Source organism: Eleutherodactylus coqui, chromosome 1 (genome assembly GCF_035609145.1).
Source record: "Eleutherodactylus coqui strain aEleCoq1 chromosome 1, aEleCoq1.hap1, whole genome shotgun sequence".
In the NCBI taxonomy this organism is placed as follows: domain Eukaryota; kingdom Metazoa; phylum Chordata; class Amphibia; order Anura; family Eleutherodactylidae; genus Eleutherodactylus; species Eleutherodactylus coqui.
The window spans coordinates 440,322,811-440,394,899 of NC_089837.1; positions in this window are offsets into that span (position 1 = coordinate 440,322,811).

The following is a 72,089-nucleotide window of genomic DNA, read 5'->3' on the forward strand; positions in this document are numbered from 1 at the left end:
GAACGTGCCCGTAAGACAAAGGAAAATGTAATTTAGGAGTTATGAAAGATCTGTACGTCGCAGCCCGTGGACGAGGATATTTTGTGGAACGTTGCATCTCCGCCAATAAGATGCAGGGATTCCCGCATTTGCACGACACTCAGAAACCGAGGATTGCGTATCTCGGATCAGATGCGTCCAAAACTAATCATGCGTGGGCTCAAAACACACGTAAAATCACAACAGGAAACATCGTTGACATATTTTCATGGTGGGTCACACCCACACGGAGTTATGAAGGAAATATGTATTTCAGGGAATTAGTGTTCCAAGATGAGCCAACCCCCATGGGGGCTGGAAGGAACTATGTGGGAGTTACCCCAGTGAGAGTTTAAAAATCGCACACAAATGTGTGCTCAGGGTCAGCCCCTTGGAGGTCACTATACGTGAGGTCTGGTCCGCAGTTCTGGCGCGACTCCACGCCACAGAATGGTAACTCTCTTCTTTTAATCCCTGTTATTTTACTGTTTGTGATATCATATGTAAGTCTCTTGCCATTTATCTTGTAACATCATTTTCGTATTTTTTCTGTAAATAAGCACTGCTCTAGTCTTTGAGAATTAAACGTTAAATTAATTAGTGAGCCTCGTCTGTGTTAACACGAAACCATATTCTCCGAAGATTGTAGTCATAAATCGGGTTCCAATTTACCGTAACCAAATTGGTGGTGGCAGCGTTTTGTATGCATATTGTAGAGCTCTGGAGTGCGTTAGAACGGATCAGGTGGGTGATTTGAGCTTCCGCTTCGCATGCGTGCCGAAGTGTGGGGACGCTAGATACAAACCAGCCTGTATTCTAACGACTGCCAGCTTGCAATACTGCAGAGTGTTTGAGGACCAGAGGTGGGATCGATAGGTATCGTCCCTTCCCCTCTCTCCTCTTGTCCAGTGAGGGACAAATTGTTAATAAGTGCAGGGCCAGGTGGGTTGCTGTAGAGTTGTGGCTGTGGCTCATGGTCGCTTTTCAGGAGTCTGGAAAGTTGGGTACCAGTCACTCCACAACCTAAGAGCCTTTCCTTCCTCGCCCTCGCCCTGCGTACGTGACAGACATCACTGTGGGGAGTTGGTTGACTGGCTTATTTAAATCACATCTGCCGTGACTGTGAAGGAGTGTGGCTTAGTTATTGTAATGAGCCAGTCAGCCAGTCCACTGCAATGATGTCAACGAAAACAAGAGGGATGTAGAAGAATCCATTCCACGTGTTGAAACCTGCGGGTACTGTTGGACCTGTCCTCGATCGGGTAAGGTTTTCTCTCCCCAGACAACCCTCTTTGATTTTCAAACCTGTTCTAGAAAAATGAAATCTGCAATTTTATTGGAAACTTTTACAACATTTTCACTTTTCTTAGAGCTTTTATGCATGACGCCCTCTACAATTAACTAGAAATGAGAAGAATTACTTATTGTTAATAACATATAATCAAATTGATCGAAAATGCAACAGACCTTGATGACTTTGATGAGAAAGGAAGAAAAAGTGAGAGAAAAAGGATGGAAATGAGAGAGGTAGGAGAGAAGTAAAATGTGAGGGAGGGACATAAGAGAGCAAAGATGCAAGTGAGATAGGAAGGAAGGAAGGAAGAGAGAGTAGGGATGAAGTGAGTGAAAAAAGAGGGAAGTGAGAAACTAAAGATGGCATACACATTAGATATACATGTATATTGGCTAATTTTGTTGAGATCAGGCAACCATTTAATGTATATGGGACCTCTCAAGTCACCTCCTGATGGTAGATGGCCAGGCAGATAAAGGCTTGGCATTAGATTTCAAGATATTTTGGGGAGATACACAGTTGTGTAAGCTGCCTGGCAGTGGCTTTTTCCTCTTACATGTTGAGAATACGTGCATGTTCGGCCAAGTCAAGTGTGCATATGCATGTATGAGTGGAAAAAAGAAAAGGTAAGGGAATGAGAGAATAAGGCCCAATGTCCACGGCCAGATTTGATTTGCAGAATCCATGTAGGTAACTAGCAAATCAAGCCACCAATAGGGATACATTGGCATCCGCAAATGAAATAATGCATGCGGATTTGATTTGAGGACCTTTAGGTCTGGAGAAAAAAAATCGTAACCTGCTCCATTTCACTGTGGATCCCGCACAGACGGCTTCCATTGAAATCATTAATATACTGCGAGAAAGCAAAAGTAAAGAAAAAAAATCCACTGCGCACGTGTTGTGGCAGGCACTTCAACACACATCCGCAGGGAAGAAAATGAAGACCCGGATGGGTAAGTAGAAGACCCGCAGGGTCCTCGGCCGTGGCTAGGGTCAGATACCGCTGCGGGCTCCCGAATGCGTACCTGTGGACATGAGGCCTAAGGAGGAAAGAAGAGATAGAGGATGAAGGAAAGTGAGAGGAAGGAGGGAAGTGATGTAGGAAAAATAGAAGTGAGAGTTAGGTGAATGAAGTGTGAAAGAACAGAGGGATTGGGATGTGAGGGATGAAGGAAAGGTCTGAGAAAAAAGACATAAGAGAGGAAAGGAGCATGCAAGAAAGAAAGGCAAATAAGTGAGAGTAAGTAAGTTATTGAAAGAAGAAGGATGATAAAAGTAGAGATGTAACTAAGGAAGGAAAAGTTGGAGGATGGAGAGAAGTGAGACAGGAGAAAGAAAAGTGAGACAGTAAGGAAAAAAGTGAGAAATAAAAGACGGATGTGATAGATGAAGAAAAGATGTGAGAAGAAAGAAGGACTTGATGGAGGAAAGAAACATGAGAGAGGAAGAAGGGCTAAGAGAGAAGTGAGGAAGGAAGTTGGGGAGGGAAGGAAATAGCTTTCAGAAACCGTTAATGTGTCTTATCTTAATATATCATTTCTTTACGTGAGCACCCAGTGCACTTGTTGGGAAATATCATTTTTGGGATATTGAAATCTTATTTTAATCATCATCAACATCCTTGAAAATATTGTACTGTAGTAAGAAGGAAACAAAAGATGGTAGTAAATAGAGATGAGCGAGCGTACTCGCTAAGGCAAACTACTCGGGCAAGTAGTGCCTTATGCGAGTAACTGCCCGCTCGTCTCTAAAGATTCGGGTGCTGGTGGGGGAGAGCGGTGAGTTGTGGGAGTGAGCAGGGAGGAGCGGGGGGGGGGGGGGGGGAGAGTGAGAGAGAGATCTCCCCCCTTCCCTCCCCGCTCTCCCCCGCCGCCCCCCACCGAGCAGCAGACGAGCGGGCAAGTACTCGCATAAGGCACTACTCGCTCGAGTAATTTGCCTTAGCAAGTACACTCGCTCATCTCTAGTAGTAAACAAGACTGAAGAAAGTCATAGCAGATTAATAGCACAATTTATTTCTAGGCCTCCAGTGCTTTATAGGTATTTTATGTTGATCCACACACCTGGAAACAGAAACCTGTGATCCATGTTCTGCTCATGTAACATCAAACTTTGTTAGTTCTGGTAAATGATGTTTGCATGAAATAAGCCGAAGAACAGCTTGATGCATTGGCAAATAATTAGTAAGGAAAGCAGGAGATGACAATCACAGCTCCAGTGACATAGAAGTGACAGAAAGCTGGGAATGCAGCTGTGTACAGAGACAGATTATTATCAGCTATAATGACCGTTTACAGTTTCTCTGCGCTCCTCTGCATCTCAAGAAGCATTTTAATGGTTTTCTAATCTAAGATTAGATTAAAGCTGCCCCTCAAGTTCACTTCCTCTGAAATGGCTGTGGGTAAACCATATGTGTCCCTTCTTTTCTCTGCTTTTATAGTTATTTTTATCAGTTACGTTTATCAATTCAAACCAAAAATTCATCATTTGAAATGGCTGTGCGTTTTATTTTTATGAAGCCGGCCAAGTAATGTGATTATACAGATGGGAGTAAACACTGCAAGATATTAATTATGCTAATCATTCAAAGGCATCATCTAAATCAGAGGAAAAACACTTAATTTCAAGTCGAAGACATTTTCGTTTTCTTCTTTCTTTTTGTCCTCTTTATTTTTAATCATAAATCATGGTATTCATTAACCCTTTCCAGTCCAATTTGTATTCTGGTTTTCCTAGGGGGCTTACTCTTTTTCTGCCACAACAGCGCTATCTGCTGGCTAAAGCCTGTACTGCATGAGGTGACACGATGGATAGGCTCCGACAGCAGAGAGGCTGGCAATATACAGTAAGAGAACCCCGACGGATGCCTTCCAACACCGGAGCTGTACAGCCTTAAATCATAATGTCTTCAGAGGTCAGACAGTGGATTGGAAAGGGTTAAGAATAGAGATGAGCGAACATACTCGGTAAGGCCGATTTCGCTATCGAGCACCGCAATTTTCGAGTACTTCACTACTCGGGTGAAAAGATTCGGGGGGCGCCGTGGGTGAGCGGGGGGTTGCAGAGGGGAGTGGGGGGAGAGGGAGAGAGAGAGAGCTCCCCCCTGTTCCGCGCTGCTACCCCCCGCTCCACCACGCCACGCCCCCCGGCGACCCCCGAATCTTTTCACCCGAGTAGTGAAGTACTCGAAAATCGCAGTGCTCGATTGCGAAATCGGCCTTACCAAGTACGTTCGCTCATCTCTAGTTAAGAACAAACTAATTACTGGTAATGTCTGTCTGTCCGTTCATGGACAGAAATTGCCTATTGGTAGGGGCCCGTGAATTTAATGATTCTTATAAGAGATGAGCGAGCGTACTCGCTAAGGCAAACTACTCGAGCGAGTAGTGCCTTATGTGAGTACCTGCCCGCTCGTCTCAAAAGATTCGGGTGCCGGCGGGGGAGAGCGGTGAGTCGCGGGAGTGAGCAGGGGGCAGCGGTGGGGAGAGAGTAAGAGAGAGATCTCCCCTCCGTTCCTCCCCGCCTACCCCCGCCCCCCCCGGCACCCGAATCTTTAGAGACGAGCGGGCAGGTACTCGTATAAGGCACTACTCGCTCGAGTAGTTTCTTATCAAGAATTTTTCATAACTAAAGGTGCTTTTAGACGGAATTATTATTGTTTAAAAAATTGCTCAAATGAGCGAAAGTGAACGATAATCTCTCAGTCTACATGCGAGCCAACGACCGAACGATAAAGAAGTCACTGTGGCAATTAAAATCTTTAGAACTAACTATGATTCTCACCGAAAAGAACCTTATTGATTATTTAAAATTTAACCTTTATTTGGTAATCCTTAAAAGAACTAGTGTGTACATACAACAAACGAAAATTTAATGCTTAAAAATACCTCCTCTTCAAATATAGAGGGGGAAGGAGTGTTTATGTGAGGTCAATGGCACCCTCTCTTCAAACAGTATTCTCTCAAAGCCACAGACTAACTTAGGTTAGTATTTTATACGGCGATGATTAATTGCCTCTTTCCCATATACTGTCGTGGCCTTGATTTATCACTCTATGTTGGTCGGAGTATCATTCAGATCTCATAAACACTCATAAGCGGTCACTCAGATACTCTACTTTGCCGCTTTGTTGATAAACCCACGTTACTAGGCGATGTTTATATATAAGCAACACCTTCCGTTGAATTTTATTGACAGAACCGTCTATATAACACTCTACAGATGTCTAAAGTTGCTGATTTTGTTCAGTCATAGACGCATCTGATTTTGTTCATATCTGATCCTCATAGGGTTGAGGTTACTATTCCTCATACTTCATTTATTTCATCATTCTATTCCATCTTTTTTTTCTTTTTTAATCCACATCAAGGCTGGCCAAGAGTGTAGTATCTGGGACATATAGATCCTCTAATCGCCTTAGGACGTCTGTTGTATCCTGTACAAACGATGGTAATGATTCCACAAACGGTTTAAGGATTGTTTCGATATATTGACTTGACGCCTGTGTAATGCTATTGATGCCAGATACAATAGGGCGCCCCTTGAGCGGTGAAAGACCTTTATGGATCTTAGGGATACCATAAAATGTGGGTGTCTGAGGATGTTGGGGATATAGGAAATTAAATTCACTGCGACTGATAAGATGTTGTTCTTCAGCGCGTGTCAAGATTTCCAAAAGATCTCTTTGAAAGGAGTGGGTGGGGTCCTGATCGAGTTTCCCATAACTCGTATTGTCACCTAATAAATTCATACACATCCCTCTGTACGAGAGATCGTCCATGATAACAAGGTTACCACCCTTATCGGATTGTTTGATCACAATGCTCTTATTGTTTTCGATTTCGAGTAGAGCTTTTTTTCCCCCCATGCGTTAGATTTTGATAATGGAAACTTTTTTTGTCAGATAAGGGTTTTAACTCATCAGACACGAGTTTTTCAAACATGTCGATGTACGTGGAATCGTTAATAGGTGGCATACTCGTACTCTTTAATTTAAGAGCGGTAAAAGGACCTTCGCCAGGTGGTTTATTAGCTTCTTTTTCCAAATCCTCCAAGTCATTGAGAGCTTGTAGATCCTTCACATCAAGTCCCAGTTCCGCACTTTTTTTTGCGGTTTTGTATAGCATAGAATTTTTTCCATTTAAGTTTCCTTAAAAATAATGCTATATCTTTTTTCCATATAAATGGGTCATATCGATATGTGGGGACAAATGACAGGCCTTTTGTTAAGAGTTTTGATTCATCTGTAGAAAGCAATCTTGAAGATAAATTAAATAAATGTTGAAGATAAATTATATGGGAAAGAGGCAATTAATCATCGCCGTATAAAATACTAACCTAAGTTAGTCTGTGGCTTTGAGAGAATACTGTTTGAAGAGAGGGTGCCATTGACCTCACATAAACACACCTTCCCCCTCTATATTTGAAGAGGAGGTATTTTTAAGCATTAAATTTTCGTTTGTTGTATGTACACATTAGTTCTTTTAAGGATTACCAAATAAAGGTTAAATTTTAAATAATCAATAAGGTTCTTTTCGGTGAGAACGACCAAACGATGAATGATAATCGTTAACTTTTTGTTTGTCATTCATTTTATGCAGGGATGAAAAACATTGGCTCGTTCACTCATCGTACGGTTCAAACAGCAATAAATTAGTCCCTAATTTGCTTATATAGCAAATGGGAAAGACTGAACTATTCTGAATGATTGCTTGTTTGAACAAGCCAATGATGTATCTGCCTGTCTTAAGCGAGTATACAAGAATGATTGAGCTAGCGATGACATCACTTGGTCATTTACTCATTCAAACGATAATCGGCTTGTCTAAGCCAGCTCTCTACCTAAAGCGGCTGGTTTAGTTATTGAAGGGATCGGAAGAGCCAGTTACCTGTCATCACACTCTGAAGGATGGAGGAAGACTTACAACCACATGACCCTGTGTGGGGAACAAGCAAGAAGTGGCGATGCCGACACCTCTGGATTAGGCAACATTTTGGCTGCCTGAATAGCCCCTTTTATTTTACACATTTAGCTTTAAGGGGTTTTTCCTCTTCAAGGCAAACACATTTTCAAATCTATTTATAATTCCAGTGGAAAATTTGTAACATAGAGAATATATGCAAATGAATGAAGTAACACAGAGAAAGTTTTGCTAACCGGCGATGCAGAGTTTCTAGGTACAAGACTCCAAGTCCATAGCAGAGACCAACAACTTAAATGGATTGTCCCACTTCTAGCTGTTTTGCTGCTGAAAGCAGACAACTTTGTACGCTGTATAGTGACCCAGGTTGGTACTGCAGTCTGAGTCTCATTCACTTCAATAGGACTTGCAGTACCAACCCAGGCCACTAGGCTCTCTGCTTCTTGAAGAAACAACTAGGAGAGGGACAAACACTTTAAAGATAAAGCTGTACTCCAATATCTTATGTGGGATGTGCAAGAATAATTATTATTATTCGGACTTGGTTTTACAGCAACCTTTATGTGAGGCATTTAAAGAGGTTGCCTCATGTAAATAACCCTTTTGCAAAATGAAAATATGGGTCTGGCCTCTGAAAACGTTGAACAGCTGATATCATTAAGGCAATGTCATGTTTGGTAGCTGTGGCTGGCTGCTCCACCTTCTTACTCCTCTACTAATTGAGGTCTCTGACCCTCTCATACCGTCATGTGCAACAGGTGCCACACCACCTTCTCTATCAGGGCTCTCATAACTGCCACCTGTAGGGTGCATGCATGGAGGAGCTGGTCCTCCCCTTATAGGGCAAGTATGTACAGGCTTTACCATTCTCAGCTGCTTTTAGGGTTAAGGCCCTTTTAGACACAACGATTTTCGCTCAAAAATAGCTCAAAGTGATCTTTTGAGTGATAATCGTTGTGTCTAACTGCACTGACATCATGTAGTTTTTGTTAGGCCGTCGCTGATTGCTGATCTTTCAGCATGCTGAAAGATCAGCGCTCAGTTATCAGGAATTCACAGCGGGATACAGCTGATACTATTGTTTCAGCTGTATCCTGCTCCTGATGACAGGCGGGGTATGAACAACAGAGCGGTCCAGCTGTGTTCTGCATACCCCGCTCGGAGCGCCTGGCTTTATAACAGCTGGTTGCTCCGAGCAGAGAACAGCTGGCTGTAGAAGACAAGCGGGGACACCCTGCTTGTCTTCTGCATCCCTCGCTTGGAACGCAAGGTGATCACTTAACATTTGAGTGATCACCTTGCGCTGTAAAAAGAACACAATGATTATCGCTCAAAAAGCGATAATCATTGTGTCTAAATCAGCCTTTAGTTTTACTCTCTTTGTCAATGAGTCTCTCTGTATCCAACTTTGCTGCTTAGCTAAATAATGTAATACACAGATATAAGCAGCAAAGGTGGAGACAGACAGACTCATTACAGAGAGAGTGTAAAACTAGCCCTAAACTGTTTTTAAATTATATAAATAGTAAAAAAGAATATTACTGAAAGTGTTGGCCCTTTAATAAATAATGTAGGAAAAATTGTAGAGGGTGATGAAAAATCAAATGTATTATATAGTTTTTTCTCCAGTGTATTCACAGAGAATAATGAAATGTCACATGAGATGGGTTCTAAGGGAATTAAGTAATGTGTTAGACAGACCCTTGTTTGCTATTTTAAGCTCTCCATAATGACAATGTGTTCAACTATATTGGTACACAGCTAATGTGGTGCCAATATTAAAAAGGGGGTCAAAAAGTGAACCTGGATACTATAGGCCAGTAAGTCTTACTTCTATTTTGGGTAAAATGTTTGAATGGTTTCTAGGAGATGCTACCATGGAGTATCTCAAGGAAAATAGCTGTATAACTTCGTATCACCATTTTCAGTTTATGAGGGGTTGCTCCTGTCAAACCAATCTTATCAGCTTCTACGAGCAGGAACGCTCTAGACTAGACTGGGGAGAGTCAATAGATTTTCTGTATCTGGACTTTTTGAAAGCATTTGATACTGTGCCGGATAAAAGGTTGGTGTATAAAATGATAATGCTTGGTCTGGGCGAGAATTTGTGTAAGTGGGTAAGTAACTAGCTCAGTGATAGAAAGCAGAGGGTGGTTACATACTCTGGGTCATTGTTGGTAGTGGGGTACCACAGGGGTCTGTACTGGGCACTATTCCTTTTAATGTATTAATGACCTGGTAGAAGGATGGTACAGTCAACTATCAATATTTGCAGATGATACAAAACAATGTAAAGTAATTAACACGAGAGAACATAATGTGGTTGCAAATGGATCTGGATAAGTTGGGGGTTTGGGCAGAAAAGTGACAAATGACGTTTAACACTGATAAATGTAAGATTATGCACATGGGCAGGGAAATACATGTCACTGCTACATACTGAAATTCAAACTTCTGGGGAAAACTGACATGGAAAAGGGGATTTTAGTTTACTGTAAACCTAACTGCAGCAGACAGTGCCAAGCAGCTGCTGCCAAGGCAAATAAGATTATGGGGTGTAGGGGCACATGACAAGAACATTGTTCTTACTCTTTACAAGTCACTGGTCAGACCACACATGGAATATTGTGGACGGTTTTGGGCACCGGTACTCAAGAAGGACATATCAAAGCTTGAGTGGGTTCAAAGGTGGGCAACTAAAGTAATAAATGGAATGCGTGGACTACAATACCCAGAGAGGCTATTAAAATTGGGGTTATTAGGTTTGGAAAAATGACACCTAATAACTATGTATAAATATATTGGGGGACAATACAGAGATCTCTCCCATCATCTGTTATATCCAGGACTGTGACGGTAACAAGTGGGCATCCTCTACGTCTAGAGGAAAGAAGGTTTCTACACCAACATAGAAGGGAGTTCTTTACTGTTAAAGCAATGAGACTGTGGAACTCTCTGCCTGAGGACGTGGTGATGGCGAATTCGATAAAAGAGTTTAAATGGGTTCTGGATGCCTTTCTTGAGTGATACATTATTACATGTTATAGTCACTGATCACTTCAGAAGGGTCCAGGAATTGATCCAGGAATTATTCTGATTTACAGACTTGGAGTTGGGAAGGATATTTTTCCCCTTAAAAATTGGTTTCTACTTCATTGGGGTTTTTTGCCTTCCTCTGGATCAACATTAGGGGTAATAGGCTGAACTGGATGGACATATATCTTTTCTTGGCCTAATATACTATCTTAATGTTTTACCTCATGTTTTCCCTCTTCCCTGAAGGGGCAGGTGTGATACTACATATATAGAATTACATATCTCCTGTGCTAAAAAATTAAACTTTGTACATTTACTTCAAAAGCCGCAGTCTTATAATGAATCACTTGATAAGTATGATTCCCCTTAGGAAGTACATTTTTGCTAGAACTGAGTGTAAATTTATGGCATTAAATTGGAAACATACAATTACAAGTCGTGTCCTGTTCACTGTTATTTCTATATGAAAGCCTGTTTGACCATGAAGTAAGAAGCCTTGCAATTATTGTGCTTCCTGTATGCCTTCAGCAGCCATTTCCTAGCAGGAGGTCCAACCTGGTCATTAATGGAAGGCAATGGACAAATATAGAATGTTTCGTTCCATACTAAAATTGTATTTTCCCAAGCTGTATATTCAGTATTGTGGGATCATACAACCAAGTTTTATTTTTTTGTGCTTTTAGTAATTAAATAGTTGAAGGAGTTAGGACTTCCTATCAGAGCATTTTAGATCCAATTAAGCTGATTTAATGAAGAAACATCTCCTGTAAGCTGATGATAAAATGAAGCAGAAAATTAAATGAGAACGGGAATTTTCCGGTTTGATGTCCCTTTACCATAGTATGGAGCACTCCACTCTGCTACTAGGGGTTCAGTTTCTAAGTAGGTGTCTATGCTGAAGAATGAGCATCTTCCAGAGGGCAATAGACATTGCGTTTCACTTTATTAAGGAGAGCAGCAGCTCTGAAACAGTAAGGACTCATGCCCACGAGCGTCACGTGATACGCCCGTGATCACGGATTTCTGCGGTCTCCATTAATGCTATATTAATGGAAACCTCCCACAGTGTAAATCCGCTGCAAATAGAACATGCCGCAATTTATTTCCTGCTGCGGATATCCGCGGTAGAATTCTGCATGTGAGCATTGCGAGGCAGAAAAGCTATTATGTTCAATAGAACCTAATAGCTGCAGAATTCACGCACAGTTTTCCGTCGCGGGAACCACAGTAGACATCCGTGGGCATTCACCCTTACAGTAAATTATTTTCTGTAACCATCTTTTGACAGCCATAATTTTTTTATTTTTCCACAATATAGTTGTAAGAGGACTTGATTTTTGCGGGACATCTTGTAGTTTCTATTGTACTACTTTGAAGTTGATATGACTTTTTAATAGGTTTTCATTAAATCTTTTCTTAGAATAAGAAGTGACCAGAAAATCGCAATTGTGGTGTTGTGTATTTTTTTCTGATGATCTTCATCTTGTGCAATAAATAATACATTAATTTGATAGATTGGACTTTTACAGAAACAGAAATATATGTGTTTGAGTTTTTTGTTTTGATTTTTCTATTATAAATATGGGAAAACAGAAGGGTTTAAACTTCTATTACCCTTATTTTTCTAATAATTAATAGAACTTTCTTTACTCATTTCTCTATTTTTTTTAAGTCCCCATAGTGGACTTGAACTTCTAATTGTTTGATCGCTCATACAGTATAATTCAATACCATAGTATTGTAGTATACCATGTTTTGACTACAGGCATGTCTTGATAGGCAATCAGTCATTACAGCTCTGGGGGTTGTCAGAAGACCCCAGACTGCAATGGCAAACAAACAATACCTTGCAATCACATCCGGGGGGAACCATTTTGGACCCCCAAACATCGATCGTGGCATTTAATTGCTGCTGTCTGAATTACTGTGCAGTAAAAAAAATGATGTTCTCAAGTTCGTATAATTTTTTTGTATGTTACTACTTTTGCACGCTAAAAACATTAAAAAAATAAGATGTAAATAATTTCTCCGTCACTGCATTGCAAGACCGCTAACTAGAGATGAGCGAACATACTCGTCCGAGCTTGATACTCGTTCGAGTATTAGCGTGTTCGAGATGCTCGTTACTCGAGACGAGCACCACGCGATGTTCGAGTTACTTTCACTTTCGTCTCTGAGACGTTAGCGCTCTTTTCTGGCCAATAGAAAGACAGGGAAGGCATTACAACTTCCCCCTGCGACGTTCAAGCCCTATACCACCCCCCTGCAGTGAGTGGCTGGCGAGATCAGGTGTCACCCGAGTATATAAATCGGCCCCTCCCGTCCCTCGCCACAGATGCATTCTGACATAGCTCAGGGAAAGTGCTGCTGTTGGTGGAGCTGCTATAGGGAGAGTGTTAGGAGTGATTTTAGGCTTCAAGAACCCCAACGGTCCTTCTTAGGGCCACATCTGACCGTGTGCAGTACTGTTGAGGCTACTTTTTGCAGTGTTGCACTTTTTTTTTTTTTGTATATCGGCCGTGCAGAGCATTGCGTCCTCAGTCTGCAGTAATTTTACATAGTCCAGGGCCAGTAGTGGTGAGCCAGGGACAGTGAAAGAGATATACTGTGTATATAGGCAGTGGGCTTTTCCAGAAAAATTTGGGAAAAAACATTCTATTTGGGCTGCCTGTGACCGTCCTGAGTGTACTGCGTCTCTGCTGGGGGAAGTAGTCCTAATTAATACGCAGCCAGCTAAGTGTTACAGCAGGCTTCCGCAAAATTCTTTCCTGGCTCTGCTGTGCGTTACACATCACCGCTGTCACCCTGTCCAGAGGGAAACAGTCTGCAGTAATTTTACATAGTCCAGGGCCAGTAGTCGTGAGCCAGGGACAGTGAAAGAGATATACTGTGTATATAGGCAGTGGGCTTTTCCCCAAAAATTTGGGGAAAAACATTCTATTTGGGCTGCCTGTGACCGTCCTGAGTGTACTGCGTCTCTGCTGGGGGTAGTAGTTCTAATTAATACGCAGCCAGCTAAGAGTTACAGCAGGCTTGCGCAAAATTCTTTCCTGGCTCTGCTGTGCGTTCCGTAAGCGAAGTCAGCCTCCAACCACAGGCCAATAAGCGGCACATTTAATTACAGCGTTCTGTTTCTGCACTACTGGTAATACACCATGCTGAGGGGTAGGGGTAGGCCTAGAGGACGTGGACGCGGGCGAGGACGCGGAGGCCCAAGTCAGGGTGTGGGCACAGGCCGAGCTCCTGATCCAGGTGTATCGCAGCCGACTGCTGCGGGATTAGGAGAGAGGCACGTTTCTGGCATCCCCACATTCATCTCACAATTAATGGGTCCACGCGGTAGACCTTTATTAGAAAATGAGCAGTGTGAGCAGGTCCTGTCGTGGATGGCAGGAAGTGCATCCAGCAATCTATCGAACACCCAGAATTCTGCGCCGTCCACTGCTGCAACTCTGAATCCTCTGGCTGCTGCTCCTCCTTCCTCCCAGCCTCCTCACTCCATTACAATGACAAATTCTGAGGATCAGGCAGACTCCCAGGAACTGTTCTCGGGCCCCTGCCCAGAATGGGCAGCAATGGTTCCTCTCCCACTGGAGGAGTTTGTCGTGACCGATGCCCAACCTTTGGAAAGTTCCCGGGGTCTGGGGGATGAGGCTGGGGACTTCCGGCAACTGTCTCAAGAGCTTTCAGTGGGTAAGGAGGACGATGACGATGAGACGCAGTTGTCTATCACTCAGGTAGTAGTAATTGGAGTAAGTCCGAGGGAGGAGCGCACAGAGGATTTGGAGCAAGAGCAGCAGGACGATGAGGTGACTGACCCCACCTGGTTTGCTACGCCTACTGAGGACAGGTCTTCAGAGGGGGAGGCAAGTGCAGCAGCAGGGCAGGTTGGAAGAGGCAGTGCGGTGGCCAGGGGTAGAGGCAGGGCCAGACCGAATAATCCACCAACTGTTTCCCAAAGCGCCCCCTCGCGCCATGCCACCCTGCAGAGGCCGAGGTGCTCAAAGGTCTGGCAGTTTTTCACTGAGAGTGCAGATGACCGACGAACAGTGGTGTGCAACCTTTGTCGCGCCAAGATCAGCCGGGGAGCCACCACCACCAGCCTCACCACCACCAGCATGCGCAGACATATGATGGCCAAGCACCCCACAAGGTGGGACGAAGGCCGTTCACCGCCTCCGGTTTGCACCGCTGCCTCTCCCCCTGTGCCCCAACCTGCCACTGAGATCCAACCCCCCTCTCAGGACACAGGCACTACCGTCTCCTGGCCTGCACCCACACCCTCACCTCCGCTGTCCTCGGCCCCATCCACCAATGTCTCTCAGCGCACCGTCCAGCCGTCGCTAGCACAAGTGTTGGAGCGCAAGCGCAAGTACGCCTCCAAGCACCCGCACGCTCAAGCGTTAAACGTTAACATAGCCAAATTTATCAGCCTGGAGATGCTGCCGTATAGGGTTGTGGAAACGGAGGCTTTCAAAGGTATGATGGCGGCGGCGGCCCCGCGCTACTCAGTTCCCAGTTGCCACTACTTTTCCCGATGTGCCGTCCCAGCCCTGCATGACCACGTCTCCCGCAACATTGTATGCGCCCTCACCAACGCGGTTACTGCCAAGGTCCACTTAACAACGGACACGTGGACAAGCACAGGCGGGCAGGGCCACTATATCTCCCTGACAGCACATTGGGTGAATTTAGTGGAGGCTGGGACAGAGTCAGAGCCTGGGACCGCTCACGTCCTACCCACCCCCAGAATTGCGGGCCCCAGCTCGGTGGTGGTATCTGCGGCGGTGTATGCTTCCTCCACTAAACCACCCTCCTCCTCCTCCTCCTACGCAACCTCTGTCTCGCAATCAAGATGTGTCAGCAGCAGCACGTCGCCAGCAGTCGGTGTCGCGCGGCGTGGCAGCACAGCGGTGGGCAAGCGTCAGCAGGCCGTGCTGAAACTACTCAGCTTAGGAGAGAAGAGGCACACGGCCCACGAACTGCTGCAGGGTCTGACAGAGGAGACCGACCGCTGGCTTGCGCCGCTGAGCCTCCAACCGGGCATGGTCGTGTGTGACAACGGCCGTAACCTGGTGGCGGCTCTGCAGCTCGGCAGCCTCACGCACGTGCCATGCCTGGCCAATGTCTTTAATTTGGTGGTTCAGCGCTTTCTGAAAAGCTACCCACACTTGTCAGACCTGCTCGGAAAGGTGCGCCGGCTCTGTGCACATTTCCGCAAGTCCCACACGGATGCTGCCACCCTGCGCACCCTGCAACATCGGTTTAATCTGCCAGTGCACCGACTGCTGTGCGACGTGCCCACACGGTGGAACTCTACGCTCCACATGTTGGCCAGGCTCTATGAGCAGCGTAGAGCTATAGTGGAATACCAACTCCAACATGGGCGGCGCAGTGGGAGTCAGCCTCCTCAATTCTTTACAGAACAGTGGGCCTGGTTGGCAGACATCTGCCAGGTCCTTGGAAACTTTGAGGAGTCTACCCAGATGGTGAGCGGGGATGCTGCAATCATTAGCGTCACCATTCCTCTGCTATGCCTCTTGAGAAGTTCCCTGCAAAGCATAAAGGCAGACGCTTTGCGCTCAGAAACGGAGGCGGGGTAAGACAGTATGTTGCTGGATAGTCAGAGCACCCTCCTGTCTATATCTCAGCGCGTTGAGGAGGAGGAGGTGGAGGAGAATGAGGAGGAGGGGGAAGAGACAGCTTGGCCCACTGCTGAAGGTACCCATGCTGCTTGCCTGTCATCCTTTCAGCGTGTATGGCCTGAGGAGGAGGAGGAGGATCCTGAAAGTGATCTTCCTAGTGCGGACAGCCATGTGTTGCGTACAGGTACCCTGGCACACATGGCTGACTTCATGTTAGGATGCCTTTCTCGTGACCCTCGCGTTACACGCATTCTGGCCACTACGGATTACTGGGTGTACACACTGCTCGACCCACGGTATAAGGAGAACCTTTGCACTCTCATACCCGAAGAGGAAAGGGGTTCGAGAGTGATGCTATACCACAGGACCCTGGCGGACAAGCTGATGGTAAAATTCCCATCCGACAGCGCTAGTGGCAGAAGGCGCAGTTCCGAGGGCCAGGTAACAGGGGAGGCGCGGAGATCAGGCAGCATGTACAGCACAGGCAGGGGAACACTCTCTAAGGCCTTTGACAACTTTCTGGCTCCCCAGCAAGACTGTGTCACCACTCCCCAGTCAAGGCTGAGTCGGAGGGAGCACTGTAAAAGGATGGTGAGGGAGTACGTAGCCAATCGCACGACCGTCCTCCGTGACGCCTCTGCCCCCTACAACTACTGGGTGTCGAAGCTGGACACGTGGCCTGAACTCGCACTGTATGCCCTGGAGGTGCTTGCTTGTCCTGCGTCTAGCGTCTTGTCAGAGAGGGTGTTTAGTGCGGCTGGGGGAATCATCACGGATAAGCGTACCCGCCTGTCAACCGACAGTGCCGACAGGCTTACACTCATCAAGATGAACAAAGCCTGGATTTCCCCAGACTTCTCTTCTCCACCAGCGGACAGCAGCGATACCTAAGCAATACGTAGGCTGCACCCGCGGATGGAAGCATCGTTCTGTATCCCCATCAAAAACGGGGACCTTTTAGCTTCATCAATCTGTGTATTCTATTCATCCTCCTCCTCCTGCTCCTCCTCCTGAAACCTGACGTAATCACGCCGAACAGGCAATTTTTCTTAGGCCCACAAGGCTCAGTCATATAATTTTTGTAAACAATTTTTATACGTTTCAATGCTCATTAAAGCGTTGAAACTTGCACCTGAACCAATTTTTATTTTAACTGGGCTGCCTCCAGGCCTAGTTACAAATTAAGCCACATTAACCAAAGCGATTAATGGGTTTCACCTGCCCTCTTGGTTGGGCATGGGCAATTTTTCTGAGGAACATTAGTACTGTTGGTACACCAATTTTTTTGGGCCCTTGCCTACAGTGTAATCCAATTAAATTTTTGCCCACCTGCATTATAGCTGACGTTACATCAGCTGTGCTGGGCACTGCAATGGGATATATTTTTGTACCGCCGGTGGGTTCCAGGGAGCCACCCATGCTGTCGGTCCACACGGAGTTGTAACTGCATGTGTCCACTTCTAAAGAACCCCAGTCTGACTGGGGCATGCAGTGTGGGCCCAAGTCCACCTGCATTAAACATGACATTACCTCAGCTGTGATGGGCAATGCAATGGGATATATTTATGTACCGCCGGTGGCTTCCTGGGACCCACCCATGCTGTGGGTCCACACGGAGTTGTAACTGCATGTGTCCACTTCTAAAGAACCCCAGTCTGACTGGGGCATGCAGTGTGGGCCGAAGACCATCTGCATTAAACATGACATTACCTCAGCTGTGCTGGGCACTGCAATAGGATATATTTATGTACCGCCGGTGGCTTCCTGGCACCCACCCAAGCTGTCTGTCCAGACGGAGTTGTAACTGCATGTGTCCACTTCTAAAGAGCCCCAGTCTGACTGGGGCATGCAGTGTGGGCCGAAGCCCACCTGCATTAAACATGACATTACCTCAGCTGTGATGGGCAATGCAATAGGATATATTTATGTACCGCCGGTGGGTTCCAGGGAGCCACCCATGCTGTTTGTCCACACAGACTTCACAATAGGGAGTTGTACCTGCCTGTGTCTACTTATAAAAAACCCCAGTCTGACTGGGGCATGCAGTGTGGGCTGAAGCCCACCTGCATTTAATCTGACGTTAGCTCTGCTGTCCAGGGCACTGCAATAGGATACAGCCGGTGGGTTCCAGGGAGCCACCCATGCTGTGGGTGCACACGGAATTCCCATTGCGGAGTTGTACCTGCCTGTGACTATTTATAAAAAACCCCGGTCTGACTGCGGCATGCAGACACCTTGACAGAATGAATAGTGTGTGGCACATAGGTTCCCCATTGCTATGCCCACGTGTGCAGCTCCTGATGGCGGTGGCACAGGATTATATTTCTCATTGCTTCTGTACAGCATTGTGGGCTATCGTCCTGCCCCTTTTAAAGAGGGTCGCTGCCTAGCCGTGCCAACCCTCTGCAGTGTGTGCCTGCGGTTCCTCCTCATGGCAGACGCACTTATAAATAGACATGAGGGTGGCGTGGCATGAGGGCGGCTGCGCAGGGACACTTTGGTGTGTGCTGTGGACACTTTGTCGTGCGGGGGGGGGGGGGGGGTGTTGGGCAGCATGTAACCCAGGAGAAGTGGCAGCGGAGTGTCATGCAGGCAGTGATTGTGCATTGTTGGAGGTAGTGTGGTGCTTAGCTAAGGTATGCATTGCTAATGAGGGCTTTTCAGAAGTAAAAATTGTTGGGAGGGGGGGGGCCCACTCTTGCTGCTATTGTGGCTTAATAGTGGGACCTGGGAACTTGAGATGCAGCCCAACATGTAGCCCCTCGCCTGCCCTATCCGTTGCTGTGTCGTTCCCATCACTTTCTTGAATTGCCCAGATTTTCACAAATGGAAACCTTAGTGAGCATCGGCGATATACAAAAATGCTCGGGTCGCCCATTGACTTGAATGGGGTTCGTTATTCGAATCGAACCCTCGAGCATCGCGAAATTTTTGTCCCGAGTAACGAGCACCCGAGCATTTTGGTGCTCGCTCATCTCTACCGCTAACGTTTTTATTTTATTCTTCATCGACAGCGCCCAGCAATGGCACTGAGGAGTGTTGATGGGTGATGGAGGAGTCTCCTCCTACTGTCACTTGCTTAAATGCTGTGATCACTATTGGCCATAGCCTGAAAGGGATTAAACAGTCAGGAACAGAGGCTTCTCCACTTTTGTCTGCTAGAGCAGGAGCTGGGCAGTCAGTAGACAGCTGAACACTCAACCTACTTCTGCTGTATTGCAGGAGCTTTAAACCCATGCAGTTTATTTACATTAGCAATAGGTTTAAAGCCCAGGATCAAGTTCGGTATATTTATGGAGCTTTGTCACAAGTGGATTAAATGCTGAAACATTAGCATACAATATAGCCACCTATAGTTTGCACTAGTGAAACAACTTCTTTCCTTCCGTAGGAGAGATACTCATATTTTCAATACTTTTTCCCAGGCAGTATTATTCTATTCATTCTCTGCTATCACTGCAAAGAGAATCTTTACCTTCCGACGGTTATTATATAGGTTGGAACATCTTAAAATAGACATTATTAAATGAATGCCTACTTTGACCAAATATGTGGTTCTGAGAATGTGAGCTCTGAACCTAAAACTGAATGTACCGGGCTCTTATCCTGAGGACCATGTGGGCAATATGGAGCAGAATTGCATGAGCTCTTGTTAGCCACATCTATCTTTCTGGCCACTTATTAACAGATGTGTCCCCATGCACAGTAATGTGGAGACAGCTGGAGGGTGGGGATTAGCATAGCTAGCCCCATGCTTGGGTGAGGCTAACCAAGACTCATGAATATCGAGGGCTCTTCCTGTTTTCCTTATGTGGGGCTGCTACTAATAGAATGTATGTTTCTCCCAAACTACTGCACATATACATACAGCAGATAAAGCACTGTAATGATGGATGTCTGTCACTATCTTATATTGCACTCAGAGAAGGCAGCAAAAAGATTCCTTTTAATGACACCACATTTTCCCATGTGTGTTCTCTTAGCCCTTAACCCTTTCCAATCCAATTTGTATCCTGGTTTTCCTAGGGGGCTTACTCTTTTTCTGCTGTTATACAATGGCGCTATATGCTGGCTAAAGCCAGTACTGCATGAGGTGACATGTTGGATAGGCTCCGACAGCAGAGAGGCTGGCAATATACAGTAAGGCCTAATTCCCACAGCCGGCGTTTCACTGCAGCTATTAGGTTCTATTGAACCTAATAGCTCAATGTACATGCTGCAGAATCTGCAGCATGAAATTACCCGCAGCATGTCCTATTTGATTCGGGTATATGCGCGGACGGCTCCCATTGTAGTCAAAGGAAGCCGCCCGTCACGCTATACTTCCGCTATAGCACAGCGGAAGTATAGTGTGAATACACACCCCGCTCACCGCCGAGTGCGTCATATGACGCTGCTGGCGGGTCATGTGTAGCGGATCCGGAGCTAAGTATGGGGTCTTTGGTGGGGTGCTGTGACAGACTCCGCTGTGGTATTCTGCTTGCGGAGCCTGTCACGGCCGTGTGCATAAGGCCTAAGAGAACCCCAACGGATGTCTACCAACATCAGAGCTGTACAGCCTAAAATCATAATGTCTTTAGACGTCAGACAGTGGATTGGAAAGGGTTAAAAAATGCCAGTCATATATGACAAAAGATCACTCAAAAAAGAAACACTACAAAAAATGTCCACTGATCTTTGTTTTATTGCGAATGGCTGATGTTCTTATGGGTGGCTGTCTATTGGAAAAGTTCAAAATGTAACAATCTATTTTAAAAGAAACTTAAAATGATGCCTGAAATCATGAAGGAGTAACATTCTAATATTATGTCTTACAGAATTGTTATTTTGTACTGAAAAAGCCTCAATTTGTCAGAATGACAGAAGTATTGCAGAACAGCAATAAATCAGCTGAAGGAAAGCCCTTGTAATGTAATAAAAGCAGCATTACAGATTTGTCTTCAAGAAATCACACAACAAAGTTTATTTAAAGTCGTGCCTACTGTTCCTCGTGGATTCTGCTCCGATCGGTCTTGGTAAGAGATGCTGGAATTACATGGTACAGCGAAAATATATTTCTTAAGATTTAACGGAAGAAACCCTACAGTACCCTTGAGAATATTAATTTATGGCTCAGCGTTTCTCAGCCCTCCAATCCTCCCAACAGGTTATGTTTACGGAATTTCCCAAGTATTGTACTGGTGAGAATTGTCAGAGGTGATCTCTCTGTAGAATATGCAGTGTAATTAGAACTGCGCATACAATTACAGTGCATTGCACTACAGAGGGGTTGGAGCTAACTGCTTTTGCTCTGTAACTTGTGGCACTGACAGTGGGCGCCCGATCACATGATCCGCAGGGGCCCTGAGTGGTGGAACCCAGCCAATTAACTAATGATGGCTAATTCTTTTTAACTTCATTGATTTTTATTGAGATAATAAAGGCATTTCACAAAAGTATTATCACGTATACAACTGTTACATGTATGTTACAAATCAAAACTTCATATGTCCATAAGTGATAAAAAGCCCTGTTTGGGTCATTATATCTAAAATTGAGAAATAATTATTTGATTTGACACCAAAAGATTGATAACATTGTAATCCTATTGTAGCTGGTTTACCGGATTAAATCTTCGCCCAGTCATCCCTTTTCCTTCCATATTATAACTCAAGGTGGTTGTGTTTTATCATCTACCGGAAACTATTCATATTATCATTCCTATGAGCATGAATCTTTTCAAATAGACAGTGAGTTGAGAGCATCTGGGTAACGTCAGTGATAGGAGGGGGATGCTGCCCCCTCAGCTTCTAGTTATGAGTAATTTAGCCAACATGAATGATGACCTATTCTGATAATAGGTCATCAATAGTATTTGTCTAGAAATCCACTTTAGGCCTCGTTCACGCAAGCGTGTGTTCGCATGTACATAGCTGCGCACAAAACCATTAGTTTCCCTATGGTGTGTTCACATGTCTGTGTTTTACAGGCATGCAAAGACGCACACCTGCAAAAGATAGGATATGCGTGCACACGTAGGTCTGTGGTGCGTGTAAATATTCCCTGCGGGGAGTCCCCTCATCACTGAACACTGTGAATTCAGTGAATGGCTGAGCGCTGCCTATGATTGGCTGAACGCTCAGCCAATAAGATACATCCCTTTCAGCAAGCGGGGATTTTAAATCCCCGCCTGCTGAAAGAGCTTCAGAGCAGTTCAGGAGGACCAAGTGGCTAGACACGACTGAGCCCCACAGCGACGGAGGGGTGAGTATATATATTTTTTTACACATGCTAGGGATGATGCCAGCAACCCCTGCAGTGATTTTCAGGAAAGGGCTTTAAATATAAGCCCTTTCCTGAAAATCACTGCAGGGTTGCCGGCAGGCGATTGCTTTCAATGGGGCGGCCGGAAGCAGCAGTGGCACCATTGAAAGCAATGGTGCATGGAGCTTCATTCACGTGTGTTTTTGCATGTACGTGGATGCACGATGTTTTTACACAGATGACAGCTGTGGTAGAGGATCCAGCTGCCAGTACCCCTTGTTTTTCAGGGATGGGCTTTAAATATGAACCCTTCCCTGAAGAACAACCCAGACTAGTGTAAAAAATAAAAATAAAATCATAGTCACCTTTCTTCAGCTGCCGGGGCTCAGCCGCATCCTGTCTCCGCTGTCCCTGGCTCTGCACTAAAATTTTTTCAGCAGGCAGGGAATTAAAAGCCGGCAAGCCCTTCAGTGATTTTCAGGAAAGGGCTTTAAATATAAGCCCTTCCCTGAAAAATCATCCCTAGAATGTGTAAAAAAAAAAAAAAATTATATATTCATCTCTCCGCTGCTGCCAGGGCTGAGGTACGTCCAGATGCTTGTCCTCCTGAAATGCTCTGAAGTGCTATCAATAAATGCTCGAGCTCTGCCTGTGATTGGCTGAGCGCTGTGACCAATCACAGGCAGCGCTCAGCTGTCATTAAATGAATGGCTGAGTGCTGCCTGTGATTGGCTGAGCTCTCAGCCAATCAGATACTGTCCTTTCAGTAGCCAGGGATTTTAAATCCCTGTCTGCTGAAAGAGATTAATAGCAGAGCAGGGAGAAGACACGGATGGACGCGCCTAAGCCCCGGCAGCTGCAGAGAGGTGAGTATATTTTTTTTTTATTTATAACACATTTTAGGGATAATTTTCAGGGAAGGACTTATATTTATAGCCCTTCCCCGAAAATCCCTGCAGGGTTTGCCAGCAGCCCATTGCATTCAATGGGGCTGCAGAAGCGCCGGTTCCATTGAAAGCAATGAGAGAACATCGTGATCCTCTGTCACAGCTATGACAGCTGTGGCAGGGAATTCTTTACTCCCGCAGGGAGTCCTCTTGTCACCGAACACTGTGACAGTACTATCACAGTGTTCAGTGACAAGGTGACTCCCCGCGGGGAATATTGACACGTACCATGGACTTATGGTGCACGCTTGTCCTATGTTTTACATGTGCGCGCGTTTGCATGCCTGTAAAACACGGACATGTGAACACACCATAGGGAACCAATGGTTCTAATAAACGAGTGGTTTTGTGTGCACAATTGTGCGCACACAAACACGCTCATCTGAATCCACACTTTAAGCACGTGCCAGGCTGTCATCTGACAGTCGAACACTAGCTCCCCCTGGCACAAGAGATTGTCAAAAGACGCATGCATCAGAATAAGGCCCTTTAACGACCACAGTAAAAAGGCATATGGGCGGTCATTAACCCCTTAAGTCTGCAGGACATACATTTACATCCTGCAGCATCAGGGTATGTATGAAGAGAGATTGCGGGGCAATTTCTCTTCATACATTGCATGCGCAAGCTGTTTCTTACAGCCGACAACCAGTGGCAACAGCTCTGATAAGCCGCGCGGTTCTTCGGAGCTGTTAAGCCTTAAAATGCTGCTGTCAATTTTGACAGAGGCATTTAAATCCCCCGAATGATGTTCCGGGGTCCTGTACAGCTCCCCACGATGAGATCGCATAACCTGGAAAAAGGACCATAACACAAAATCTGCATGAAACAATCACAAAATATGTGTATAAATATTCACTACAACAAGTCCTGCAGCAACTGCATAAAACATGCCTTCCATAGCTAGTTCCCATTTCACTGTACATTTACTATAGGTTTTTGCGTGCAGGATTTCATTACCCATCTTAGATTATGTTTTCTTGCCATATAAGGTGGATACGATATTTGGCAGAAATATATACATTTCCATTTCCATTCATCTAGCTAAAAGCATTTATGGCATTGCCCACACATTTCTTTTAAGAACCAACTTTAATAAAGCTTTATTATGTCTGGCATGAAATCTTGGCCCAGACTACACAAGGAGAATCGCTGCCATATGGGTTTCTCTGTTGCGAATTTTTCAGATCTTTCTTTCTGACTTGCACTCTCAGACTTTTGGCAATAGTGTAACAGATAAATCTAGAATAGGATACCATAAAGAATAACTTAAGTGGGATGCATCGCAGTCAACATCCCTTAACAGTTTCAAGACCAGAGATGGCTCAGTTTTTATTTTAATTTTTTCATCCCCGCCTTTCTAGAATGGGGAAATCCAACAATCTGAGTGCCTTCTAACGAGGCCCGGTCATCAGTGCTAGACTAGCCGGGGTCAGGATATCATACGCTGCCAACCGTGTGGGGTTTTCTTCTATGACAATGCCAAGCATTTACTGAGAATGGTGTGGTTGAGGAAAAACACCCAGTGAAAGGGAATCCTGTGGAGCTAAACAAGTCATAAACGAAAGTGTCTGACCGAGGAACATGTCAAAAATAGTTCTGACAAATAGCACTGATGAGCTATAATAGCTAATGACCACTTTGAAGTCCATTATTGTCTAAGACAAACTGAAAGACAAGAGTCTAAGAGAATTGGATCACAGAGAAGTGAAAAACATCACCTGGTCACATGAATCCAGATTTCTGTTGCCCCGTGCTGATAGGAGGTCAGACTGTGGCACAAGCAGCATGAACTGATGAACCCTTCCTGTCAGGTGACAACAGTTCCGACTTTTTGAGGTGGAATAATAGTGTAGGGAATGTTTTCTAGTCAAACTCTGAGTCTTCTGGAACCTGTGGATGGATGCCACAATGAGATGCTACAGTTTTAAAGGCCAAAGGAGGCTTAACGTGCTGGTAAAGAAATGCCTGTAATAAATTGTCCATTCAGTGTATATTGGATATGTATAAAACAGAAATCAATGTGCCTCGCTATATTCCCTATTTTTCTCTTGTATGATCTTCTTTTATATAAACTGCTTCACACTCCACCTGTGATACAACACTGAACACAGCATAGTCTTAAATATGCCCTTCTCCTAAATAAATCCTGTTTCTAATGACATTCTTTTAGGATTATCCTATTACCTTAGGAACATGGCATCCTAATGCTTATTATCTATTGCCTAGTGTTTGTTACCATAGATGCAGACTTCCTAACATTCTGATTTAATTAATAATTAGAGATGAGCGAACACGTTCGGCTCCGCCCCTTTTTCGCCCGAACACCGAACTTTGCGAACACTTCAGTGTTCGGGCGAAAAAGTTCGGGGGCCGCCGTGGCAGCGCGGGGGGGGTGCGGCGGGGAGTGGGGGGGAGAGGGAGAGAGAGAGGGCTCCCCCCTGTTCCCCGCTACTGCCGCCCGCGCCGCCGCGCATCTCCCCGCCCCCCGGCGGCACCCGGACACTTACGCGCGAACACTGCAGTGTTCGGCAAAGCCGGTGTCCGGGTGCGGATGTGTCCGTAACGGACACGTTCGCTCATCCCTATTAATAATGTTATATTTTTAAGCAATCATCGACAATAGTGAAAGCTGTACAATGTCCCTAAGTACTTGGGGCTTCTGAGTTGATAGCATTATTAAATTCAATATTAAAGACTGAAAATGCTGTAAAGCCTTTGACTCTTTGCAGCTGAATGGGATAACAATGAACAGGTTACATGATAATAAGCATTACTGAGAACACACAGAACTGTGAGATGGATGCGGTGGAATGACAGAATTTCAATTGTAAATCATGAAGCAATTAAGCCCTGGAGCAGGTGGCAGCAGTGTTGTGGCACGCCAACTGCAATCAAGAAGTTGAGCTGGCATGATGACGTCATGAGTCACCCCCAGTCCAGGTGATCGCACCTTCAGCGGATGCTCCCTGCTATTCAGCACAGATGAGTGCCCCTTTCCTATCACTGTAGAAGTACCCATAGCCCTTTCCAATCCAATTTTGGATTCAGGGTTTCCTAAAAGACTTTCTGTTTTTGCTGTTATACAACGGTGCCATCTGCTGGCTAAAGCCAGTGTGTGTGCGCCAGAAAGGCTCTGACAGCGGAGTGGCTGGCAATAGACGGTAAGAAAACCCTGCCGGACGTATTCTGACATTAGAGCTGTACAAGCTTCAATCAGAATGTAGGAAGACGTCAGACAGTGGATTGAAGAGGGTTAAGGGTTGTTTGTTGGGAATCCCTTGGTGTTTGCTGTCCTTTATGTGTTGTCTGTTGGAAATCCTTTCTTTTCTTCCTTTCTACAATATCTCATGTGGTGTATGCATTGATTGGCTGACAGCTAGGTGTTTTACCTAGCTGGCCAATCAGCCATAAAGTAGGTGTATTTCTTCTAGGTCTGCCCCTACATAAGTGACAGTTATTTTCCTGCCTGAGTTATCTGGTGTGGCAGTGATACTTTTACTGTGAGGTTTATTCATCTTTGCCTAACTCAGCTTTATATATATATATATATATATATATATATATATATATATATATATATACATATATATATATATATATATATATATATAACATTTCCATCTACTATACATATTTTCCTGACCTCCAACTGGGGATTGGATGGGTCCCCTAGGTTTGAGACTTGGGGCCATCCCTTTTGGGATAATCACTTTGCTTTTAGGAAGAGGTATCCAAATCAGAGTTCGTTAGAAAGAGTTTTCCCACTTCTATATTGGTGTTTCCCACATGTTATTTTCCTGCCTGAGGTGTCTGGTGTGGCAGTGATCATCTGCAGCTATTCACTATTGGTGAGGATTTTAGTGTAAGGTTTATTCAACTTTGCCTATCTGGGTGATATATATATATAAATAGCATTTCTGTCTACTATATATCCTTCTCTGACCTCCAACTAGGGACTGGATGGGTCCCCTATGTTTGAGACTTGGAGCCATCCCTTTCGGGATAATCACTTTGCTTTTAGGCAGAAGTCGCCAAGCCAAAGTTCATTAAGGAGAGTGTTCCCACTCCTATACTGGTGTTTCCCACATGTTGATGTATCTGTTGGTCCATTGCAGACATTAATCATGTGAAGGTTTGACGTGTTTGTGACGTCCGTGAGGGTCACCATACTTGCGCCCTGCACTAATGTAACAAGCAGCCTGTTATGGAGAATGTATGTGTAAACTTTTCATCTTCATAAATCCTCTCAGTGATACTAGTGCTTATTAAATCCATCTTATGTCACATGAGCGCTTTTGTTTTTTTGATGTGCTTATGGGTTTTCTGACGCTTATACTACTTTTCAAAAAGTGGCAGTATTGAATCTGCCTGGTCATGTGAAAAGTGGTAGGACGAGCGAAACAGTCTGAGATAGGTATTGCAAACCAATTACTAAAAGTTTTAATGCTCCTTTTATGTTTCAAAGCATAGAGCAAGGGCGTAACTATAATGGATTCAGGGGATGTGGTTCCACCCGGGCCGAAGAGCCTTAAGGGGCCCATAAGGCCTCTCTTCTCCATATAGGGGGCCGAGTACTATAAATAAACCATTATAGTTGGGGGCCCTGTTACAGGTTTTGAATGGGGGCCCAGAAGCTTCAAGTTACGCCTCTGGCATAGAGTATTTCCAAACCTCTGGTTTTGGGGCAAAATTTTGTCCCGTGACCAGAGGGAGCTGTTATATTACCTAATGTTGGTCTTCTGTGCTGATGCCCCTCTGATCCGCTGGTTCCAGTTCCCATTTTCAGCTGTCCAAAATGACCAATGTTTTCTTCAGACTACCTAATCTGCACAGTTTGTTGCTAGTGTTATACTACTAATGCACTGTACCTTCATTAGCTTGCACTGCTCACATGATCAGTGCTGGCCAATCAGAAAACAGTACACAGTGTGCATTAGGTAACTAAAAAATTGCTGTGGCCATCTTTGATGGCTGAAAACGAGATCCTGAATCAGCAGATCAGAAGGATATTGGCAGAGAAGAACGACAGCAGGCAATATACCCTCTTCCCTTCGGTCCTGGGACAGAGGTTTATCCCAAAACTAGAGGCTCACTTTAAAAAAATCTCAAAATACCTGTATAAATGAAAGCAACTAATCCTAGCTATTTCATAGACACGAACTATATTGTGTTGTACATTTCCTTAGCTAAAGAAAAGAATATAATGTGTTGCAAAGTTCATGCATACCATAGAGATACAGTTCCAATAAAAAGTAAGTGAACCCTTTGGAATGATCAGGATTTCTGCATCAATTACTAGTATAATATTTGTGTGTAATCTACAACACAATGATATACAAATACAATCTAACTAAACTAATAATGCACAAACAGGTGCACTGTTCATGTCTTTTACTAAGTAAACAGCCACAGCGCATGGAGAAAAAGTAAGTGAACCCTTGCGTTTAATAACCTATACATCCCCTTTTAGCAGCATTCTGCTCCACCAAACAATTTGTATAGCTGCAAATAAGATTTCCACAGTGTTAACACTTGAGTGTGGGTGGTTTGTATGGGGAAGGATCGGAAGCCAGGCCTGCTCCATACCCAGCCAGTGTAAGCTGTCTTTGACACCCGGCTACATCAGCCTCAATCACTGATCACATCAATCGTGGCTGTTAACCCTTTTAAATAATGCTGTCAATTCTGAGAGCAGCATTTAAATGCCCCAATTGGTGTTTGATGGTTCCAAATTACCTCCACAGGATGAGGGGTGTCTGGGTATCCAAGGGCTTCCTGAAGGCCCCCAACGCTGCCATGTATTTCTGCCTATTAAGACAGGCCTATGGGCCTTTACAATTTTAGCTAAAAAAAGGGGTAGTGGGTTGTCCCAAGGGTCATGGAAAGAAGGGGGAGTATGAAAAAAATACCAAACCCTTATGTTCTGGGTAGCAAAACCTGGCACCATAATAGTATCCCCATTTTAATTTTTTTGTGTGGAACCTGAAAGTGATTGTATATGGCTTACATATGGTAATATTCTATTAGTCTTGTATTGAAATGTTCTCTATAACTGCACTGTTTATCTCAAAAGGTTTAGCTTGTATATTAGTGATGAGCGAACCTTTGAAAGGTTTGTTTTGGCCACTTTACCGCACTTTTGCAAGAAGTTTGGTTAGGTCTGAATTAGTTTGAACAGGAAGTTCATCAAATCCCCTAAAAATGGTGTTAAATACTATCTAAGAGCTACAAAAGCCCTGTATAATACTCTGAGAATGTTTTATATAGGGCTTTTATGGCTCTTAGACAATGTTATACACTAGAGATGAGTGAACGTACTCGTCCGAGCTTGATACTCGGTCGAGTATTAGCGTGTTCGAGATGCTCGTTACTCGTGACGAGTACCACGCGATGTTCGAGTTACTTTCACTTTCATCTCTGAGACGTTAGCGCGCTTTTCTGGCCAATAGAAAGACAGGGAAGGCATTACAACTTCCCCCTGCGACGTTCAAGCCCTATACCACCCCCCTGCAGTGAGTGGCTGGCGAGATCAGGTGTCACCCGAGTATAAAAATCGGCCCCTCCCGCGGCTCACCACAGATTTATTCTGACATAGAGGAGGGAAAGTGCTGTTGGTGCCGGAGCTGCTATAGGGAGAGTGTTAGGAGTATTTTAGGCTTCAAGTACCCCAACGGTCCTTCTTAGGGCCACATCTAACCGTGTGCAGTAGTGTGGAGGCTGCTTTTTGCAGTGTTGCACTTTTTTTTTTTTTGTATATCGGCCGTGCAGAGTATTGCGCCCTGCAGTAATTATACATACTCCAGGGCCAGTAGTGGTGGTGAGGCAGGGACAGAAGACATATATTTATTGAATATAGGCAGTGGGCCTTTCCAAAAACATTTGGGGAAAAAAATCTATTTGGGCTGCCTGTGACTGTCCTCAGTGTACTGGGTCTGTGCTGGGTGTAATTGTCCTCCTAATTCATACGCAGCCAGCTAAGTGTTACAGCAGGCTTGCGCAAAATTATTTCCTGGCTCTGTGTTGCCTCTTACATCACCGCTGTATTCCTGGCCACAGTGCAACAGTCTGCAGTTATTTTACATACTCCAGGGCCAGTAGTGGTGACGCAGGGACAGAAGACATATTTCTTGAATATAGGCAGTGGGCCTTTCCAAAAACAGTTGGGAAAAAAAATCTATTTGGGCTGCCTGTGACTGTCCTCAGTGTACTGGGTCTGTGCTGGGTGTAATTGTCCTCCTAATTCATACGCAGCCAGCTAAGTGTTACAGCAGGCTTGCGCAAAATTATTTCCTGGCTCTGCTGTGCGTTCCGTAAGCGAAGTCAGCCTCCAACCACAGGCCAATAAGCGGCACATTTAATTACAGCGTTCTGTTTCTGCACTACTGGTAATACAGCATGCTGAGGGGTAGGTGTAGGCCTAGAGGACGTGGACGCGGGCGAGGACGCGGAGGCCCAAGTCAGGGTGTGGGCACAGGCCGAGCCAGTGCGGTGGCCAGGGGTAGAGGCAGGGCCAGACCGAATAATCCACCAACTGTTTCCCAAAGCGCCCCCTCGCGCCATGCCACCCTGCAGAGGTCTACGGTGTGGCAGTTTTTCACAGAGATGCCTGACGACCGACGAACAGTGGTGTGCAACCTTTGTCGCGCCAAGATCAGCTAGGGAGCCACCACCACCAGCATGCGCAGGCATATGATGGCCAAGCACCCCACAAGGTGGGACGACGGCCGTTCACCGCCTCCGGTTTGCACCACTGCCTCTCCCCCTGTGCCCCAACCTGCCACTGAGATCCAACCCCCCTCTGAGGACACAGGCACTACCGTCTCCTGGCCTGCACCCACACCCTCACCTCCGCTGTCCTCGGCCCCATCCAGCAATGTCTCTCAGCGCAGCGTCCAGACGTCGCTAGTGCCACTGTTTGAGCGCAAGCGCAAGTACGCCGCCACGCACCCGCACGCTCAAGCGTTAAACGTGCACATTGCCAAATTGATCAGCCTAGAGATGCTGCCGTATAGGCTTGTGGAAACGGAGGCTTTCAAAAGCATGATGGCGGCGGCCCCGCGCTACTCGGTTCCCAGTCGCCACTACTTTTCCCGATGTGCCGTCCCAGCCCTGCACGACCACGTCTTCCGCAACATTGTACGCGCCCTCACCAACGCGGTTACTGCCAAGGTCCACTTAACAACGGACACGTGGACAAGCACAGGCGGGCAGGGCCACTATATCTCCCTGACGGCACATTGGGTGAATTTAGTGGAGGCTGGGACAGAGTCAGAGCCTGGGACCGCTCACGTCCTACCCACCCCCAGAATTGCGGGCCCCAGCTCGGTGCTGGTATCTGCGGCGGTGTATGCTTCCTCCACTAAACCACCCTCCTCCTCCTCCTCCTCCAACGCAACCTCTGTCTCGCAATCAAGATGTGTCAGCAGCAGCACGTCGCCAGCAGTTGGTGTCGCGCGGCGTGGCAGCACAGCGGTGGGCAAGCGTCAGCAGGCTGTGCTGAAACTACTCAGCTTAGGAGAGGAGAGGCACACGGCTCACGAACTGCTGCAGGGTCTGACAGAGCAGACCGACCGCTGGCTTGCGCCGCTGAGCCTCCAACCGGGCATGGTCATGTGTGACAACGGCCGTAACCTGGTGGAGGCTCTGCAGCTCGGCAGCCTCACGCACGTGCCATGCCTGGCCCATGTCTTTAATTTGGTGGTTCAGCGCTTTCTGAAAAGCTACCCACACTTGTCATACCTGTTCGGAAAGGTGCGTCGGGTCAGCACACATTTCCGCAACTCCAAGACGGACGCTGCCACCCTGCGGACCCTGCAACATCGGTTTAACCTGCCAGTTCACCGACTGCTGTGCGACGTGCCCACACGGTGGAACTCTACGCTCCACATGTTGGCCAGGCTCTATGAGCAGCGTAGAGCTATAGTGGAATACCAACTCCAACATGGGCGGCGTAGTGGGAGTCAGCCTCCTCAATTCTTTACAGAAGAGTGGGCCTGGTTGGCAGACATCTGCCAGGTCCTTGGAAACTTTGAGGAGTCTACCCAGATGGTGAGCGGGGATGCTGCAATCATTAGCGTCACCATTCCTCTGCTATGCCTCTTGAGAAGTTCCCTGCAAAGCATAAAGGCAGACGCTTTGCACTCGGAAACGGAGGCGTGGGAAGACAGTATGTCGCTGGATAGTCAGAGCACCCTCATGTCTATATCTCAGCGCGTTGAGGAGGAGGAGGAGGAGGTGGAGGAGCATGAGGAGGAGGGGGAAGAGACAGCTTAGCCCACTGCTGAGGGTACAGATGCAGCTTGCCTGTCATCCTTTCAGCGTGTATGGCCGGAGGAGGAGGAGGAGGATCCTGAAAGTGATCTTCCTAGTGAGGACAGCCATGTGTTGCGTACAGGTACCCTGGCACACATGGCTGACTTCATGTTAGGATGCCTTTCTCGTGACCCTCGCGTTACACGCATTCTGGCCACTACGGATTACTGGGTGTACACACTGCTCGACCCACGGTATAAGGAGAACCGTTCCACTCTCATTCCCTAAGAGGAAAGGGGTTCCAGAATGATGCTATACCACAGGGCGCTGGTTGACAAACTGATGGTAAACTTCCCATCCGACAGCGCTAGTGGCAGAAGGCGCAGTTCCGAGGGCCAGGTAGCAGGGGAGGCGCAGAGATCAGGTAGCATGTACAGCGCAGGCAGGGGAACATTCTCCAAGGCCTTTGCCAGCTTTATGGCTCCCCAGCAAGACTGTGTCACCGCTCCCCAGTCAAGGCTGAGTTGGCGGGAGCACTGTAAAAGGATGGTGAGGGAGTACGTAGCCGATCGCACGACCGTCCTCGGTGACGCCTCTGCCCCCTACAACTACTGGGTGTCGAAGCTGGACACGTGGCCTGAACTCGCGCTGTATGCCCTGGAGGTGCTTGCTTGTCCTGCGGCTAGCGTCTTGTCAGAGAGGGTGTTTAGTGTGGCTGGGGGAATCATCACGGATAAGCGTACCCGCCCGGCAGCCGACAGTGCCGACAGGCTTACACTCTTCAAGATGAACAAAGCCTGGATTTCCCCAGACTTCTCTTCTTCACCAGCGGACAGCAGCGATACCTAAGCAATACGTAGGCTGCACCCGTGGATGGAAGCATCGTTCTCTATCACCATCAAAAACGGGGACATTTTTGCTTCATCAATCTGTGTATAATATTCATCCTCCTCCTCCTGCTCCTCCTCCTGAAACCTCACATAATCACGCCGAACAGGCAATTTTTCTTAGGCCCACAAGGTTCAGTCATATAATTTTTCTAAACAGTTTTTATACGTTTCAATGCTCATTAAAGCGTTGAAACTTTCACCTCAACCAATTTTTATTTTAACTGGGCTGCCTCCAGGCCTAGTTACCAATTAAGCCACATTAACCAAAGCGATTAATGGCTTTCACCTGCCCTCTTGGTTGGGCATGGGCAATTTTTCTGAGGTACATTAGTACTGTTGGTACACCAATTTTTGGGGGCCCTCGCCTACAGTGTAATCCAATTAATTTTTTGCCCACCTGCATTACAGCTGACGTTACATCAGCTGTGTTGGGCACTGCAATGGGATATATTTATGTACCGCCGTGGGTCCACACGGAGTTGTAACTGCATGTGTCCACTTCTAAAGAACCCCAGTCTGACTGGGGCATGCAGTGTGGGCCCAAGCCCACTTGCATTAAACATGACATTACCTCAGCTGTGATGGGCAATGCAATGGGATATATTTATGTACCGCCGGTGGCTTCCTGGCACCCACCCATGCTGTGGGTCCACACGGAGTTGTAACTGCATGTGTCCACTTCTAAAGAACCCCAGTCTGACTGGGGCATGCAGTGTGGGCCCAAGCCCACTTGCATTAAACATGACATTACCTCAGCTGTGATGGGCAATGCAATGGGATATATTTATGTACCGCCGGTGGCTTCCAGGGAGTCACCCATGCTGTGGGTCCACAGGGAGTTGTAACTGCATGTGTCTACTTCTAAAGAACCCCAGTCTGACTGGGGCATGCAGTGTGGGCCGAAGCCCACCTGCATTTAATCGGACGTTACCTCAGCTGTGATGGGCACTGCAATGGGATACATTAATGTACAGCCGGTGGGTTCCAGGGAGCCACCCATGCTGTGGGTGCACACGGAATTCCCATTGCGGAGTTGTACCTGCCTGTGACTATTTATAAAAAACCACGGTTTACTGGGGCATGCAGACACCTTGACAGAATGAATAGTGTGTGGCACATAGGTTCCCCATTGCTATGCCCACATGTGCAGCTCCTGATGGCGGTGGCACAGGATTATATTTCTCATTGCTTCTGTACAGCATTGTGGGCTATCGCCCCGCCCCTTTTAAAGAGGGTCGCTGCCTAGCCGTGCCAACCCTCTGCAGTGTGTGCCTGCGGTTTCTCCTCATGGCAAACGCACTTATAAATAGACATGAGGGTGGTGTGGCATGAGTGCAGCTGAAGGCTGCGCAGGGACACTTTGGTGTGCGCTGTGGACACTGCGTCGTGCGGGGGGGGGGGGGGGGGGGTTGGGCAGCATGTAACCCAGGAGAAGTGGCAGCGGAGTGTCATGCAGGCAGTGATTGTGCTTTGTTGGAGGTAGTGTGGTGCTTAGCTAAGGTATGCATTGCTAATGAGGGCTTTTCAGAAGTAAAAATTGTTGGGAGCTGGAAACTTGAGATGCAGCCCAACATGTAGCCCCTCGCCTGCCCTATCCATTGCTGTGTCGTTCCCATCACTTTCTTGAATTGCCCCAATTTTCACAAATGGAAACCTTAGCGAGCATCGGCGATATACAAAAATGTTCAAGTCGCCCATTGACTTCAATGGGGTTCGTTACTCGAAACGAACCCTCGAGCATCGCGATAATTTCGTCCCGAGTAACGAGCACCGAGCATTTTAGTGCTCGCTCATCTCTATTATACACCAGTGTTCAGGACTAGTGTTGAGTGAATTGAAACAGAAGAACTCTGTTTCAAGTAGAACTTTGCTAAAAGTTCATGCCACACCAAACTTTTAGCACAGTTCGACCCGAAACAGGGTTCTACTGGTCCGCTTCGCTCAACACAACTGTGCATGCAGTGTACATAGCTAAAGGTTCATTCTTGATAAAGATTTTCCACTGTGGATCTAACGTGTGCGCATACCTTTAATCTGACCATGATTTCATTTCTGAGAATCATTCTTCTATGGTTTCTATGAACTTGATGAATCCTGTTACAATTTTATAAAAGATTGCTCTATCCAAACATGGCACTGCCAAATTATATAATATAACTACACAGAAGGGGAGAGATTATGCAATCAAAGATCAACGGACATCCTAGGTGTCTGGCAGGCTGATAAAAATAGTCCTTCAATTAGCCCAGCTAGCAATAATTAGTAGCACGCTGAGAAAGGTTTCCAGTCTTCAGGCTATTCTTGCAGTCTGTTGTCACATTATAATTAATTGCGATTAGTTGAACACAATCCAGAGATATTTAGATGTTTGTTGTGTATGTGGTGCAGATTTCATTCGAATTAATACATGCTCTAATACTGTAATAGTACAGTAATGGGGAAACGTATATGTGGCAGTTTATAGTAGTGTTCATTCTACTTGTTTATATGATTTATTTTCAACTTTATCACCATACTTAGCAGTTTATTATAGAATTATAGTTGTTTACATAATCAGTTATACATGAGTTACAAAACTTAAGGCATATTTCTAGGATATGCCTTTAATGTCAAATTGGCAGGAATCCGACTAGGGTGGCCCTGCCAATATCTACAATGAAGTGTTTTTATAAAGATTTTATCCCAAACATTTCCCAATGAGGATTATTGTATTAAGAAATAGAAAAGAAAACACTTAAAGAAATACTAAGGTCAAAGTACTCAACTCTACTATTAACGTGTACACTAGGCTCAGCAGTGTGTGTCCATTATTTTCTTCAATGGGAAGAGGGAAATTAAAAGCATATAGATACTTCTGTCAGTGGATCATTCCAGTGGGATCCTTTTTTCTCCTGATCTGCCATTGTGGGAGACTTAAGAAACCCTATACACAACGGGTAGTCAGTTCCCAATGAAACTGACTTGAGTTTGACCAACATCTATTTAAAAAGGAAAAGTGATGGCATAAAGTCAGTGGGGTGGCTGCATGGGTCTGTATCCACTGAACCTTTGATTGCCGCTTCATCTTTCTTTCATACTCACCTTCATTCTGCCAAACAGGCTCTTCTTGGCTCCAGCTCCTGGTTCTGTTACTGTGTCTAGTGGGCAGCTTCTACTGCTCACTGGTGATGGGTGATGTCGGATTTGATTGGTATTCCAATGTCACCCAATGCCAGTGAATGGTAAGGACCACCTACTTGACACATTGAAAGTGACAGGAAGCAGATCTAAGTGCCCGGAAACTCTTTAATGTGTATGGCCAAATTTACTAATATGCTCAGAAGATGATTTCTTGCCAAATAAAGGGGATATAAGTTGTACAAAAGTAGCACAGTTTAACTTGGCACAAGACATTTAATAAACAGTGACACAACACAGATGCCTTTTCCATGAATTTTGTTATGTTAAGATAAATTGAGCAAGCTATCAGCATTGGTTAAACTTTGCTACATCTGAAAAGTTGTCAATTTACTTTTTACTTTTTGTTTTCTACACAGTGTCTTTGCTAGATTAAAGGCAAGCCATGTTGATACCTATGAAATCTCCTGCATTGTTTGTTATCTCTATGACTTTTCTTCATTCTTTCATACATTTGCCCTCCTTTGACCTTTTTTTCGCTGGTAGTATTTTATACAGAATTAACTATTTACTTTACAGAAGCATAGAGATTGGAAAAAAGTAAGAAATCATTACTATGCCGGTATTTTTGGTCTACAAGAACTGCATTTTACACTCATTTAGATACTCTTTAGAAATGCAGCAATATTTGCATGCCTGGAAATAAGATGAAATGGAAATGCCCTCAAAGGAAAGTTTGCCATAATTTTACCTTGAAGGGGTTGTCTCGCGGCAAACATCAAAATTTTACATTAGCCCATTCCCCCTGTCACCCCCCCCCCCCCCCCCGGCATAAAATAGCATTTTAAAGCGTTTTTTAAACCGCTTGCTACTCACCGATGTGATGAAAGATGAACTTATAAAATTCTTCTCCCAAGATGGTCCTTTCCCAGGGGTGCACTGCGGTTTTCTCCCATGGTGCACCGCGGGTCTGCTCCCATGGTGCACCATGGGCTCTGTGCGTTCCATTGCCGATTCCAGACTCCTGATTGGCTGGAATCGACACACGTGACGGGGCAGAGCTACGCGATGACGCGTAGAAGGGGGCGGAGCCAGAACGCCGCTCGTGCCCGGACCATCCAGAAGGGAGAAGACCCTTCTGCGCAAGCGCGTCTTAAAAAGCAAGAAGACCCCGAAATTAGACGGAGCCATGGAGACGGGGACGCCAGCAACGGAGCAGGTGAGTGAATAACTTCTGTATGGCTCATATTTAATGCACGATGTATATTACAAAGTGCATTAATATGGCCATACAGAAGTGTATAACCCCACTTGCTTTCGTGAGACAACCCCTTTAATTTTGTAGGACATATTTTCAAATGTCAGTAAAGAATACAAGTCTGTATTGACTTTGTTGACACAACAACATTTAGAGACAACGATTATCGCTCAAAAGATGTCTTTTAAGCGATAATCGCTGCGTCATTTACAGCGCAAGATGATCGCTCAAACGTTGAGCGATCACCTTGCGCTGCAAGTGGAGGATGCAGAAGACAAGCGGGGTGTCCCTGCTTGTCTTCTGTATCCAGCTATTCCCCACTCGGAGTGCCTGGCTGTTATACAGCCAAGCACTCCAAGTGGAGAATGCAAAAGACAAGTGGGGTATCCCCGCTTGTCTTCTGCATTCAGCTGTTCCCCGCTCAGAGCACTCGGCTGTTATACAGCCGAGTGCTCTGAGTGGAGGATGCAGAAGACAAGTGGGGTGTCTCTGCTTGTCTTCTGCATCCAGCTGTTCTATGCTCAGAGCGCCCGGCTGTTATACAGCCGAGCACTCCGAGCGGGGTATGGAGAACAGAGCTGGACAGCAGAATCATGTACAGAATCATGTATTATGCATACAGCTGAATCATGTACAGGAGGCTGCACAATAGAACATGGAGTCTCCTATAGCTCTATATGGTACTGGTGTATCTTGTCTCCACCAGAAAAATGTGCGTAGACAAAATGCACACCCACAATATGATTGGCTGGGCAGGAGAATGGGTGCTCATCCATCATCTTCCCTCCTGCCTTTTGTCACTTACCCCGTCCACCGCTCTCCCTTGTCCCCTTCCCGGCTCCTGCACTGTCAGTCTCCTGGCTGCCATCACATATTGCAGCCATTAGGCAAGGCCGGCGAGGAGACTAAAAGCGGCTGACTGACTGCGCTGGCGCAGGGAGGTGAGAAGGCTGAGCGCTAGGGCCAGTAGCAGGTGAGGAGAATTAAATTCTGTAAGCGGCAGACACATTGCAGCGCTGATGGGAGGCTGGTGGGGAGAGTCTCCACGGGGGACGCACTGCTCTGGAGCTAGTAGGCGACAACTTTCAGGACGGGAGATGATGTTACAGCGGCGAGATGTGCGGCGCTGTGGCCTCCCTGCTTCCCAGTGCGCTGAGCGCATACATACAGACATCGGGGGTGGAGGGGTCCACTTTGTGCCACTGGCGGGGAACCTCAGCGGGGGGCGCCTTCTGCCCTGGCTACGCGGAAGCTGATTCCTGGTGTGGGTATTCGCACTCACCGGCGGCTTCCAGGGTGCAGAGGAAATAACATTTGATGACTGCCAAGCAAGCCCCTAGCAGTGTGCATTGTATACACAGGCTGCTAGGACCTTGAATAATTGCACCAATCAGGAGCTAGGGGTGTGACAGGGGAGTTCCTCCATGGAAGCCCTGTCAAACCCCTAGCTTCTGGTGGCGTCAAGATACAATAACACCGATAATGGCCACCCATTCTTCTGGCCAGCCAATCAAGTTGTGTGCGTGCATTTTGTCTCCACCCATTCTTCTGGTAAAGACAAGATACACCAGTACCACTCTGAACTATTCTTCAATGGGAAATACTTCTATAATACAATGAAGAATGCAATGGTCTTTTTCTGTACCAAATCTGATAATGCAAAATCTGTTTAGCTTTGTACTGTATGAAATCAGAAGTATTTGGAGGAAGGGTAAGGCCCTATACACCTCTGCGTACAACATAGATCTGTAATGTGGCCATTCTCGTAAGGCAATAACACGATTGACAGCAAGTGGTTAAAGTAACATTGTTATTAGTGGTATTAATAATATAAACTATGAAAAGAAGAGATTATGTGCAAACTTCAACTTTATCTACTAACTTTATCTAATAATCCTCATTAAGAAAGTATGAGTGGGTTTCAATTGCTATAATGAGATACTTGATGAGTTGTTAGAAGTCCTAAATTTTGCACACCAAACCCAGGTGCAGTCATTTAAATATACATCAGAAGCTTAGCAGTTACATTCTAAGTTCACTTAAAAGGGAACATGATACATATACAGAATGAATAAAAAATGGCTCGGCGCTCATGCAGGAAAAAAACGTAAAAGAGAACATGAGCAGATAAAGCAAGAACCACAAATGTACTGTTTCAATAGCAACAGTAATCTAATGTTATAATTCGTAAGTAATTGGCCTATGGGACCCTAAAGGAACTCAAAAATGACCTATTGTTTAAATCAAGTTTCTATTTATTTATTTTTTTGTTAATTTCCTATGACACTGTGTGTGTTAAAAAGAATCCTAATATCTTGCACTTTTCACTCTGGCCACTTAGGGTGCATACAGACAACCGTATATCGGCTGGGTTTTCACGCCCAGCCGATATAAGGCGTCTCTCTCTGCAGGGGGAGGAAGCTGGAAAAGCCGGGAGCAGTGCACTGAGCTCCCAACTCCTCTCCACCCCCTCTCCGCCCCTTGCCACTATTTGCAATTGGAGGGGGCAAAACGGGGGCGGAGCTACATCCGGGAACTTAGCCCCGCCCTCCCATTGCAAATAGTGGCGAGGGGCGGAGAGGGGGTGGAGAGGAGGCAGAAGCTCAGTGCACTGTTCTCGGCTCTTCCAGCTTTCTCCCCCTGCAGAGAGGGACGCCGTATATCGGCTGGGCGTGAAAACCCAGCCGATATACGATCGTCTGAATGCGCCCTTAGTCTGATAATAGGCTGATACTTCCTGTAGAAAAACTTTCCAGCCACCATCTCACTACTATGACAGACTGGATTATATTGAAAGAAAAGGGCTCCTACCCACTTGCGCTTTGTTTAACGCGATTGTCAATGGGACTTTTTAATGTTAAAAAGCATTGTAAGTTTGTGCTTTGCAATTCTTGTGCGATGCGTTTTTAACATTAGAAAGTCCCATCGACAATCGCGTGAAAAAAATGCAGCGATATTGCAGCATAAAAAAAAAATGCAAGCGGGTAGGAGCCATAAAACTTATGTATACATAACACAGGATTAATCATTCACAATAGGTGATGGTCACAGCTCACCTCCTCCCCCTTCCCAGAACAATGACCTTTGTACTTATTACAAATCATGCCCACAATGCTCTCCCATAGAAGCCTGTGAACATCTCCTGTCCATTGTCTCTATGGTCCATTAAGCTGCTGTACAGAACAGGAAGTCTCAACCTATAGTCACCAGAGTGAGAATTACAAAATACTATGATTTTTTTTAAATACCATGTTTCCCCCCAAAATAAGACACTGTCCTATATTAATTTTTTGCAACAAAAGAGGCACAGTGTCTTATTTTCAGGGAGGGGGTCTTATGCTCACCTGGCCCGCGATGTCTGGGTCCCTTGTGCTGCTCTCCGGTGCTGTGGCAGGCTGCAATGTAATCCTCAGCATTGACACAGCAGTCTTTCTGGTGATGGGGTTTTGAATAACCCGCCTCCAGCAAGCAAGTGCTGTGATTGGATCACGAGTGCCGCTGACTCAGCCAATTAAAGCCATTCAGTGGCTGTGAATGATTAAAGGGGTTGTCCCGCGCCGAAACGGGTTTTTTTTTTTTTCAACCCCCCCCCCCCGTTCGGCGCGAGACAACCCCGATGCAGGGACTTAAAAAAAAAACCGCACAGCGCTTACCTGAATCCCCGCGCTCCGGTGACTTCTTACTTACCGGTTGAAGATGGCCGCCGGATTCTTCTCCCTCAGTGGACCGCAGGGCTTCTGTGCGGTCCATTGCCGATTCCAGCCTCCTGATTGGCTGGAATCGGCACATGACGGGGCGGAGCTACACGGAGCCCCATTGAGAAAAGAAGAAGACCCGGACTGCGCAAGCGCGGCTAATTTGGCCATTAGACGGCGAAAATTAGTCGGCTCCATGGAAACGAGGACGCTAGCAACGGAGCAGGTAAGTGAAAAACTTCTTATAACTTCTGTATGGCTCATAATTAATGCACAATGTACATTACAAAGTGCATTAATATGGCCATACAGAAGTGTATAGACCCACTTGCTGCCGCGGGACAACCCCTTTAAGTGCCAGCTCTGATTGGCTGAGCCAGTGGCGCTCGTGATCCAATCACAGCACTCGCTTGCTGGAGGCAGGGTATTCAAAGCACTGTCACCAGAAAGAGAGTACTGTGTCAAAGCTGATGACACGGCAGCCTGCCGCAGCGCCGGAGACCAGTGCAAGGGACTCAGCCACTGCCGGCTAGGTGAGTATTGCTGTTTTTTTTTCTCATGTATTTCAACCTCTGAAAATCGGGGTAGGACTTATTTTGAGGGAAACACGGTATACATAATGGCTTAGGAAATGAAAAAAAGGAATCACCAAAAATGTTGAAAAAAGGTTTGACTTAAAAACTTGTTTACACTTTTATACTGATGTAATCCAGAATAGAAGGTCCAAATTTCAGGTGTATAACAATATATATGTATGTATTCTAAGTTCCTGAAAAAACTATTTTAGAGATCAGATGATGCTTATTTTAGAGAAGTCTAATGCTCTTTCTTGACAAAATTTTTTATGTTGGGTGCATTTTTTATTAATCATGCTTTAACCCCTTGAGTGGCACGCCCGGAAATTTCCGGGCTATGTTTCACTATGGGACCTGCAGAGCACAATGCCATAACTTGTGGCAGTGTGCTCTGCCTGCACAGTCCCTCATAAAACAGTGCAGGACTTTAAATAATAAAGCAGGAAGATATTACCGATCTGCCAGCAACTTCCCGCTTCTATTTTTAAACTCCTGCACTGCTTTGTTTACAGGTTGCCACATAGACCATCAGCTTGTCAGAAGCCAGCCAATGGTCTCTGTGGCAGGGAGAGCTGGTGCTAGGCTGAGGATAGACCTCCGATCTCTGCTGTGTTAACCCTTTACATGCCGCAGTCTATGGGACCGCACCATCGGATCCCTGCAATGTGATCACAGGGTCCTGATGAGTCTCTGTGGAAGTCTCCTAAATGGACAAAAAAAATTTAAAAAGTAAAAAAAAAAATTGTAAAAAAATTATAAAAAAAATAAAAGTAAAAACACCTTTCTCCCTTTACTTTTTTAAAAATTAAAAACAAAATAACACATGTGGTATCCCTGTGTTCATAATGGAATTTACTATGGATGGCCAATCCTGAGCGTATGCAATCGATAGTTTACATCTATTATTAAACCGAAGGATGGACCATCAATAATTTACAACCGGCCAACCTCTTTAATTTTAATGCCTAAAGGGAAGGAGACAATGGTAATAACCCTGACAAGAGCACTGTATACCTCTTGTATATATGATTACCACTGGGCACCCATACCTTATTCAAAACTCTAAAAAGATATGTTATGTGGACTGGTTCCAACAATTTGTTGTGGTGTGTCAGAGAGACACCGTTTTCCCCATAGCCATGTATGGATGTGAAAGCTAGACTGCGAAAAAAGCTCATAGAAGGAGGATTGATGCTTTTGAGCTGTGGTGCTGGCGAAAGCTGTTGTGAATACCCTGGACAGTAAGAGTAAAGCCTTATGTCCACTTGTACGGGACCCTCAGGAAAATGGAACATGCTGCGATTTCTTCCCGTGCATGCGGCCCGCATGCTGGGAAAGAATCACATCCGCATGCTTTTACTTGCATGTACCCTGATGGGCAACAAGATGTGCGGATCTCCCGCGCAGGAGACACATGCGGGTTTTACAATTAAAATCCGCACGTGGATATTGGGCCTTACAAACAGAGAAGTCCTGAATCGTATAAGACCAGATATATCACTGGAGGCCAAGGTGCCCGGGCTCAGGCTCACGGATTATGGCCATGTAATACGAGCAGAGTCGCTAGAAAAATCTATAATGCTTGGACAGATCAGTGGCAAAAGAAGACCGGACCGCCAAAGAACATGATGGACGATACTGTCAGAGCTGATACTGGCATGGATATCACACAACTGGAAGAAGAAGTGCAAAGCCGAAGAACCCTTTAGGGTCGCCGAGGGTCGTGAATGACTAAACAGCTAACAACAACAGCAGTCATAGAGAAAGATAGTAGAATATTAGTATCTTCTAATGAGACTGGAAAAAATGAAGATATCTTCCACTGTAGAACAAGAAGACTGTTCTCTTGATGGTCCTCACAACACTATGGTCAGTTACTGTTTTTTCATTTTGCTTCATTTCTCATGGTTCTGTGCCACGACTATTTTGTCTTATTTAAACAGTGAAGGATTTGGCCATTTTTCTTACTACAAAGCAAACCATGTACTGCTATAGGAAAACACATATTTAATGAAACAAACAGAATACTTCTAGTGTTGTACCAAGAATGGAAAAGATCCCTCTGTAGAGAGACGAAGTCTTCTTCACTTGCTGTAGCCATTGCATTCAATCAGTTTCCTGTATGCGGTGGAGTCTATAGCTAATATCAAAAGAAAATTGATTATTTTACTCTGAATTTGACCCTTGCTTCTCACGAGAACAAAACGGAAGTCAAAGACTCTCAGCATGGGCTTGGATTAAAGTGTGGGTGGCACAATGATGCATTTTTAGAATGCACCAACTCGGCTCTAAAAGTCTTTTATATTTGGTAAAATGCTCCATGTGCAGAATATTGTGATCGCCTTAGTAAATACAAGGCCTATAGATTGCCGCATCTCTGTCCCAGATTTCTTCTTATTTTTTACTTGACTTCTATATAAACTATGCCTTTTCCTCCCTGAGTATAAATAATGTATATTCCCTTTTCACTATTTTTTGACTGTGTCTCTGAACTGAAAATTCTGTTTTCTCTCTTAATCATTGACAACTTCGAGGAATTTTTTATTTCACATGTTCCCTTTGATGTTCGGTACATTTTTTTTTTCCTTGGCATTAGAGATTAGATTTTGGTAGTTACTGTGTCTTTGTTATTCCTCCTTAAACAAAATGTATTAATTCTACAGTACGAATTGTAAATGTAATTGCTCAAAGGGTTTATGGTAATATGTAGCTTCATGTATTCTTGTTGCCGTGGTGACCTGTTCTCTGGGTTCACATACATCAGAACAAGTTTTAGGTCATAAAAGCTTTCTTAGACCTACTTAAAAGGAAACATAATTTAAGAGAAAAACTTTAATACATCAATTGCATTCATTTGCTTGGAAATTAGTTACCGAAAACATTGATTTAGAATATTAAATAACATTTTTTTACCATTTCTTTCCCTGTTTTCAGGATAGGAATCTGATAAAATGCTAGCAGATGAATTTATTTTTTACTAGGATGGGAATTGCAAAATATGAGCAAAAACACCAACCTAAGGCTTGACGCACATACCAGGGCTGTTGGCATAGAACTGGTGCGGAGACACATGGAGTGCTTTTGGCCCTCTAATATGGTCTTAGGTCAATGGTACTAAGCATACCTCAAAGTCTGTCAAGGCTTGGTTTCAGCAGAAATTTTGGAAAATTCTACACTAGGGTTCAAGTCGCCTGACTTGAACTCTATAGAAAATCTTTGGTGGGATATGAAAAAGACCGTTGCAGCACAAAAAACTTGAGAATGTAGTGAACTGGAGGCCATGGCCCATAAGGAATGTGGCTAGATTCCTCAGGAGTGCTGTCAATAGCTGGTGTCTGGCTATGCTTCACCCTTGCAGCAGGTCATAGCAGCTAAAGGGTCTCCTAAGTATTAAAGATGCTTGTCATGAAGAAGGTGTATAATTTTGAAACTGCTGTAGTCATTAAAAATGACATTTTTGAATTTGGAAAAACCACTTGTTACAATAGTTGTGTTTAGCTATTTACCGTATTTTTCGCTTTATAGGACGCACCGGATGTTAAGACGCACCCTTGTTTTAGAGGGGGAAAATAGCGAAAATATATTTTTAACTCACCCAGGGACTGTGCAGGGAATAGTGCCGGGCAAGGGAGCAGATGGAGCAGCAGAGCTCTGAAACACCAGAGCTCCGTTGTCCCAGCAGCGCTTGTTTGGCAGAAGGAAGGGAAAAAGCCGATTGGTGGAGGTGGGGAAGCAGCAGCAGTTCTCGCTGGTGCTCACCACCATCCAGCGGCACGTATGGGTGGCAGTGGGAAGGAGAGACATATAAATGAGGTGCTTCATACCCTATTCAAATGCTCTGGAGAAGATCAAAACGGAGTAATGAACGCAATGCAAATTTTTTAATCCACAACATGGATTAGCTCTGTTGCATTACAATGGGGCTAATCCATATAGGAAGCTGTTGGCCAACCTTCGACAGACATTCAAGTTTCAGTTGCAGACCTCTGCACAATTCACGGCACATTTGCATATCCATACTATGTGAACACATACTAATCATTATCTGTAGAAGGGTTTTCACTTCAGGGCAAGGTTTGTTTTTGAATGTACATTTCATAATTGTGTTATGATACATTCTTTTGTATGAACTGTTAGCACATTAGGCAAGAAAAGGCAACATTTGTCTTCCTTCTGGTGGCCGTTGTGTGCAGTGAAGATGCTGATTTCTGGTCACCCAACAGGTGCCGCTTGTACAACACACATGTAGTGTGCAAACTATATCCCCTTGCAGGCTCTATCCAAGTACAGTGAAAGACGAGTATCTATAGGCAGTGTATGTCACAGAGGGGGGAGGGGTTAAAAGCCCTATCAGCATCATACAATTCCATGTGGTTAGCACCAATGATGTTGTTGTGTTAAGTATACCTTTAGCTGGAATCCAGGGCTGCAGAATCTAGAAATGTATTAAATCTTTTAGTTTTCCAAAGTCCAGAGGTTTTTCATCCAGATCTAGCACAGTTTATGCATCCAAAATCTTGAAGCTATAGTTCTCTATTAGGGCTCGTTCACATGGGCGATATGGCATTGCCTCAAGAAAATTGCCGCAATATCACATCGCTGGTCCCTGCGATATCTCTATGGTGATATCACGACTTTGTAGCACTACAAAGCTGCATGTGATGCTACAAAGTCGCGCGAAGAAAAAAATAAAAAAAAACAAGCATACATCACCTAGAAGTGCTGTCCCTGGCTCCGCTGCAGCTTCTTCCCGGGTCCCCGACACTGGTAGTCGTCTTCTCTTCTGGCCGGGGATTGAAAAATCTCCACCTCCTGGAAGCGCTGGCTATGATTAGCTAACACTTAGCCAATCACATCCAGCACTCGATGAATGGCTGTGATTGGTTAATTGAGTGCTGGCTGTGACTAGCTAATCGTCACAGCCAGTGCTTCCTGGAGGCGGGAATTTTTAAATCCCCGGCCAGAAGATGATGAAGAGCAACAGTGTCGGGACTCGGAGAGAAGAAGTGGCCAGGCTGACAGTGCTTCTAAGGTGATGTATACTGTTTTTTTAATTTTTTCCCTGCAGCCAGGGTTAGATTATAGCTTTGGCAGTAGGATTTCCTACTGTCAAAGTTGCATCGCATCGCACGAAAATTGCATTTTCGTGTGATGCGATGGAACAGTGAGGAAGGCTCCATTGGGAAACATGAGCTACAAAACCTCACGAGTCACGGGCATATTGCCGGACCCGCAAGGTTTTTGTGTCGGGTTGTTGCATGTTACAAAACATCGCATGGGTGAATTAACCCATAGGAAAGCATGGGCTTCTCATACATGCAATTTGTAGCATTGTAGGAATGCGACAAAATCGCGCAAATTTGTTGCCCGTGGGAACTAGGCCTTAACCCCTTAAAACTCCATAACATACATTTATATCACGAAGGTTTGGGATTTGTATGGAGGAGGATCAGGGGTCGATCAGGGGCTCTGACTGTTTATTTTTGTGCATGTAAAAAATATAATCTACTGCAATACTAAATTATTACTGTATATTGTAGAAGCAATTAAATGATCACAAGTGTAAATCCCCTAAGGAGACTAAAAAACTAAAACTAAAAACAACAAAAATTCAATCTCACTTTTTTCACAAAACATTCAAAACGATAAAAAAACATAATTGTCATTGCTGCGTACAAAAATGCTCAAACCATCAATGTATCACATTATTTATCTCCCACTGTGAACGCTGCCAAAAAACCCCAAAAATACATAATGACAGAATTGCATTATTTTTGGTCACTCCGTATCTCAATAGAAATTGAAATAAAAGTTATTAAAAAGTCATGCAGTAATACTGGCAATAAAAGCCTTGGCTCACCTCACAAAAAAGACCTCATACCCCTATCAACAAAAAAGTTAAAAAAAAGTTATGGGGTTATGATGAATATGATGGCAAAAAGCATTTTTTCTTTGAAATAAAAGGATTTTTAATTTCTCTTAAAGTAGTAAAACACAAAAATTCTATAAACATAGTATCATCATAATGGTAGTGACTAGAGATGAGCGAGCACCAAAATGCTCGGGTGCTCGTTACTCGAGACGAAATTTTCGCGATGCTCGAGGGTTCGTTTCGAGTAACGAACCCCATTGAAGTCAATGGGCGACCCGCGCATTTTTGTATATCGCCAATGCTCGCTAAGGTTTCCATTTGTGAAAATCTGGGCAATTCAAGAAAGTGATGGGAACGACACAGCAACGGATAGGGCAGGCGAGGGGCTACATGTTGGGCTGCATCTCAAGTTCCCAGGTCCCACTATTAAGCCACAATAGCGGCAAGAGTGGGCCCCCCCTCCCAACTATTTTTACTTCTGAAAAACCCTCATTACCAATGCATACCTTAACTAAGCACCACACTACCTCCAACAAAGCACAATCACTGCCTGCATGACACTCCGCTGCCACTTCTCCTGGGTTACATGCTGCCCAACCCCCCCCCCCCCCCCGCAAGACCCAGTGTCCACAGCGCACACCACAGTGTCCCTGCACAGCCTTCAGCAGCCCTCATGCCACACCACCCTCATGTCTATTTATAAGCGCGTCTGCAAGAGGAGGAACCGCAGGCACACACTGCAGAGGGTTGGCACGGCCAGGCAGCGACCCTCTTTAAAAGGGGCGGGGCGATAGCCCATAATGCTGTACAGAAGCAATGAGAAATCCAATCCTATGCCACCTCCATCAGGAGCTGCACACGTGGGCATAGCAATGGGGAACCCATGTGCCACACACTATTCATTCTGTCAAGGTGTCTGCATGCCCCAGTCAGACCGGGGTTTTTTATAAATAGTCACAGGCAGGTACCACTCCGCAATGGGAATTCCGTGCGCACCGACAGCATGGGTGGCTCCCTGGAACCCACCGGCTGTACATAAATAAATCCCATTGCATTGCCCATCACAGCTGAGGTAACGTCAGGTTTAATGCAGGTGGTCTTCGGCCCACACTGCATGCCCCAGTCAGACTGGGGTTCTTTAGAAGTGGACACATGCAGTTACAACTCCGTGTGGACCGACAGCATGGGTGGGTCACAGGAAGCCACCGGCTGTACATAAATATATCCCATTGCATTGCCCATCACAGCTGAGGTAACGTCAGGTTTAATGCAGGTGGTCTTCGGCCCACACTGCATTCCCCAGTCAGACTGGGGTTCTTTAGAAGTGGACACATGCAGTTACAACTCCGTGTGGACCGACAACATGGGTGGGTCCCAGGAAGCCACCGGCGGTACATAAATATATCCCATTGCATTGCCCATCACAGCTGAGGTAACGTCCGATTAAATGCAGGTGGTCTTCGGCCCACACTGCATGCCCCAGTCAGACTGGGGTTCTTTGGAAGTGGACACATGCAGTTACAACTCCGTGTGCACCGACAGCATCGGTGGGTCCCAGGAAGCCACGGCGGTACATAAATATATTCCATTGCATTGCCCATCACAGCTGAGGTAACGTCAGGTTACTGCAGGTGGTCTTCGGCCCACACTGCATGCCCCAGTCAGACTGGGGTTCTTTAGAAGTGGACACATGCAGTTACAACTCCGTGTGGACCGACAGCATGGGTGGCTCCCTGGAACCCACCGGCGGTACATAAATATATCCCATTGCAGTGCCCAGCACAGCTGAGGTAACGTCAGCTTTAATGCAGGTGGGCTAAAAATTACTAGGATTACAATGTAGGCGAGGGCCCAAAAAAATTGGTGTACCAACAGTACAAATGTACTTCAGAAAAATTGCCCATGCCCAACCAAGAGGGCAGGTGAAACCCATTAATCGCTTTGGTTAATGTGGCTTAATTTGTAACTAGGCCTGTAGGCGGCCCAGTTAAAATAAAAATTGCTTCAGGTGCAAGTTTCAACGCTTTATTGAATTGAGAATTCAAAAGTATAAACATTGTTTACAAAAGTTATATGACTGAGCCTTGTGGGCCTTAGAAAAATTGCCCATTCGGCGTGATTACGTGAGGTTTCAGGAGGAGGAGCAGGAGGAAGAGGATGTATATAATACACAGATTGATGAAGCTAAAAGGTCCCCGTTTTTTATGGTGATAGAGAATGATGCTTCCATCCGCGGGTGCAGCCTACGTATTGTTTAGGTACCGCTGCTGTCCGCTGGTGGAGAAGAGAAGTCTAGGGAAATCCAGGCTTTGTTCATCTTTATGATTGTAAGCCTGTCGGCACTGTCGGTTGACAGGCGGGTACGCTTATCCGTGATGATTCCCCCAACCGCACTAAACACCCTCTCTGACAAGACGCTAGCCGCAGGACAAGCAAGCACCTCCAGGGCATACAGCGCGAGTTCAGGCCACGTGTCCAGCTTCGACACCCAGTAGTTGTAGGGGGCAGAGGTGTCATGGAGGACGGTCGTGCGATCGGCTACGTACTCCCTCACCATCCTTTTACAGTGCTCTAGCCGACTCAGCCTTGACTGGGGAGCGGTGACACAGTCTTGCTGGGGAGCCATAAAGCTGTCAAAGGCCTTGGACAGTGTTCCCCTGCCTGTGCTGTACATGCTGCCTGATCTCCGCGCCTCCCCTGTTACCTGGCCCTCGGAACTGCGTCTTCTGCCACTAGCGCTCTCGGATGGGAATTTTACCATCAGTTTGTCCGCCAGGGTCCTGTGGTATAGCATCACTCTCGAACCCCTTTCCTCTTCGGGTATGAGAGTGGAAAGGTTCTCCTTATACCGTGGGTCGAGCAGTGTGTACACCCAGTAATCCGTAGTGGCCAGAATGCGTGTAACGCGAGGGTCACGAGAAAGGCATCCTAACATGAAGTCAGCCATGTGTGCCAGGGTACGTGTACGCAACACATGGCTGTCCTCACTAGGAAGATCACTTTCAGGATCCTCCTCCTCCTCAGGCCATACACGCTGAAAGGATGACAGGCAAGCAGCATGGGTACCCTCAGCAGTGGGCCAAGCTGTCTCTTCCCCCTCCTCCTCATGCTCCTCCACCTCCTCCTCCTCCTCAACGCGCTGAGATATAGACAGGAGGGTGCTCTGACTATCCAGCGACATACTGGCTTCCCCCGCCTCCGTTTCCAGGCGCAAAGCGTCTGCCTTTATGCTTTGCAGGGAACATCTCAAGAGGCATAGCAGAGGAATGGTGATGCTAATGATTGCAGCATCGCCGCTCACCATCTGGGTAGACTCCTCAAAGTTTCCAAGGACCTGGCAGATGTCTGCCAACCAGGCCCACTCTTCTGTAAAGAATTGAGGAGGCTGACTCCCACTACGCCGCCCATGTTGGAGTTGGTATTCCACTATACCTCTACGCTGCTCATAGAGCCTGACCAACATGTGGAGCGTAGAGTTCCACCGTGTGGGCACGTCGCACAGCAGTCGGTGCACTGGCAGATTAAACCGATGTTGCAGGGTGCGGAGGGTGGCAGCGTCCGTGTGGGACTTGCGGAAATGTCCACTGAGCTTGCGCACCTTTCCGAGCAGGTCTGACAAGCGTGGGTAGCTTTTCAGAAAGCGCTGAACCACCAAATTAAAGACGTGGGCCAGGCATGGCACGTGCGTGAGGCTGCCGAGCTGCAGAGCCGCCACCAGGTTACGGCTGTTGTCACGCACGACCATGCCCGGTTGGAGGCTCAGCGGCGAAAGCCAGCGGTCGGTCTGCTCTGTCAGACCCTGCAGCAGTTCGTGGGCCGTGTGCCTCTTCTCTCCTAAGCTGAGTAGTTTCAGCACGGCCTGCTGACGCTTGGCCACCGCTGTGCTGCCACGCCGCGCGACACCGACTGCTGGCGACGTGCTGCTGCTGACACATCTTGATTGCGAGACAGAGGTTGCGTAGGAGGAGCAGGAGAAGGGTGGGTTAGTGGAGGAAGCATACACCGCCGCAGATACCAGCACCGAGCTGGGGCCCGCAATTCTGGGGGTGGGTAGGACGTTAGCGGTCCCAGGCTCTGACTCGGTCCCAGCCTCCACTAAATTTACCCAATGTGCCGTCAGGGAGATATAGTGGTCCTGACCGCCTGTGCTTGTCCACGTGTCCGTTGTTAAGTGGACCTTGGCAGTAACCGCGTTGGTGAGGGCGCGTACAATGTTGCGGGAGACGTCGTTGTGCAGGGCTGGGACGGCACATCGGGAAAAGTAGTGGCGACTGGGAACCGAATAGTGCGGGGCCGCCGCCGCCATCATGTTTTTGAAAGCCTCCGTTTCCACAAGCCTATACGGCAGCATCTCCAGGCTGATCAATTTGGCTATGTGCACGTTTAACGCTTGAGCGTGCGGGTGCGTGGCAGCGTACTTGCGCTTGCGCTCAAACACTTGCGCTAGCGACAGCTGGACGGTGCGCTGAGAGACATTGGTGGATGGGACCGAGGACAGCAGAGGTGAGGGTGTGGGTGCAGGCCGGGAGACGGTCGTGTCTGTGTCCTGAGAGGGGGGTTGGATCTCAGTGGCAGGTTGGGGCACAGGGGGAGAGGCAGTGGTGCAAACCGGAGGCGGTGAACAGCCTTCGTCCCACCTTGTGGGGTGCTTGGCCATCATATGCCTGCGCATGCTGGTGGTGGTGAGGCTGGTGGTGGTGGCTCCCCGGCTGATCTTGGCGCGACAAAGTTTGCACACCACTGTTCGTCGGTCGTCTGCACTCTCAGTGAAAAACTGCCAGACCTTTGAGCACCTCGGCCTCTGCAGGGTGGCATGGCGCGAGGGCGCGCTTTGGGAAACAGTGGTGGATTATTCGGTTTGGCCCTGCCTCTACCCCTGGCCACCGCACTGCCTCTTCCAACCTGCCCTGCTGCTGCACTTGCCTCCCCCTCTGAAGACCTGTCCTCAGTAGGCTTAGCAAACCAGGTGGGGTCAGTCACCTCATCTTCCTGCTGCTCTTCCTCCGAATCCTCTGTGCGCTCCTCCCTCAGACTTACTGCAATTACTACTACCTGAGTGATAGACAACTGTGTCTCATCGTCGTCGTCCTCCTCACCCACTGAAAGCTCTTGAGACAGTTGCCGGAAGTCCCCAGCCTCATCCCCCGGATCCCGGGAACTTTCCAAAGGTTGGGCATCGGTCACAACAAACTCCTCCGGTGGGATAGGAACCATTGCTGCCCATCCTGGGCAGGGGCCCGAGAACAGTTCCTGGGAGTCTGCCTGCTCCTCAGAATGTGTCATTGTAATGGAGTGAGGAGGCTGGGAGGAAGGAGGAGCAGCAGCCAGAGGATTCAGAGTTGCAGCAGTGGACGGCGCAGAACTCTGGGTGGTTGATAGATTGCTGGATGCACTTTCTGCCATCCACGACAGGACCTGCTCACACTGCTCATTTTCTAATAAAGGTCTACCGCGTGGACCCATTAATTGTGAGATTAATCTTGGGACGCCAGAAACGTGCCTCTCTCCTAATCCCGCAGCAGTCAGCTGCGATACACCTGGATCAGGAGCTCGGCCTGTGCCCACACCCTGACTTGGGCCTCCACGTCCTCTAGGCCTACCCCTACCCCTCACCATGGTGTATTACCAGTAGTGCAGAAACAGAACGCTGTAATTAAATGTGCCGCTTATTGGCCTGTGGTTGGAGGCTGACTTCGCTTACGGAACGCACAGCAGAGCCAGGAAAGAATTTTGCGCAAGCCTGTAGTGAGACGTAGGTGCGTATGACTGAGCTAGTGGAATTCACAGCGCAGAAGCAGTCAAGTGGCCAAAGGCCAGTATTAGGCCTTAAGTGTTTTGCTTCTATTTTTTTAAAGGCTGAGCTGAGACAGCAGACAGATACTGTAGGCAGCGTATATATGTATACTGTTTCCCTCTGGACGGGATGACGGCGGTGATGTAACGGGCAACGCAGAGCCAGGAAAGAATTTTGCGCAAGCCTGCTGTAACACTTAGCTGCGTATTAATTAGGACTACTACCCTCAGCAGAGACGCAGTACACTTAAGACGGTCACAGGCAGCCCAAAGATAGTATTTTTCCAAAATTTGTTTGAAAAAGCCCACTGCCTATATAGACAGAATATCTCTTTCACCTTTCCCACTGTCCCTGCCTCACCACTACTGGCCCTATACTATGTAAAATTACTGCAGACTGTTTCCCTCTGGACGGGATGACGGCGGTGATGTAACGGGCAACGCAGAGCCAGGAAACACTTTTGCGCAAGCCTGTAGTAAGACTTAGCTGCGTATTAATTAGGACTACTACCCCTAGCAGAGACGCAGTACACTGAGGACGGTCACAGGCAGCCCAAATATTTTTTTTTTCCTCAAATTTGTTTGAAAAAGCCAACTGCCTATATAGACAGTATATCTCTTTCACCTTTCCCACTGTCCCTGCCTCACCAGTACTGGCCCTATACTAAGTACAATGACTGCAGACTGAGGACGCAATGCTCTGCACGGCCGATATACAAAAAAAAAAAAAAAAAAGTGCAACACTGCTAAAAGCAGCCTCAACAGTACTGCACACGGTCAGATGTGGCCCTAAGAAGGACCGTTGGGGTTCTTGAAGCCTAATATAACTCCTAACGCTCTCCCTATAGCAGCTCCAGCATCAGCAGCACTTTCCCTGATCTATGTCAGAATGCATCTGTGGCGAGCCGCGGGAGGGGCCAATTTAAATACTCGGGTGACACCTGATCTCGCCAGCCACTCACTGCAGGGGGCTGGTATAGGGCTTGAACGTCGCAGGGGGAAGTTGTAATGCCTTCCCTTTCTTTCTATTGGCCAGAAAAGCGCGCTAACGTCTCAGAGATGAAAGTGAAAGTAACTCGAACATCGCGTGGTGCTCGCCTCAAGTAACGAGCATCTCGAACACGCTAATACTCGAACGAGTATCAAGCTCGGACGAGTACGTTCGCTCATCTCTAGTAGTGACCCATAGAGTGAAGCTGACATTTGTACTTTTTTGCCATTATACCCCACTAGAAAATGTTTAAAAGCTTTCGAATACATTGTATAGTGTATTAAATTGTACCATTACAAAATATGGCCCGCCCTGCAAAATACAAGCCCTCATATACCTATCTTGGTATAAAACCATACTCTAAAAATGTATATGTATTACTATGTTGATATAAAAATGAAAAATGTTATAGCTTTTTGGAACGCAGGAATGAAAAAAACGAAAAACGTAAACTCAAAACACGGCTAGTAGTTAAAGGGTTAATAACTAGTATTTTATAACTGGTACATTGAGTTGGTTATTCTAAAATGTCTGTTGGTACAAAGTGCTGTCCCATAACCATAAAGTAAATCTTTGTATATCCAATTAGCTGCAAAGGCAGAGGTCTTGGTAACATTGTATTAGTAGAATGCAATGAGCATAACAAATAGACCCATAGACTGTCGTAAGTAGTGAAACGAGTCTCCCAAGTCTTATGTTCACTAGACTAATCTAGTTCTTATCACATAATCTAAAAACATAGATTGATGCCTTGATACAATTATTGCAAACATCCAATAGAAGGAACATAATTTTATGGAACTGTGTATAATAATATGCAAATGAAGATACTGGCAATATTACAAATTATTTTAACTCAGATGGAAGGCTATATTAGATGTGGCATAGAACTATCTAAAATATATGAGATTTCTATTTTTAAGGGCTTTCTAGCTGTTGTATTGCTGCTTCTTCATAATCTGGAGCTGTGCTTTAAATGCAAAGCCAAGAACATGAAATAGCTGACTTGAAAAGGTTATCCTGTGCTGCTAAAAATGACGAGATTACTAGAATTGGAAGTTAGAATCAAAAGTTCTAGAGTTGTAGAGCTTCAGTATATTGAGTAGAAATGGCCTGCAAGAATCATATACAGTGGTCCCTCAACATACAGTATTAGTTGTTTATGGGGCGATCATTGTATATTGAAACTTTAACTATATGGAAAAATGGTAATTGGTTCTGAAGTCCCAAAATTTCAACCACAAGAAATACAAAGTGTAGATGAAACACAACTAATATAGATAAAGCAAATTCTTAAGGCCCTTTTACACGGAACGATGAATGCTCAAAATTCACTCAAATGGCAGTTTGAGTAACTGTTTTGAGTGATCACTTTGCGTAACCTCTTAAGTAGCTAGTTAGCTACTTAAGAGGGTATTATTGTGTAAATGAAGGCGGAGCGAGATACTGCTGATAGATCTGAGAACAGCAGGAGAAGTGACAGCTGCTTTGTTCTCGGAGCTATCGCTGAGAGCTCTGAGCGGGATACCCACTAAAAGAATCCTATTAGCTGGTATCGTATGGAGAACTCAGCCCACAGCGCTGATAAGGCTCATCGCTGGCTCTTACTATGCTAGAAGTTAGCGATGAACGAATAGTGCATAAAAAGTGCATGATGGCCGCGCGTTTATTGCTTAAAAGATGGCTTTTGAGCGATAATCATTGTGTCTAAATGGGCCTTTACATTTTACAGTCATACTGAGCTACTGGAAGATGTAAATCACTTTCTATGGTGGGGACAGCAGCTTCTTCAGGGTTCTGTACAGAACACGCAGTGTACCAGAGAAATAACATGGAGCCGCCCTCACCTGGTGTCCAAAGCAGCAGCTCATCCTGCATAGGTAAAGAACAGTACAGAACATCTACTACTGTAGTATACTGTAGAGAGGCGCTACTAGACAGCCAATCAGTGTATACACTTCAGTAATACTGTGTGACAGTTCTGGGATCTGTTTCTTTCTAGTAATCTGGTTCAGGTCTTGCATTTGGTTCTCTTTATCTTCTGGCTCTGGTTGCAGTGGTTTTAGGTGAGACTTGCTTGGTCTCACCTGAGGGTAATTTGGGAGGACTATTTAACTGGGCCTTGCACTTAGCTCATTGCTGTTTAATTCTGTCTCCCTCAGACTGTTGTGGAAGTTAGAGTTGGTGCTGGATGTCCTGTTTTCCTAATTCTTCACTAAGCTAAGAACTGAAGTTACTATTAGTGATATCTTGTTCTCTGTGGTTTTCCAGGTAAGTGGTCAGGTTCGCCCTTGTTAGGGCAGGTTATCTGTGTATAGGCAGGTCACTTTCCTGGGTAAAGGGTCTATAAGGACAGTGTTTCCCTGCTGTCGGTTTTCATTATGGTTTACCACTGTTTTCTGTGGACTTGTGGTCTGTTTGTTCACAGTCTGTGACTTTTTCAGGTTTTCGGATCCATCACGTCCTTATTGGACGTGACAAATACATGGATCTACCAGGGAAATGCCCATGCTCATTTAACTTGTGCAATAATGACTTTTTTGCCAGAAAACTGGATAAATTTCTCACATAGTGTTTGTCAGTGTTTTTAATGAACACCCTTCTGTTCTTAAAGTAAATTTTGAAACTCTCAATTAATATTTAGACAACAACTTTTTTAAAAATTAAAGAATGGAAAGTGCCACCTGCATAAGTATTCAACCCCTTAAGGAACAATCTGTAGAAGTGTCACCTCTAGTCCAGACAACTTTGTTGGATTTTCAGAGGGTTGAATAGTTTGGCAATCTATCATATATGAACACTTTTATATCCCCCCCTCTAATTCATGCCCTTAGTTACCAGGGTAATACTGGGATGTTTGGTGCATAGCTGTGTTTGCCCTAGCAATAATATTATGAATCATAGTAAAAGGTAATGCTCATTAATAATCAGGTCATATAATTTTATCAAATAGCTTTTTATTACATTTTCATAGCAGAATTGCCCCAAAGAGACCCAATTACTTGTATGGACAGGGAGGCTTTGAAAGAGTACAATACATATACAACAAAAGGAGATTTTGCAATGCAAATTGTATTAACCAGGAGCCCCGTATGCTTAGGAAACAGCGCCGTGTTTTCATATGGAGGATGAAAGAGCCAGCTGCTAATTGCAGTAATTGCACTTTCGCATTGGATTTGATGTAGCGATGCTTCAGAGTTGATCCCAAGGTCAGATGGAATCATTAATGTTGTCTTCTATTGTTCTCTTTGTACAGCCTACAGGTCAAGTAGCCTATGTGCCTACTAATGGAACCTTTGTATAAAGTAATTATGAATAAAATAAATCAATGCTGTGTCATTGTAGAGAAATTGAATAAAGAAAAACAGAGTTTTTAGTGTTTGCACAGAGCCATGTACACGGAGACTGAGCTCCTAGAATCCCTACGGCTCCCTATGGTGATGTATGCACTTTACAAGCCATTCTATAGTTCACCTTATCTCACTATGTTACAGAGATACTGCTGATGCATATGGAGAATGGAAATACAGTAATAGACTACTATGGTCAAATATTCTGACGGTACAACTTGGAACTTGTGTGGAGCCATAATAGAGTTATGTGCGTGAGGCCTAATTCTACATACATGCCCTTCAAGCTATTAAAAAACGAATGAAAGGTGCTACATAATTGTCTGAATGCAACTGTTCCATGCATCAATATTACTATAAATCATGCCACAAAAACAACATACATAGTTGTCTGAAGAACTTTTTTGGATTGCCTGGAAATAGTTAATCCATGCAGTACGAAAACTCCTCCAAACTTTCCACTCTTACTGTGAGTAATATCACATTTGGGGCTGGATTTACCTCTATGCACGGTATGCCTTAGCCAATAGTCAATCTTGTGGCGGCATAAGATGCTGGAGGTGGGGATGTTGGTGTGGCAGTGGACAGAGAGAGGCAAGACACCATTTTATATAGCAACTTAAAACTTTGCTAAACACATAATTACACTTTAGTTCCATAGGAGGGTTTTGGTACTTGAAACGTTGCACAACAGACATGTTGCCTAGTGCCCACCACACGATAGTCTCTTAACTAGGGCCTACTGCCCAAAAGAATATAGCCTTTGTCCTAGTCCCAAGGCTGATCTCCCTGATACATGGGCTGTGATTTTCTGTTTGCCCTGGCTAGGATCATCTCTTTTCATGGTGTCATCCACTCAACATAAATCCCTTTAGCGGTCTTTATTGCCTATTTTGGCACTTGACTTGAAACTCAGGCCCAAACTGGCGACAGCAGGGCTAACGCCACAATGCTGGCTTTGACTCCTCACTTGCTCCTGTTCCACATTTTGCCCCAACACACTGCACAACTATGTTAGAGTCACAAACATTTCAGTGATCTGGTCATCCCCATCCTGTCACCACTCTGGTCGGCCATATGATCAGTGCTCATTTATTCTACCCCAACTATCTTGTACTGGCCCACTTACTTTCATCAACGCAGCAACTACTGTATCGGCCTGTTTCTCACCTCCTCAGTCAGCTTAGCCACTCTACTCAGGCCTCTTCTGCATGACACTGGGCCTCTATATTTCATCTGTTATGGTGGTAGCCACAGCAGGCCTTTACCTGGCCCAACTTGACTCACTCTGGTCACATAATAGGCCCCTGGCCGCTCCCCAGCTTTTTCGACAGGTAGCCTCTACTATTCCTCTCTCTGTTGCCTCACTCAATGAACACTCTCGTAATGTCACCCATCTACTTGATGATGTCGCTGGTGACAAACCAGTCGTGGCACCAGGGAAGGCAGGCCCTTTGCTATTAGTTCACGAGTGGGCAGGGCTTGGCACCATATGCTCCATGTATCTGTCTGTCCGATGCCACTTATATTCTTCAGTAGAAGAGCAGAGAGCTCCTCCACCACCTTACATAGTGACACCTTCTTAAAACAAAATATGCAGGTGAATACAATGAATGATGTGTACTTCACTATATGGACAAAAGTATTTGGACTGCATGTTTTTCAGAAGAAGTGCTTTATTCTTCTATCTGGTAACGTTTCGGCCCTCCCTTTTCTTGTATTACAGCGTCAGCAAGTTGAGGCATACGTTCCACAAGTTCTCTGTAAGTCTGGGCAGGAATAGCTCGCCATTCCTCGTGCCAGGATGTGAGAAGAGATTGTTGTGAAGATGGCCATGGGTGGCGGTGTCGTACCCGTCGCTCCAGTTCATTCCACAAGCCCTCGATCGGAGGAATGAATAATTGTTACAAATGAGCAGCTATTTTGTTACCCATGCCCTTCCCAGCATACCGTTCGGCAAACTCAGTATTTGCATATTTGCTGATTTTTGCCAATGTCCAAATACTTTTTTCCATATAGTGTATATGTAATTGAATTGCATTTATATGTTAAAGGGTTATACACTTTAGAAAACACATTTACGTGCAACCTGTTAGAGAATTCTGAGCTAATAAAGGAGTGTCCTCTGTTCTGGACACTCATCTCTTGGCCATAACTCACAGAAAAGGAAGCCAAATAAGCATCCCCTGATATCAGTTCACATGTGTAGACTATTTTGTCTGTAGTCACCCTTCCTCCAGTTTGGTTTGCGGTGTGTGGCTGCATTTTAGTCTGCACTGAACAATTGTCGCCTCTTATTGCAATCTGGCTCTCTTGGCCACAATCAATAGGATTTACAAAGAGTGTTGCTCACTCTGGAGGACCTGCCTTGTCCTGCATTACATAGACAACCCATTGAATGGGTACTGTGTAATGCTTAATTTCCCCTGTGGTGGCGCTGCAGGGAAAATAAACATTTACTGCCAGATTTACCTGTAGATTACACCTGACTGCTGGGAGTTGAAGCAGGGAGACATTGTGTGATCAGCTTATTGCCAAAGGAAGGACCCATCCTAAGGTACCTTTAAACACAGGAGCAATACGCTGTCAGATAATGAGGTGGAGCAGACAGTGATCTCTTCTGGCCCCCCGCCTCCATTCACTGCAAACAGGAGTCTTTCAAAGATCGAGTAACTTCTGTTTGTACCGACGAGAAGTTACTTAGCTGCTGTTCTGTTTCAGTTAGCTGAAATAGAACATCTAGGGACGGGCAAGTGACTCCTCACTCAGTGTCCTGTTGGGCACTGTGTGTACACTGGGCGACAGTCACCTGTAATCACTTGTTTGAGCAATTATTCAGGGAACCTTCAACCAATGTAGAGGTAGCTTTACAAGCAGAGAGTGTCTAAAATTGAAAAGCCCTTTTAATTAGACACCCACAGTGCTGTGGAAATGAGAGGAGGACAAGGAGAAGGCTGCAAAGGGCTCTAGATATGAGACGCACACTCCAACCTTGTGTTTTATTTTCTAACAGCAGACAGACATTTTAAAGTTTTGCATGCCTTAAATGTATTATTGTGGTACAAAAAATGCTTTTAACAGCTGCTCAGGCTGCTATGCAAACGTTAAGAAAGCCACAATCGCCTTCCCCTCTGCCCTGCTACTTCCATTCAGCTGACGCCGGTGCCCCATTGATTTTCACTTGCAGTTACAAAGTGATTGTCAAACAGATGGATGTGAATCCAGCTTGCTGCATGCCAGTTTGTTTTTTGGCTATTTGGGGAGGCAGCACCTGGGGAACCCTGGTTTCCATTCTTGACCCCTTCCAGCATGGGCGGCAACTAACAGAATGGTATTTAACAATGAGAAATGCAAAGTCCTACATCTGGGCAAGAAAAATGAAAAAAGCACATGCAGAATGGGACGAATTGGGCTAAGCAGCAGCACATGTGAAAAAGACTTGGGTATACTAATAGATCATAGACTGAACATGAGTTAATAATGTGATGCAGCAGCAAAAAGGCAAACACAATTCTGGGATGTATTAAGAAGAGCATAGAGTCTAGATCACGTGAGGTAATTATCCCCCTCTACTCTTCCTTAGTCAGACCCCATCTGGAATACTATGTTCAGTTCTGGGCGCCCCACTTAAAAAAAAACATAGACAAACTGGAGCAAGTTCAGAGAAGAGTTACTAAGATGGTGAGCGATCTGCAAATCATGTCCTATGAGGAACGGTTAAAGGATCTGGGAATGTTTAGCTTGCAAAAAAGAAGGCTGAGAGGAGACTTAATAGCTGTCTACAAATATCTGAAGGGCTGTCACAGTGCAGAGGGATCAGCCCTATTCTCATTTGGACAAGGAAAGACTAGAAGCATTGGGATGAAACTGAAAGGCAGGAGACACAAATTAGATATTAGAAAAAACTTTCTGACAGTGTTCAAACAAAGGCTAGACAAATATCTGTCTGGGATAAGTTAGTGAATCCTGCACTGAGCAGGGGGTTGGACCTGATGACCCTGGAGGTCCCTTCAAACTCTACCATTCTATGATTCTATGATATGGTCTTTGTTGCAGGACCCCCAAGCCATTACACAACAGGAGCTCTATTGAACCGGAGCATAGTAGGGAAACAGTCAGGGCCTGTGACACAGGTGCCATAATGAGGTCCAAGCTGAAGTTCCTAGCAGTAGGCAGACAATGATGAAGTCCAGAATACAGAGCCAAGGTCAGGGAGCACAGAATCCAATTGGTCAAAGTCAGGCAAGGGTTAGAACCAGAACAAACATAACCAAGGGGCTTTGTTGCAAATGGCATTAGGAAACCAATTGCTTAGGCATCCACCCTAATCTAGAAAATAGTAGAATAGGACAGGATTGGATGGGGACAGGTGAACGGAGTGCGCTGTGGCCCTTTAAGAGAAAATGCACAAGCCTTACAGGCAGAGGCCTAGGAGCGAGTACAGCATGGAGAGGACAGAGCTTAGCATGTGGAAGGAAGCGATGACCAGTTGACCAGTGACGACCAGTCATGGCTTCAGAGGCAGGTGAGCTGCGAACTTGTGGACATTTGATTGCTGCAGCTGATCGACCGATGTGAGCCAGTGATTGGTTATGATGATCACATGACCCTGATGTCAGTGACATCATCGCTGGCTCCTTGCACCTGGAAGTGAAGAACATCGGAGGACCAGGCATCGATAAAACGGAGGCAAAAGGGGAGTGAGAGATGCGAGTATGGCTTCTTTTATGTTTGTAGGAAGGAAAGGAAAATGTCCAGCACACAAGATGACCCCAATAAGGAACATTATTCTACAAAATATAATCTTCCTTAAAACTGCTAGCGGTTCAGCCCGTTCTATACTTCAGTTTTAAGGCAGATTATACTTTTGAAGATTTCAGTTCTTACGCTGGGCACAATAGAGCAACATTTGAATGTTTGTGCATCTGCAGCAAATCAGTCTCTTTTATGTGATGCTATGGGAGAACATTAACTCTACTACCTGATAAAAGCCTATTCTGGAAATAAGCAGATTATGATGACCACAGGCGTCCCATAAACTCACTTTAGTAATGTTATAATGGGCTTTCAAATAATTACTAGCTACAGTAATGTCAATGTGCATACAGTTTTGGATACATCACTACACAAACAAGAATAAGGCAAATGTTAGAGTTTGTTCACATTTCATTCAGGGCTTGGACAATGACCAGGGTGGCAGGGGTAGGTGACCCCCTAGGGTACCACCTCATCACAGCTTCTGGGGGAGGGGGATTTTTTTGTGACGGGGTTTTATGAGCAAATACTAGGATAGGTCATCAATAGTTTGTCTGCCGCCAGTAACCCAGACCAATGAGCTGTCAGTGCTGGAACACAGGGTATGAAGTGGAAGCCGATCGCTCTGACCCATGTGTAGTGGCCAGCACTTGTAATTGCAGGCGCCACTAGCATTGGTTTTAATGCATCAGGGGCTACCAGTAAGAGGGTCTATATACACTCCTAATTCTGTTGAGTTTATTTACATTATTCTAGCTATATTTTTCATCATTTTTCTGTTCCTTCTCCGGAGTTACCAGAAGGTGCATATGCAGTGATACTTTATATATACTCTGATGAGGAATTAAGAGATCAAATGGTTAACTCGCTGTGATGGGATATGTGTCATTAAGATTACAGTTGATTACCTTCTGTCTGGTTATTTTCATGGCTGTGTCTTTGCCTGGTGAAATATTAGTTTTAATTTTATATACTGATAAAGATGAAATCTCTTTTTCATTTCTTTTTGGTCTTTATTTGTGGTCCCTCTATTGGTGCTCAATTTTCTGAATTTCCACAGTGCATTGTTAGATTTGAGTCTAGTTTCACATGAGCATTTTATTGCGGCGATTTTGCCACGATAACACTGTCTGAAAATCGCAACCATCTGAAGCATTAGATTCCAATTCATTTGTTCAGATGAGCAGTTTTCCTGTGCGTAAAATCAGCCAGCTGGAAAAGATTGTGCATACGGTACACATTCTGAACATCCGCTTTTACGCCGGCCAGAAAAGATAGGTCTTGTGCTATCTTTTGCCAGACTATGCAGGCTGTTCCCATAGACTCCTATGGGAATCTATGAGAGCCATCAGGAAAGGGAAGGGGGAAGGAGTTTAGCAGCGGCTCACGTTGCTAGAGTCCCTCACCCTCCCCATGCTGGCAGCTCCCATAGGCTGGGGATGGAGGGGAGGGAGTTTAGCACAATTAGCAAGGAGTGGAGAAGTTTAGCTGAACTCTACCCCTGGCCGACAGTATTCTGCTTAGACATATATACGCCGCACCTGGCCATCTGAATAGGCGAGAAAACGCGAGATGCAGCTGCGACTTGGTTGCAGCTGCCTCTCACTCATGCGATTTTTCAGTCATGATTACGGCGGTCGGAAATTGCAGTGCCCATGTGAAAGAGCCCTGAGTCTGTTTCTATAGGGTGTGTGACCTCCAATGAAGTAGGCATGACAGTCAAAATGAGAAAAATCAACTGCTATGGGAATTATTACTTCACCTAACGTGGATGAATTCATGTAGCAATGTGGTGGTATATTACTATTCAAAGGAGTTGTTCAACAACCAAAAAACCCCCCAAAATTCAACAAATTCCCAGTTTCCCTTTTGGGTATATGTAATTCTTGCATAAAAAATAGCTTTTTCAGTTTATTCACGAAGTCTTAATTTTGCTGCACACTTGTAGAACCATAGACAATTGACAGTTAAAAAAAACACATGGTCTATATAGTCCGCCATTATATTTGTCCTTTTTATTTTCCTTTTAGGATAGATCTATGTTTATCCCTGGTAGCTTGAATTCATTCATTGTTGATTTTCCAACCATGTGTTTTGGAAGTTTGTTCCAAAAATCTACTACTTTTTTCACCTCCAACTAATATCAGATTGCACCCCTTTGTTCTAGCATTTAGCTTCCTAATGAAACACTTTCCATCTGAACCTTATTTTTACATTTAACATATTTAAAAGTCTTGATCATGTCCCCACTCTCCATTCTTTCCTCCTGCAACACTTATAAAGGTTTCCATCATGTCCTCCCTGTCCTTTTGCTCCCGTCACATATATAAAGGTTTCCATCATGTCCCCTTCTCCCTTCTTCCCTCCTGTAACATATCTAAAGGTTTCCATCATGTCCCCCTCTCCCTTCGCTCCTGTCACATATATAAAGGTTTCCATCATGTCCCCTCTCCCTTCTTCCCTCCTGTAACATATCTAAAGGTTTCCATCATGTCCCCCTCTCCCTTCGCTCCTGTAACATATATAAAGGTTTCCATCATGTCCCCCCTCTCCCTTCTTCCCTCCTGTAACATATATAAAGGTTTCCATCATGTCCCCCCTCTCCCTTCTCCCCTCCTGTAACATATATAAAGGTTTCCATCATGTCCCCCCTCTCCCTTCTCTCCTCCTGTAACATATATAAAGGTTTCCATCATGTCCTTCTCTCCCTTCTCTCCTCCTGTCACATATCTAAAGGTTTCCATCATGTTCCCCTCTCCCTTCTTCCCTCCTGTAACATATCTAAAGGCTTCCATCATGTCCCTCCTTTGCCTTTTCTCCTCCTGTAACATATCTAAAGGTTTCGATCATGTCCCCCTCTCCCTTCTTCCCTCCTGTAACATATCTAAAGGTTTCCATCATGTCCCTCCCTCCTCTCCCTTCTTCCCTCCTGTAACACATGTAAAGGTTTCCATCATTTCACCCTTCCCTATTCTTCCCTCCTGTAACATATATAAAGGTTTCCATCATGTCCCCTCCTCTCCCTTCTTCCCTCCTGTAACATATATAAAGGTTTCCATCATGTCCCCTTCTCCCTTCTTCCCTCCTGTAACATATCTAAAGGTTTCCATCATGTCCCCCTCTCCCTTCGCTCCTGTCACATATATAAAGGTTTCCATCATGTCCCCTCTCCCTTCTTCCCTCCTGTAACATATCTAAAGGTTTCCATCATGTCCCCCTCTCCCTTCGCTCCTGTAACATATATAAAGGTTTCCATCATGTCCCCCCTCTCCCTTCTTCCCTCCTGTAACATATATAAAGGTTTCCATCATGTCCCCCCTCTCCCTTCTCCCCTCCTGTAACATATATAAAGGTTTCCATCATGTCCCCCCTCTCCCTTCTCTCCTCCTGTAACATATATGAAGGTTTCCATCATGTCCTTCTCTCCCTTCTCTCCTCCTGTCACATATCTAAAGGTTTCCATCATGTTCCCCTCTCCCTTCTTCCCTCCTGTAACATATCTAAAGGCTTCCATCATGTCCCTCCTTTGCCTTTTCTCCTCCTGTAACATATCTAAAGGTTTCGATCATGTCCCCCTCTCCCTTCTTCCCTCCTGTAACATATCTAAAGGTTTCCATCATGTCCTCCTCTCCCTTCTTCCCTCCTGTAACACATGTAAAGGTTTCCATCATTTCACCCTTCCCTATTCTTCCCTCCTGTAACATATATAAAGGTTTCCATCATGTCCCCTCCTTTCCCTTCTTCCCTCCAGTAACATATATAAAGGTTTCCATTATGTTCCCTCGTCTCCCTTCTCTCCTCCTGTAACATATATAAAGGTTTCCATTATGTTCCCCTCTCCCTTCTTTCCTCCTGTAACATATATAAAGGTTTCCAACATGTCCCCCCTCTCGCTTCGTTTCTCCTGTAACATATATAAACTTTTCATCATCTCCCTCTCTCCCTTCTTTCCTTCTGTAACATATATAAAGATTTCCATCATGTCCCCTTCTTCCTCCTTTCATCATGTTACATATATAAAGGTTTCCATCATGTCCCTTCTCTCCTTCTGTAACATATATAAAGATTTCCATCATGTCCCCTTCTTCCTCCTTTCCTCCTGTAATATATATAAAGGATTCCATCATGTCCCTTCTCTCCCTTCGTTCCTCCTGTAACATACATAAAAGGTTTCCATCATCTCCCCTCTCCCTTCTCTCCTGCAGCAACATATCTAAAGATTTCCATCATGTCCCACCTGTCCCTTGTTCCTCCTGTAACAGATAAAGGTTTCCATCATGTCCCACCTCCTCCTCCTTTTCCCCTTTCTCTTTTAATATGGGACTAATTGCAACACACCTCATAGGGGCTGTTCTTCATGATCAACACAGTAGGATTATAGCTTGGACTATGTCAGTTCTGTGTCTATTTTCTGCTTTATCAACTAAAGTATATAACTATGTAAATATAGTTTTACTTGATTGGTCATCGGAAAAATACTAGAAGATTACAATTTTTAGAAAAAACTGTTATGTCTACAACCAGCTTTATAAACATTTTGTTCATTCATGTTTTGCATTAAGAAGTTGGACAACAGGAAAGATCTGACAAATCTTTACAGATAAAGAGAACATGTTAGTTGGGGACTAACAAAGTGGCTGTAAAAAGTGGCTTTAAAGTTTGGAAAGTAGACAAATATGTTTGAAGGAAGAATAACAAGAATGATGGTCATCAGAAGAAAATATCCTTGGAAAACTACACAATGTCATATAAGTTGGTAAGAATGAGCTACTATTAGTACGCAGTATAGTTTTGGATTGCCACCACATTGTGGAACTTTCAAAATTGCTCTGGTGAGTAAAGCTTCTATACAATATATGTATACAGAGATATACAGTACTAGCCCGGGTACCCGATGCAGAACGTGTGTAATACAAAATGTGACATCTAAAACACAAAATCTGTTTGTTTGTGTCATATGCAAATCCCCAGTTCTGGTTCGATTTGAGTAAAAATTTGGTATTTTTTGTTGCCAATAGAAACCAATCATAGCTCAGCTTTCATTTGTTATTCTGCTGAGGTAAAATGAAAGCTGTGCCATCATTGGTTGCTATGTATTATACTGCTGAGGTAAAATAAAAGCTGTGCTGTGATTGGTTGCTATAGGCAAGAGTATTTAATCTCTTAGTGCTGAGATTGAATGAAAGCTGCTCTGTGATTGGTTGCTATGGGCAACAGTATTTAAACCTCTTAGTGCTGAGATAAAATGAAAGCTGCTTTGTGATTGGTTGCTATGGGCACCAAAAATTGTTTTTTTCCAGTTTGTTGATTTACTGTTGGACAGTTTTGATAAATGAGGGCTGGTGTTCATAAATTTGCTCCATGTACTCCTGTCTGGGGACGGATCATTATCCACACGGACATCCAAGGTGGAATTCGGAAAAACAAAATCGGCAAATGATTGGTGGGTCCACCAGGGTTAGACTGAGGCTAAACAGCAGTCCTGAAACACACATTGTCAACGCTCAGTATGACTCTTCTAGTGGGAATTACTTGTTTGAAATAACCAAGAATACTAAATCAAGTACATAGAATCCATTGGCGAAAGGAAATTTGAGGGTTGCTGCACTAAAATTCAAGGAAAGGAAAAGGATGCAAATAAGGTTGCCATGACAACAACATTTCTAATTTTTTTTTTAGCCTATAACCTTCTCCGGGTCGAGATTATACTGTGTGCAAAATTTCATGTCAATTGGTCATACCGTATGTGCGTGATGCTCCAACAAACAGACATTGACAAATACATAGAAGATTCTATATTATGGCTGTCTTATCACCATACAGTATGTTAGGTGCCACCTATTTCTCACCAACATGATCACAGTTTAGTTGTCATTCTTCAGCATTGAGTTCAGCTGAGGTTCATCGTTGGTTTGTTGTGCTCTAAAAATCATTTATTATACCCAGAATTTCCCCATATTTCCTCCCAGCTATTATCACCATGGTACCTGGAGATGACAGATTTCAATGACGAGGTTGCAGGTCAATAGAATAGATCGTATTTGTGAGTCAAGATCAAAGCCATCAATTTACTTAGGAGAGGACACACTTTATATGAATTATTGTGAACAGCAGCATGGAAGTCAGGAGTGATAGAGGGGGTCATAAAAGAACAAGAAATATAGAAAATAAAAATCAGAGAACTTCCTCCTTCAAAGGGACCCTATGACATGGATATTGAACACTAAACAGCCTTATTCCTTCCTTATATAGCTTTATGAACATGCTTCATATAAAGGCTTAGGCCTTATTCACACATGCGTTATATCGTGGCTAATGTAGTCGCGCAAAGAAATCGTGACCATCTGAGGGCTCAGTCACAGGGGCGCATCCGGGCGCCGATGCGCCCATCTTCCTGCACGAAGAAGACGGACGCACTGCAGGTGCGGACGACTCGCCGCAGCGCCGGAAGAAAGAACACATGACCGGCTCCATTGCCGGTCATGTGTTCTTTGTGCCGGCGATGCGGAGAGTCGTCCGCACCTGCAGTGCGGCCGTCTTATCCTGCAGGAAGACAGGCGCATCAGCGCCCGGATGCACCGCTGTGACTGAGCCCTGAAGCATTGGTATTCATTCAGACAAACGATTGTTTGGCGCGGAAAAATGTCCGACCAAAAGATATAGCACATAAGCGCGTGATTTCAGTGACCGAAATTTCATTCTGTGGAAAAATATAGGCCTTGCTCTGTCTTTGGACCGAACAACGCTGGAGGCTCCATAGACTCCTATGGGAGTCGTCAGAGAAGGGAGAGGAAGGGAGTTTAGCAGCGGCTAGTGCTGCTGAACACTGACAGGTGCCTCTAGTGAGGCATTTAAAAGTGATTACTAGTAGTTCTGCTGACCGAGGGATTTCGGGGCTGCGGCGTAATTTGCCTGCAAGACGCCACAGCTGGCCGTGTGAATGGACGATAAAATCGTGAATAATAGCTGCGACTTGGTGCAATTTTAATGGTGCAAGCTGCCGAGCATAAAATCACAACACTCATGTGAGAGAAGTCTTAGTGTAGAAAAATGAACTTCTATGCAATACGCAAGTCACCCCTGAGTAGTTATCTGAGCTAGACCGTTCATGTGTATAGTCCTTGCTGTAATCGTGCCCATTGAGGTGTCATTGATATTCCAGACAGGGTATGATGTTCGTAGAAGTGCTTCTAAAATCTTGTTCATTCTCTGTAGAATCCTGCTCTGCATGCACAGTGAAGCTGAGTGTACTAGCTTTGGCTTCATCTGGTACATTCATATGTGCTGAAAGCCAGAAGAGGTAGTGAGTGATTGTGATTCCTGCTGAGCTGACAGCTGCAGTGGAGTTGTACATGCCCATTTAGCAGGAATTAATGAGGCTTTAAATTCACAGTCATTGTTACAAGGCTTGTATAAAGAGTCTAACATTTACTTGCAGGAATGCTGCCTTCCAATAGGCAGCACTGCAGAGGTATTGTTCCATCTCTCTTATTTGCATATTACCCAGAGGAGCATGAATGGCCTTATAAGTCTCCTCACTCACCTTCCAGGTGCTTTCCCTAAGGAGAAAAGATAGCGTTCCTGACCCATGTCTATAGGCCTCCTCACTAGCCAAGCCAGAAACCTACTGCACACTCAGGGGTAGACACCACGAAACAGCTATCTGTGTATGGATCCTGGCTTGGCTTTTAATTCCCAGTCACTGTTATAAGGCTTGTATAAAGAGTTTAACATTGAGTTACAGGAATGCTGCCTTCTAATAAGTGGCGCTGCAGAGGTATTGTTCCATCTCCCTTATTTGCAACAATCAATGGCACATGTGTGAGATTTCAGGAATGGTGCAGGTGATGCCGGACGTTGTTTGTAACGTCAATCGGGCCTCAATGGGCGTGATTACAGCAAGGAGATCATGACTATCCACACAAATGGCCAACCCAGATGTCTACTTGGGGGTAACTTGCATGTTGCATGTAAGTTTGCTTTCTAAGCAATGAGTTTTTACTAAAACGTATGAGGGTCATACTAAAAATTAATGCGAAAGTCACAATTTTTATATTAAATGACATAGATCGTTCAAATTGTACATGTTGGTAAAGGGACTGTTCATCTCTAGGATAGAATAGTAGCCCTTCTTCTTCATTGCAGTTATATAATGGATTCCAAGCAGAAATAATGTACTGTCACTGAGTTCTTGACAAAGGAGGGGTGCAGGCTGTGCAATTTACACAGAAAGCTACAGAATGTTTACAAAGATGACACCATCGACAAGAGCAATGTTGTAGCGGTTCAGGCACTATGCTGGAGCCTCAGGTGTAGCAGCCTCAAGACTGGAGAGTAGTCAGATAGAAAGCCAGGAGTCAGCAACGGGTAATCTTATAGCAATAGCAGGCAGAAGGGGAGCTGGATCAAACGCTGTGGAGCAGAATAATTTACACTGTGGGAGTGGCAGGGCCAGGCTATTACAGGAAGTCCTATTAAGACAGAGGTGGGGTGAGGACTAGAAGGCAGGAACTAGGTTGACAGAAACATAGCTGAGTGGAGAAAGCTGCCGACTGGAGCACAGGAAGTCCCGGGTTTGAGCCCTGACAAATGTGCACAGTAGGATCAGGAAGTTTAAAGAAGGGGGAAACCAGCATTGAAAGCAACCAACAACTGTGACCACTTATATGGATCTTCAGTGAGTGGATGAATTTATCTGTGTGGAGAGATGAGTCACAATCTGTGAGCTTGCTGCACTATTGTCACAATGCCATCCCTAAGATGGTGAAAATCTTAGGGTCTTTAATGAAGTTCCTCTACCAATATGTGCAATTTGAACAATGAATGCCATTCAATAAAAAAGTTCTGACCACATTTGTATTATTTTCGGCACGTCTCATGTATGAAAGCATATCCCACAAGCTGTACAAGAGATGAAAATCAACTGCTGGCAGTTTAATGTCCAAAATCCAAGTGATAGGCTCCCTTTAAATTGACTCTCAGGTCCTGGGGACAATATTTGTCCAGGGATCGGAGAGGGAAGGATACATTACTTGATGCCATCTTTTTCACAGTTTGGCCACTGATCCACTTGTTCCTGAGGCCCCTCTTAATATGTCCAAGATGGCCTTGGTACTCTTGTCACTCCTCGATTCAGTAGTCAGATACTACATGCTGCTTCCTGATTGGCTATCACTACTCATGTGAGCAATACTGGTCAATCAGAGCAGCATGCGTGATGTGCCATGTCATTGTCCTTTGCCATTGGTTAGCAATGAGTTGGCTACTTTTTTTTTGTTAAGTGGTTATTTCGGTGGCTGAGGTAATTGGCAGCCCAGTCAATCAGAGAGTAAAAGACCAGGACCTCTAAACTCTGCCCATTAGCTAAGCCACACCCTCCCATCCATCGCTATGTGAAAATTGTTCTCTGCAAGATTTCTAGAAAACTGTTC